This window comes from Rhinopithecus bieti, unplaced genomic scaffold (genome assembly GCF_001698545.2).
Source record: "Rhinopithecus bieti isolate Rb0 unplaced genomic scaffold, ASM169854v2 scaffold_21777, whole genome shotgun sequence".
In the NCBI taxonomy this organism is placed as follows: domain Eukaryota; kingdom Metazoa; phylum Chordata; class Mammalia; order Primates; family Cercopithecidae; genus Rhinopithecus; species Rhinopithecus bieti.
Window position 1 is genome coordinate 1200587 of NW_016810508.1, and position 72089 is coordinate 1272675.

Below are 72089 nucleotides of genomic sequence, written 5' to 3' on the forward strand. Positions count from 1 at the left end.
ATATACAAATGGCAGCTGTCTCCACATGGCCATCCCTCAGGCACCTCAAATGCAAAGTGACCCAGGGTGGAGTGCAGTGGCCCATGTAGACCTGTGCGCCTCATTCTCTTTTCAGTTGATGGTGCATCAGTGCTGAGGCAGAAACGGGAGCCATTCTGGACTTTCCCCGCTCTTTCAGATCCACAACCAATCCAGTATCAAGTCCTCCTGATTCTAGCTCCTTGATCCTTGTGGCCATCGCCTTCTCTTTGTGTCTGTTATTTCTGCTGTCGTGTGAGCCCTCGTTGCAGATCACCCTGAGAATCAAAAGAACCCCCTGCGTGATCAGTTCCCTTCCATTTATCTGCCTCAAACTCCACACAACCCAGAGAATAACTTACTAAAGTAACAATCCAACCAGGCCCTTCCTTGTTGATATTCCTTCAATGGCTTCAAATCCACGATGGCATCACTTTTTCTCCTGTGGGTAGTGGCCCATCACTGGGTTATGAAGTCAGGCTAGTCCTCTGTGACCAGAGTTTTAAAGAAAAAAATCAAGTGGGATAAATTAGGATTGAATAGGCTAAAAAACAGATCATTCTTTTACTTTTTAATTTTTTTGTAGAGTTGGGGTCTCCCAAAGTTGCCAATGCGGGTCTCCAACTCCTGGCTCCAGGTGATCGTCCCACGTCAGCCTCCCAAAGGGTTGGGATTACAGGCATGAGCCACCGTGCCCAGCCCAGATGATTCTTATAAGACGAGAGTAAGTAATGTTTGCAAAATTTTTGTTTCAGGTATGTGTGTGTTACTGGGTGGCTATGAAAAATGTATTTTCTTTTAAACTAGGAATCCTGATTTTATTTTAAAAGCTATGATGTAAACAGCTTCTCAAAATTTGCTACAGCAATACACTTAGAGACTGAGGAGGATAAATGTAATCCCCAGGGAACATGGGACATCTTGTTTATAAGTGAAAACATTTTCCTCTTTTATATTTACAGTTTACTAAAATTTTACATTTTGCTCACTAATAAACCTACATTTACCTTATTATAAACAGAATTTTAAAAATTACTTATCTTTAAATATGTTTCTTCACTCTGAGGCTTTGCAAACTCCTGCCACACCACCCGGGGTCCTCATTCCCTGGTCTCAAAGCCAGACCCAAGTGTTAATGGTCAAGCTGCTTAGCGCAGGTCACCCTGCTTTCTGGTGGCTGCCCCTGGCTACTCCACCAGGGCACTCCTTTACCTGATACTTTGGGTTCCAGAAATACTCTTTGCATCTCTTTCTATTCCTCCATGACTCTTACCTTCTTTCTTTTGTCCTTGCTGCAGCTCCTGGATGAAATGTCCAGCTTCCTTTCCTTCTCCAGGCTAACTCTTTTTCCTGTGTCAGAGCCCTGCTGAGGAGTCAGTTTCCCTCCAGGAAACCTTACAACCCTCCACACTGCTGAGGGGACCATATATTTGCACCACCCTGCCCCAAGCTTGCATAGGCAAGATGATAAGGAACACAATTATGTTTTAAAAGTTCTGGTTGCTGGTGACCTGGCCTCAGTCAGGCACAATTTTACATTTATTTCCTGGCATGCTACGGCAGCGGAATGTTATCTTGGGATATTGATTTGTGTTGTGCTTGTTGCATGTTCCATTGCCCCATTTAAGCAGGCGGCTGGCAAGACTTTGGAATCTTTACCTCGGGGATGATAACAGAAACTGCTTAAGTGGAATCTTCCTGCCTTTTGTCCAGTGACTGTGTCAATTGTCCCGAATGGGATGGAGAGGAAGGGGTGGAGCTGTGGATGGTACCTTTGTGGACAAGCAAGAAGAGAAAAGAGAGACTCCTCAAAGGGGACAAGGGTAATAAAGCTTGGTAAATCTGGGCAGGGCCCTGGGCCAGCAGAAAGACCTCAGACATGGGACAGGGAGTATTGGTGGGGCTGGACCCTTTCACAAGGTCTCCAGCCTGGCCAGAGGCTGCTGATCCCCAAGAGAGGCCAGGAGATGGCAGAGCTGCTGTCTGTGACGGGATCCTGTGGGCCGGGACATTAGGTACTGCGGCAGAAATCAGATGGATGAAGAACGCCTTCCTGATGTCCCAGCGCCGTGTACGGCTCAGCCCTGGGAGGCAGGGAACCCCAGCAGGACTGTGATAGCATTTTCTGTGTGCTGGAATTGGACTCAAACTGATTTAAAGAGAATAGAAAGGCTGGGTGCCGTGGCTCATGCCTATAATCCCAGCACTTTGGGAGGCCGAGGCGGGTGGATCACCTGAGGTCAGGGGTTTGAGAACAGCCTGACCAACATGCGAAACCCCATCGCTACTAAAAGTACAAAAATCAGCTGGGTGTGGTGTGGGGTGCCTGTAGTTCCAGCTACTCGAGAGGCTGAGGCAGGAGAATTGCTTGAACCCGGGGGTCCAGAGGTTGCAGTGAGCCGAGATCATGCCACTGCACTCCAGCCTGGGTGAAAGAGTGAAATTTTGTCTCCAGAAAAAAAAAGAAAAAGAAAAAGTGGTCCTTCTTACCCACCTAGCTTTGTGAGCTAATGTGGGCTAAGATTCACATCTGTGATATTACTGATTTTGGCTCTATATTGAATATTTTGTTGTTGTTTTTGAATGGATAGCTGACATTTATATACATTAGCACCTTATGTGCACAGACTCATTTAATTCCCGCAATTCTTACAAGGTTGGCCCTATTGTGATCTTTATTTTGCAAATGAGAGAATAATGATAGAAACAATCTGTCCTAATTTCCAGCTAATCAGTGGTGGAATCGGATTTAAACCCAGGCCAACTGGAGATGTGGAGTCCAATTCCTCCCCACTCCCTCCTCCCGCCTCCCTGTGCTGTGTTGCTGGTGGATGCTGCTGCTTTGAAGACCATGCCATGTGCTTCCATTTTCTTCATGGGGCTTAAGTCAGTAAAGGGCATCAGAGCTGATCAGCAAACATGGATTGATTCTCTGGTTGTTGACCTCATAGGAATTTACTTTCCTGTGGAAGGAGCCTAGTCCCTCCGCCCTGGATCTGCTGGACCCTGTCTGGCCAAGAGGAGAGGGTGGTTAGAGCTGAACTCTCTTCGGCGCTATGCTCCTTCTCCTGCACGCTTTCTGCTGCCCGCCCAGCCCTGGGAGGAACAGCTGGTCACCTTCAAGCTGTCTGTGTGTCCTCCTATGGTTTTGGTCTTTCAGGCTCTGTGAGGAGTGACCGGGTCCTGGAACTCAGTGTGACACACTTTAGAGTGTGACTCCCAAGAGTGGTTGTGGAACGAGCCTCAGGGGACCTGCTGATGAACAGCAAAGACGTTGAGGGCTGGCATGGTGACAGAGGGAACCCTCTAGACAAGTCCTGATTTTTGTTGGAAGACATTTAAAAGTTTCTTCCAGTGCAGAGAGACAAGGCCGCTGTGGAAGCCAAATTCCCTCTCAAACTCACAGTTTTGTTTCCAGGAGAAGAGGTCACTTTCAGCTTTTATAACTTTAATTTGAAATTAAATGTGCCATTGGGACAGAAGCACTCTGTGCTGGGCTGTCTTCACAACAAGGGTGACAGTGTGAACTCTCACGGCGCTCCAGACCAGGGCCTAGCCAGGGCGACAGAGTGGTGATTCATGCCATCTGGGGCCTGCCGTGCTGTGAACTCCAGGAGGAAGCTGCGTGACTGAGAGCTTTTGTAGCTCAGGGGCTGGAGGATGAAATCTGAACTATTTCTGTTCCCTTGTCTTGTTCTCATCTGAGCCCAGGCAATGGAAGGAGCTGAGGTCTGGGAAACAGTCGAGCAGGCCGTTTCTGGCAGGCTCATGCTAGCTTCCCACAGGACCATGGGTCTCTTTCTGCTGTCCCTGTCAGGCTGACCCCAACCCGCCCAGCATCAGGAATGTCAGACCTCCTCTCAAAATCAGAACAACTCCTCAAACATGAATAACCGCAGGCTGAATCGGCCTTTCCCGGAAGATTTGACCTTGGCAGTCTGGGGTTTTGAATTTGGTGGTTTCTGAAAAGCACACATGCAGCTGCAGAGGAGGCGGTGGGTCTATGGCAGCTCCATGCTGAGCATCCAATCCTGCTGCCTGTGTGCTGTGGCCCACTCCTGAGCCAAGAAGGAGAATTATTAATAATAGGCTGTGTCTCTCCAAGAGTTGCTGGAGAGAACTAGCCATGCACTAGTCTTTTGGCCTTTGCTTTAAGTTTCATATATGTTGAGTTGTACAAATCTACTTCCCCACCAAATGTCCTTAGAGGGTCAAAGATGGCCTTTGTTTCTTCATGATAACATTGCCTTTTTTTTTTTTTGAGACATGGTTTCGTTCTGTCACCCAGGCTGGAGTGCAGTTGTGCAATCATGGCTCACCACAGCCTCAAACCCCCAGGCTCAGGTGATCCTCCCACCTCAGCCTCCCCAGTAGCTGGGACTACAGGGGTACACCACCAAGCCCTGGGTAATTTTTAAAATTTTTATAGGGACTGGGTTTTACCATGTTTCCCAGGCTGGTCTTGAATTCCTGGGCTCTAGTGATTCCTCTGACTTGGCCTCCCAAAGTGCTGGGATTACAGGCATGAGCCACCACACCCAGCTGCTTGTTAAGCTTGAGAATAGAGTTGCTGGCCCTCCTTCTGTAAGCTCTCAGTCTATCTGCAGAGGCCAGCTTCAAGGTAACTGTTTCCGCTGCTCAGATGGCCCCAAGCAGGGGGATCCTAGGTGTGATATTGGGTATATTGGTCATCCGTCTGCCTCCCACCTGGATGGAAACAGTCTGAGATACACACTTACCTACGTCTTCTTTCCCAGCATGGGACTTGAATGCTGCTATTGGTGCACATTTCTGCAGACGTGTCTCTGGCTCTCAGGATGCAGAATGTTGGGGGGTCCAGTGTGGGGGCTGCCAAAGGGGGTGTCATGTGCTCTGTGGATTTTTGTGTGATTGTAATGGTCCCAGCTGAAGTTCTCCTGTTTGTTGCAGTAAAACCTCTCTTCAGTGTCTGTTACCTTTCTATATATTCTTGGTGAAGGAGGGAGATAGTCATAAGGGCCCTGAATGAGGTAAGAAGAGAAGATGCTGTTCTCTGCTTCCTCCCCGCCACCAACATTCCTTCTGCCCTGTTTTTTCTGGCCAGCTCTACTCTGGGCTGTCCAAGCCTGTGAACCAGCCACACCCAGGATCTGTGTTGGAGCTCAGTCCCAGGCTGTTCTGGAAGAGTCGCCCAGAGGAGCCGTGTGGTCTCCCATTCAGCAACAGAGTATGAGATGGTTTCTCTGAAGGGCAGAGGGTCTAAGCACTGCCCCCTTCCTAGCATCTAAGGCTGAAATGCTGAATGATGCAATGAGAGGATTCCAGGGGAGTAAAGGAGCTGTACATGGGCTTGATTCTTCTCTCCCCAGCTGGTGGGCACAGCACCAGAGGTGGAGCTGGAGGCCAGGCCCTCCACTGACCCGCATGTACTCCACTTTGCAGTTGTACCCTGGGACACACTTCTATCTCAAAGTGTTATGAATTCCAACCACTGGACTCTACCCTACTTCTGACATAATCTTCTTGGGTTGATAGTAGCCTCTCTCATTACTGAATACTTCTTCTTATGGGTAGCCCTGGTTAGTCATTTTCTTTTAACTTTTTGTTTAAAGAAAACCTGTAGATATGAGCTTTCTGTCAGAGATGATCTCTCCAGGCCTGAGTCTAAACCGTTGACCCTCTGTCAGAGAATGAGGGCTGACTCTTGAATTTCAGGCGCTTTGACATTTACTGAGGGAAAGAAGGAGAATGGAAGGAGTGAGCATAAAGCACTGACCTGAGTGGAATGGCGGGTCGACTTGCCAGAGCCTGGAGATGATTACACTCTGTCAGCTTTGGGACAAGCTGTCCAATTTCCCAAAAACCAATTTGACAATTGTTGAGTGACCAATTTGCTGAATTAGAAGAATTTACTAATTTACCAAATTGTGTATTTCTTTTATGCATTTCTAAAGACTTGAGCAATTGGCATGGGCTGGGTTGGCAGGGCCTGAAAGAGTTTGGAGCAATGAGTCAGAAGCAATGGTCTCTGGGAACAACCCTGTAGGTGGCGCCACTCTCCAGACTGAGAGGGGCACTGGGTGGATGGTGGAGGGTTAGGGGAGGCTTCGCTGCAGAGATCTGAGCCTTGCTGACTCTACGGTTCCTGTTTTTAAAGCAATCCTTATTTTTTATCATCTTTGTTTCTCAAAAGTCAGTCAGCTCACCACTGTGGATTCTTCCCTGACTTCCTGGCCGTACACACTTCCCATCCTCACACCGCCTGACTTGCTTGGCTCTTCTCTCTCTCCTTCTCCTCCTTCACCCTGGAGCAACACCAAAGCCCTCTCGTGTCATCCTGTGGAGCACTGGCAGAACAGCACAGCCCTCTCCTTACTATTTTGTTCTTATGACCCTCAGATCTTCAGGGACTCACTTTCTCCCACAGCACTGTAGCCAAAAGAAAGATTTCTTTCCTAAGAGAGATTATGGTATTAGCTCTTCAAATACCATTAAATTTTTATTTTCTACACATAAACACATTCTTATGGTTTTGGAAAATGTATAAAACCAAAATTTTTGCAAACTCACTGTGATAGCCTTCATATATTAGACATTCAATCAATATTTTAGTGATTAACAAATCGGTGGTTTTTATAATGAGCCTCACCCTGTTATAACCAAATACTTGTGTCAGAGAAACTAGCTTGCTTTTATATCAAGATCATGGCCCTGGATTTTGATAATGCCACAGAAATATTGTCAAGCGTTGTTCAGTCGGCTCTGCTCTTTCCAAGTTGAGGTGAGCTAAGGGAGCCAACCAAAGGAAGGGTTGGTTTCCTGCTCCTTTTTTCTCCTCCCCTTAACTCTTTGCTTAAAAAACTCTCTGAGGCCATAAACTACTAGGACACAACTGCCTATTAATTAACCATTTATAACTAAGTTTCTGTTTATTTTTTGGACCAATAATTAATTTGATAGGGTTATAGGAAATCCTATGCTCCTGTAACTGAGAAGATACTGTCTAAACGTGGATCCAGATTGAGGAGGTCCTTTGGGGTCTGTTGCTTCTATCACTGACCCGACCCACATGGAGTCTCAAATTCAGACCTCTCAGAAAAAGGAAGAAAGGCTTCATCCACAGTGGGGATTAAAAACAAAACCCAGAAACATCTATTCATGGTCTTGGAATTGAACCTTAAGGCAAAGCCGGATCTCAGGTAAGATTGATAGATGGTGAACTTGTAGCCCACACCCCATTCCTGTTGATATGTTCCACCTCTTTCTATTGCTGGGGTGTGATTACTTCAAAGCCAGGAAGAGCTGCAATCTAATTTTAGAGGAATGCCCTTCTTGTACACATTGGTGAGTATATATCTTAATATATGATGTATTTATCTATATAATTTTAGTAGTTGTATAAGAAAAATTGGGATAGGTAAACAAAAGAGAGCAGCTGAAAAGTCTACCTATAAAGGCTTCAGGTTAACATAGTCAGTTATATTGCCTCTACCACAAATCTGTGGGGATGACTTTTATTTGTTGGGAAGGGTTGTCTTTGAATTTCCTGTTAAGTTTGGCATTTTAAATCTTTTTTTTTTTTTTTTTTTGACTCTTCTCCTGTGAAATATATATCTTGGAAACTTGGCTGTTTCTGTTTCCTGAGCTTCACAGTGAACCACAAAACCAGCAGTAACTGTAATCCACCTCTTAAAATGTAATCCCTTGGGACAGTTCTTCTCAATGGCAGAAAAAGAAACACTGTCCTGGCAGAGTAAGGGTGAAGATAAGGAGAGCGATGACCTATTCCTGTGCTTATCTGGGAGCACGTGTAGGTATGAGTAACAAGATCAAGAGATGCCAAGGGTGAAGGGAGATGTAGGAGCCCATGGATTGCGTGAGGGAAATATGGATCCTGTGAAGGACAAGCTGTTTTCTTTGTGTGGATGACCCAGATAAAGCAATGAAAATGGATAATAAGGACACTAAGGACAAGAGCCTTCCAAGGCATTAAGGCAAATGAGATTGTAGCATGGATACAGAAGAGAAAGGAGAGAGAGACAAAGTAGATGGAAAAGTAAATGACTCAAACCTTCCATTACTGAAAGTTCCAAATATTTCTTTAATGACTATCACCACATTGTAGGCCTTCATTTTTCACTGGTCAGCATTCCCTCGTCTTCTTTCTGTTCATAACAAAAGTGAGTTCCTCTTCTGACCACTAGAGGTCTCTAGAGAATCACGGATCAACGTTTGAAGCCTGATACCCTCTTGCTATCAACCACTCTAGGAGGTGGAAATGTTTATTTTTCCAACATGAATAGTCACCTAGTCACAAGAGATCCAAGGCCTGAGACTTAAATTTCTAAAAATTAAAAAATGTATATAGCTGCCTACTCAACTTCAAGCTACCTACTCAACTTCAAGCTGGCACTGACCATCATCCCTCAAATATGTCCCTTGCTATTTTGATGGTAGAAATTCTGCTATTACACAGAATAACAGCACTGCTTCTACTAAAAAGGCAAATGCTTTGGAAGCCTAATTTATACAATCATAATGAGTTATTTATACCATAGTATGAGTGACTCCGTTGGGCCTCTGCCATTGTGATTACAAAGGATGACAGATCAGGGTTGCTGGGGAGACAAGGAGGGCAATGAAAGAGGAGGTGAAGACAAATTTCATCTACTTCACACCATTGCAGCGGTCTGACCCCAGGTCCTCTTCCAACTTCCTCCCTCAGTAAGTGCTGCGGGTGTGTAACCCAACTCTGGGGTCAAGTGAACAAACTGCCCTCAGCTTCCTTAAGTCTTCCTGTTCAAGACAATGACTTCCAGACTTTCCTGGGACACTGACATTATCACCTCTGGAGTCCTTGATGTGACTCTCTTCCTGGTCACATGAACTGTAGCTATTTTGGGCGTGTCCAACATGTTTGACAGTGCCGGTGATGACAAGTGTACATTTCAACATTCCATTATTTAGAACACGCATGTAATTATTTGTAATGAATCACTGATGACATCTGGAGAACAATGAAGTCCTCTTTTAATGTTTGGACGGTTAGCTATGGGAAAGGTTTACTTTGATGGTCTTTCATTTTTATCTCAAGAATTTTGAATATTATTTCCTGTTGCATTCTGGTGTACATTAAGTTTTCCTACATTTATCCGTCCATCAAACATTTACTGAGAGTCTATTAATTTCCTCTTATACTGAAGGCTCTGTGAATATGAAGATGAATAGGAAGAATAGGGCAGGGTTCTCAAGAAGTTCATCAGTTGATAGGAGGGCAAGATATGTTGAGGCAGTTACGAAGTGCATGATAAATAGAGAAGTAAAAAGTGCATTGGGACTAGGAAAAAAATTTAAAAAAACTTCTAGAAAAATAAAGTTCATTTTCTCAGCTTGTTTGAAAGCCATCATCTGTTGTTGTTACTGTTTTTTTAATCAGGGAACAGTAGTCTGATAATTCACCTTGATGCCTTTGGTACATTTTTCAATTGCTTTTAGCTCTTTTAAAAGGTGCTTGCCACAGGGTGGAAGGGTAGAGTGTATGGAAGGCAATGTGGCCAGAGCCTACTGGTGTAACCCATTCCACAGGAGTGACCTCTCATCTGTTCAGAGGAAGACCAGCGGCCAGTAGGGTTGCCCGTGTTTTCACAGTGGATATCTTGGAGCTCCTGAGGTTGGTACTGCTGGAACACAGAATATTCCCTACTGAAGAGAATGTTATAAAGTGCCTATGTTCTTTACTTCTGCAATTTTCAAGGATTGTGCCCATCTCTCAGTAACCTAGCCTTCTTTTGAAGACTTGCTTACAAGACAGAAAATTAGGTGAGTGGCTGAGATTTAGAAGTGCGTATCTACCAAGGGGGAGAGAATAAACTGTCTTTTGAGCAGAGAGGTAGGGCAAAAGCTTACCACCTTCCTGGGTCCAGTATTCTTGGGAGACCATCTCTTCTGCTGAGGATGGCGTCCTGCAATGTGCTATGGGGTTTATTTCTGACTCAAAATAGTATTTGTATTCAGTTCTCTCAGTGGAGAGAGTGGGGAGAGCAAATTTCATTTCTTCGTTGTGCAAAAGGACACATGTATTTATAGTGAACAACTCCATTTGGCTTTTTACTTTTAGGTGGACATAGACTTCAGTTGATGCCAGATCCTCCTTTTTCCTTGGAGAATCATGTTTGTACTTTCTTAAATTACATGTATCTATCATTCTGCATTTTCTTTACTCTGATGCTCTTTTTGGAAACTTTTTTTTCAAACCTAGAAACCACAAAGTGAAACAACAGGGAACATGTTCTTACAACTGGGGAGTCAACATGACAAACATGTTTGGATGTCTGTTACATAGCTTGCTGTAGATCCAACTATTAAATAACTGAATATGGCCAGGCATGGTGGCTCACGCCTGTAATCCCAGCACTTTGGGAGGCTGAGCCAGGCAGATCATGAGGTCAGGAGATCGAGACCCTCCTGGACAACATGGTGAAACCCTGTCTCTACTAAAAATACAAAAATTAGCTGGGCATGGTGGTGGATGCTGTAATCCCAGCTACTTGAGAGGCTGAGGCAGGAGAATCTCTTGAGCCAGGGAGTTGGAGGTTGCAGTGAGCTGAGATTGTGCCACTGCACTCCAGCCTGGTGACAGAGCAAGACTCTGTCTCAAAAAAAAACAAAACAAAACAAAACAAAACATATATGAAGACTATAAGTAGGAAACTTACCCACCAAGAATTAAAAAAGAATTAAAAGGCTTTCTGAATCTAAGCTCTAACTTATTTTCAAAGCACTAATGTTGGTCAGTTGATATTTGTCACATGCAAGATGTGTTAGGCATTGTGAGATCAGATTATGGAGAATGTGGGAACCTGAGACTGACAATTGCCAGGTAAGCGTCTTCATGTTCCCTGAACAGAGGAAGGGATGTTGAGGTTGTCATGACATCACTCACAGAAGGCTCTTGCATCACTCTCCTCATCTCCCTTTCATTACTAGTAAGAATTAGAATCCCAGAGGCCTTTGGTTTGCTTTTCTGCTTCTATGCTTCAGGAGACCTGGTACCATGTAGTTATTAAATGAATGCCCATAAGGCCCAAAGCCTGGAATTATATTTATATCCTGTTGACATATATTTACATAGGTTGCTATCATTATCTGTTTTTGATCACCCTAAAGGGGCTTTGGAAATACAAGTATTATACATCATCATCTTTGAAGAACAATATCTTTCTTTCATGTCTTTGAATTTGGAGGTCTTAGAACCAACTTAGAACCCATAGGCGAAAATTACAAAACCTAGGTGTGGGGTTGGGGGGAAGCTGGAGAACAGAACAATGCCATTGACAACTTGATATTCCAAGAGCAGAGAAAGCTATTTCAGGATAGTTTTCTCATTTTGGACACCAAATGCCTGTCCAAATTCTGGAAAATGTAGCTTAGGGGTTGTATGAGTCCTGGGCAGCTCTTGATCTGAAGTTCCTCATCCTGGCCTTTGATCTCCCCCTCCTCTACTGTAGCCAGGATGGAGGGTAATGGAGTTGAGTTCAGATCAGCATTTGAAGTAATGCTGTCCTCACACTGTCCTCTGCTCAAGTTTACTCAGGTTCATTACAGGGGTGGGGTTAGAGGGCCATTTGTCTTGGGCCTCAGATTGAAGAAGGGGCCTCAAAGCTGAACTTTTAAATCTTTCTCCAAAAGATGGTGTGCATATGGTTATTAAAATTATTATTGGGACAAAAACACTTATTTGCTAAATGTAAATGTATGAAAATACCGTAATTTTGTAGCAGTATTTTAGCACATTTAAAAAATATATTAGAAGTGTCCAATTGTGGAATTGACTCAAGATGTCTCTCAGCTTCTGAGAAGCTCAGAATTTACCACCAAACAGCAGCCAGAGTGTGTGGTCCCTTGGGCTTTTGTCCCATGCTAAATGACCCAGCTGATAGAGCCTAAGAACAGATTAGATTCACCACAGTTCCTGATCTTTGAGTATGTGCTTCAAAGTGGGGTTTTTAACATCAGTTTTTAAACTTTGCTCTGCATGCTTGTTGGACACTGACATTTTTTGACTTATAAGAACTAATATTTTACCCATTGAAAAAGTACCCTGACTGGGCGACATTTCTAACTATTTAAATTGGGAGAAAAAGGCTGAAATGGCCAGAGTTCATGGAGAAAAAAGTGAAATAGGGTCTGCCAATATCTGTTAGTACTCCATAGGAACAAAGCAGTGGAAATGAAACTCAGCATTTGGGCTGTGCGTGTGTGCGTGTGTGTGTGCATGTGTGTGTGTGTGTGTGTGTGTCTTTGTGCAGTTGGCAGATCAACCCTAAACAGGCCTCGTGTGGCTGAGGCTTATGCATACACAAATCCAGGTGGTGGCCTCCAATTGCAAAAAAATTCTTTGTTTTGCCTTTCTCTGGGCAGAAAGTACTGCCAATAATATCTGAGTAATATCTGGGGCTCATTTCCATTTGGATGTGGAGACTTAGGTCTCTAAAACTTTCCAAAAAAAATGTCCGACTGGGCCAGTAGGGAAAGCCATGACGCAATCTTAGTGGACTCATTTATTCTTTGATTGCCATTTCCTGTAGATATCCGTGTTTATACATTACGAGGCATGATGTGCTTCATCTTATTATGGACTATTATTTTAATTTTTCCAATGATAAAATAGTGCCTTTTTTGTAGAAAATTTGGAGAACTGTATCCTATACAGAAGCTTAAAGGAAGCATGTATAATCTCAGCAACCAGTGTTATCTCATGCTGACTTAATTCTAAAAGGAATTTTAGTAATTTTTGTTACTTCTTTGTTAATTCTATGCAGATCATTCCATTGAAAATAATAATGACAGAAACATCAGAGTTTTAGGTTTGATTATCAAAACCTGTTTACTGTGACCCTAAAATACAACAGGGACCTGTGGGGATGCATCTGAATTCCAAAGGTCATGTGGATACATCCTCAAATCTTTTGTTTCTGTTTTAAAATGACAGTGATGGTAAATATTTATTGTTGACTGTGGATCATTGCCCTACATTTTTTATGTGAATCAACTGTTTTAATAATTACAAGAACCTTAAAGGAAAGTGCCATTGGTAGTAGAGTCCCATTTTACAGATGGAAAAATTGAGATGAAAGAGATTAAGTAACTTGGCCAAGGTTACAGGCTACTATGCAGTAGAGGTGAGTCAGCCCGTCTTCCAGAAACCCTGAGCATCTTCCCTTCTAAACTTGGAAGTGTTTAGTTTCTTCAACTAAGGGCATAACCAGGTCAGTCAGGATGTATTTGAGCACACGAAAGGGCAGCAAAACACATCTCTTTACTTTGATTCCTATAGAAACATGTCCCCTGTGTTAAGTGGTGACAAGCCGTGTGGGGGTTTTGCTCAGGCGACAGGCTGGAAATGCATGTGTGGCAGGCGGGCTTGTGAGATCACATCCGAAGCTGGCTGGATTCAGTTCAGTCCTTTGGAGTGTTGATTCAGATGAGGGGGAGAAGAGGCGAACCCCTCTTCTTTGGCTTAGAAGATTACGGATCTGTAACTTCAAAAGCTGTTTGCAATTTTATATTCGCGTCTCGCTGCCAAGGTGCTTGTCTTATCTGCACTCTGTTGGCTGGGGCCGTTGTGAGTAAGCTGGGCGGTTTCCTCCTGCATTTGGAAGGAAGTTGCAGGGGCAAGAAGGGGGGTGGGTGGTGGAGAGGTGAGTGTGGCTGAGAGGATGACACCAGCGGAAACAAGGGAAATAGGCTGGGAGGAGGGCCAGATGCGCAGGGTGTGTGAGAGTGAGCTCAGGGAGAGGAGAGGAAAGGCCCTTTCCTAGTCTGTGCTGATCTGGGAGGACGCATCATCTAAACCGGAAGAGCACATAACGGAGAGTCAGACAGACCTGCTTGGGGTTCTTGCTCGCTGGTTTTAAGGCTTTGTGACCTTGGTCAATTTACTAAACCTCTCTGGCCCACCTTCCTCTTCTGTACTGTTTACTGTATGGTCTGTTTTTTGCTAAGCTCAGGTGGTGATGTTGCTCTCAATACTCCATGCCCAGCTTGTTACAGAAGGAAGAATGCTGGTCTAGGAACAGGAGATCTGGGTGGATTTTCTGTCCTTATTCTTCATCAGCTCTCTGACCCTGGGCAAAACTAAGAACTTCTGTGACCTCCAGTTTCTCAATCTGTAAAATGGGTATAATAATACATACCCTTTTAACTTCACAAGGTTTCTGGGAGGCTCAAAGAAGATCAGGTGTTTGAAAAGATTTTGTGAACCTAAAAGGATTATACGATGAGCTGTTCTTGATGCTGGGTGAAAGGTGCAACTGAACACACAATACTGGTGGGCTGCTGGGTTCTCACTCAGGGATGGCAGAAAGGTTTCAGTTTGTGAGCCAGCTCTCATTGACTAGGAGTGGCTGCCTGCACCTCCATCTGGAGAAGAATCTTGAGCTTTGGCTGGGTTCTGTGGGAAAGAGTGCTGGTGTTGATTATTAATGTCTGTCATGGACAAAGGGGTCGAAGAAGTGGTTCTTGGATTGTGCATTTGCTCTTTGTGCTCCAGCCTAGTGATTTCTAAATTCAGTTGCTCATTTAGATTCTCCTGGTAAAAATGCCCCATCAGGCAGATTTCCCATTTCATAGGCCTGGATGAGACCTAGGGTAAAGGCAAGGAATCTTCGTTTTTTAAAGAAAGCTTTCCTTGCTGGTTATTTTGATAGTTGTGCAGGTGTGGAGAGGTGGGGCAGGCATCGAGTCACATGGGAGCTCTGGATGAGTCGCATGGAGCTCTGAGCATTGGAAGAATGGAGCACAGAAGAGTTAAGCAACTTTTCTAGACATGGTCATAAGTTTAAAAAATGTGGATCAGGCCTGTGGTTTCTAGTAGGTTGCCTAACTCTTTCTTCATTAAACAAATGGGTTGTATTGTCTGTTCTGATGATTCTCCCACTGGCTGCAGGCCTGATAGTTTTTCCTTGTGGTTCAGACAGCTGCTCCAAAAGGGTCAGATGCTGAGATCCATTGTCCACCCTGGCTCCTGCTCTGAATCGACATCAGTTTGCAACTAGTAGTTTCATAAATCAAGAAAAAGAAGAAAGGTAAATTAATGACTGTGTTAACTAGAGGGGCTCTGAAAATTCTGCTTTACATCTACTTATTTTGAATTTCGCTTTTATTATAATGAACTTTGAATTCCGCTTTTATTATAATGAACTTGCAAACACAGCATTGTAAAAGTATATGCACCTCCCAAAGATGCTGGGAAGCAGTTGATATTTCATCATTTAAGGTTGTGCCTGCAAGTAGCAGAGGTGCAGGAGGAGACAAATAAAAGGGATGCCTGCATCCTATTTCCATGAATTTCTGTCCTCTGAGCTGAAAGACAATTGACAAATTGGCTAATAAGACCTTGAAGAAAGAAGATACTTTAACCTTTAATTGAAAAATCCCCATTCCTTCTCATTCAAGAAGCAAAAGAAGAAACTATCATGATGGACACTCTGGTGCTAGCATCAGTCATTTTGATCACAAGACGTGGACCAGCCCACCTTGGAGCTCACCGTGGTGGTGGCCTGGTCCTCACGCAAGTTGTAATGGAGCTCTTGGAAATGGCTGTAGACTTTGCTGAGCAGGAGCAACTATGTCTCTGGTTCTTAAGGATTAAAAAGGTAAGGTTGCAGTTCTGGATGCTGGCATTACTTCAGGGCGACACACACACACACACACACACACACACACTCAGTACTGTAAGTCATCCTTTCTCTCGTATGGGGAGATGTGTACTTTTTTTTTTTTTTTTCTTCTTCTTGAGATGAAGCCAGACTGAAGAAGAAAGAACAGAAAAAATCACAGGCCCACAGCTTACGTGTCATTCATACAGGCAGGACTCAGGGCCTCGGCTTCTGCCAAAAGAAAAAGACAGTCTGCACACGATTTCTTGATAATACATAACGATTTCTACAGCAGCAAATGCTTTTAACTCTGCCCCATCTCTGCTCCATGAGCCTTGAAGGCATTGGAGTTTGAGACCGGTGAGTCAGACCTTTATCTGCCTGTACTTTCTGATAACTCATGTAAGAATGAAAACACACACATACACACACACAAACACAAAAAGACAAACACCAAACACCAAAGCATTCTGATATGAAACTCTGGTGCCCATTTCTCTGAGGCAGTACATCATTTTAAAGCTTTTAATTTCTAGAGTAAGGAGTACATTAGTTGTGCCAGATGAATATTCAAATTCCAGATACTCCAGGATTTATGCTGATTCTAACTTTGAGGGTTACACTTTTGAGTTTAATTTTGTCTTGTTTTAAGCATGGGAGTGAGGGGAAATACAGGAGTGCACAAGTAGGCAAAAGGGCAGGCATGATTGATGGCCATAGAAAGTCCTGACAAATTTGTAGTCAATATTGTTTGTCTAGAGAGGCTTGTGTGACAAAAGAAGTGTCAGCAGCCACTGAAGTCTCATTCTTCAGGACCCGGCCTCCGAGTTAGAATAGGGGGCTTGAGTGAAATACCTGTCATGCTTAATTGGAAAAATCACTCCAGATGAGTGAGAGAGGCTGACAGTTATGCATTACGGAGAGAATTTAGTGTGTCTTACAAGGTTGATACAGGCACCAAAAGTGACTGACTTTAGCTTTTCCCTATTAGGAAGGCCACTGGAAGGATAAAACCCAAGAAAAGAAGCTACTTCTTGCTTCAGATTCACAAGTGCTTGTAAAAGACTTCCACCTTCATTACTTTCATTGTCACTCTGGTCTTAACCTCAATTCTTTTTTTTTCTTAGGTTTTCATTCTGTCCTTGCTTTCTTAAATACCAGGGACAATTTCACTGGGCATACAGTGGAGGAAGGGAAACGGTAGACTGTTACTCATTCTCTCTCTGTCTCGCTCTCTATCCCTTTCTTTTTCTCTCTCTCTGTCTCTCTCTCTCTCTCTCTCTCTCTGAGTGTGAATGTTTGCCTGTCTTTGTGGAATTGGTCATGAACATTTCCAGCCATTGCTTCCAGTGCACAAAGGCTAAACTCACTTTATCATTTGGTAATTTGTTTATCTGTCAGCATCTCTTACCCTGAAATGATGAGGCTTTGAGAGAGCTGTGGTTTCTCATCCAGGTGAGGTCTGAGAGCCTATGGTTCTATAAGGGCTAGAGAGTTTGAGAGGGGAGATGGATAACTCGTTCTCTGAGTCCCGGGAGCCTGCTGTTTCAGGGCTAGCACCACCAACATTTAGACCCGTGGGTGCAATTTGGTCATGGGTCTCTTGAGTTTAATTTTCATCTTCCTGTTGTGTGTCTCAGCATTTTTCTCTGTAATTGCATAGATTTTTGAGAGGCTGAGGACAGCTGCTTTGGCTTGAAGCTTCTGAGCCTGTTTGGCCTCCAAGACTTCAGCCACCAATTTGTTATACAGCAATGCTTCCTTTGTGTTGTCCCTTGGTGATGTGTTGGGGTTGGTGGCATTTATGAAAAGGATGTGGCCTTCAAGGCTGCGTAATTCCAAACTTGCATAATTCAGGCCATATCCTGAATTCAGTCTTACAGTTCATTTGGCCTACTAGCCTTAAAGTTCTTTGATCCTCAGAAAGAATTTAAATTTGAGGCACTTATATTACTTCACATTTTGAGTGTGAAGAGACTATATGAATTTTTCATATTACACTATTTCGAAATTGTGTAAAATATGGCCACATTAGAATGTTCTATTGGGGTTTGTGACTGTTAACTCTCACAATTCTTAAAAGTATAATGTAATTCATAGAGTGAAGTATTCTAAATCCTACGCGTAGAAATGTGAGTCTAAATCTTTTGTAAATGAATGGGTAAGCTAACAAGACTTGGAAAGTATTTTGAGGTAAATGTTAGGGCTATTATTAATATCTGTATATGGTGCAGCCTGAAATGCCTCAGTAACAAATTCACTTAATTGAATTCAATAAAGATTTATTTAGTACCTACGAAGGGCCAGCCCAGCAGAATAGTAGACATTGGAGCTACCACAAGGATCAGGAATTGAAGTCAGTGAATTGAACTCGAGGACCCAAGAATGGTAAACTCAAGCCAGCCATGTGTGACCTTTGACATTGCAGAATGTATTTATCTTATTCTCTTACCTTTTAAACTTATTCTTTCATGAAGAAACATATAACACTGCCAATTGGAGTGAGGAGAAAAGTAAAAGTATTTAAGACATTTTTTGAGAATGTCCAACGGCAGAATGGAAAGTCTCTATGAATTTTTTTGTTCAAGTTTTAAGCATAACACTTTTAATTTTCGCTATTGAGGCTCCATACCACTTCCTAGCTGTGTGTCTTCGAGCAAGTCATTTAACCTGATTGTGCCTTCATCTTCCCTTCTGTTAAAAATGAAGAAAATAAAGGTGACTGTCATTAAGGGTTGTTTCAGGGATTGAGTTCACATTTGTTAAACTCTCAGAATATCCTGACATATTCTAAATAAATGGTACACTACTTTCAATAAATAATATCTTTAAAAAATGTCCTCATCTGTTTTTTTATTTTTTATTTTTTTGGTTTTAGTATGTATGGTATGCTTACGCAATGGGATATTTGTCTGTAATATCGAAGTCTTTCAATAGCAGCTCAATTTTCATTGTCTGGAATGGCAGACATTCTGGTCCTTGTCCAGAAAGTTTTAGAAGGTGGAATTTAATGTATTCTGAATACAGAACTCAATCCAGATATCAAATTGCCTTGGTGGGATTTACTTCTCTGGTTAAAGTATGATGCAGGTAAAGTTCCAATCCTGATTAATGCAGTTGTGGTCAAAGTTTAATTATATTTTGGAAATATAGTATTTAAGTGGCATCTATCACTTAAATACTATGATAAATGCTGAGCCCTATGGTGGTATTGATGGACCTGAAAATATGTTTTTTCAAGTGCTTTCACAAGTGAAAAAATGTAGCTAAAATGTTATTTCTCTATTCTATTTAAAATTAGGTTTCTTGGAAGAACGTTCATTTTCTGAAATAAACATCCCGTTGAGCCTGGTGGTATGTATAAATATGGATTCACTAAATGTGGGTTTGCTTAAAAACAAGATATACCCAATGAACTTTGCTTCCTTTTTTGATAGAGTGGGGAGACTGGTGGGGAGGGGAAATTCCACAGACAAATGTGTCTGGATTTCAGGAAGACGTTTGATAGAGCCTCTTATGACGTCCTTGTGGGAAATATGAAGGTATACAAGCAGGGTGATAGTGAAGCTAGGAGGCTTTGTGGCCAGTTGAACAGGGATATGTGAAGGGTACTGAATTCCAGTGGGTGCCACTTGGGAGGGAGGCTTCAGGGCTGTCTGTGGACCTCACCTTTTTGGCCATCTTGACCTGAGGTTTGGATGATCTCAATAGTGCGGAAAAATTAAGAACTCAGAACGAATAAGAATGTGAAGTTTAAATTAAATAAATCCTTCATTTTAGTTCAGAACTTTAGTGTGCATTTGTGCTGGGGGAAGATCTTACTCTCTGTGGGAGAAAGGCGAGGGTTTTTTGGTGGCTGTGGTCACCACGCGAATGACCAATGTGATACAACTGCTGTAAGAATTAAAGATGCCTTTTAATTCGAAATGATTTCGGTAATAAGGAGGCAGTAGTCCCACTCTGCCCTGCTATAGTCAGACTACATTTAGGGTGTTGTTCACTGCTAGCTATCGCATTTCGATTTTGTGGGGAGAGCTGCTACACAGCTGGAGTGAACCTGGGTAGTGAAAGGCCTGGAAAGCGACTTAATCAAGGAACAGTTGGAGGACCTGGGGACATTTTAGTTAGAGAAGAGCAAGCTGGGAAAGTGGACTAGTGACCTGATATCTGGTTTCAAATATTTAAAGGAAGGTCAAGTAGAACAGGGAGCAAACTGCTGCATCATCCGGTACCAAATATTGGGTAACAGGAGTGATTTAAGCAATGAGAGCTGTTAGATAATAGAATGATTTGCTCGTTGTTGGATGAATTTAAGGAGAGGGAACAGGAAGGCTGTTTAGGAAAGTTGTGGATGCCATATATCCGGAGGGCTGAAAGCATGGGCTTGGGAGCCGAGCAGATTGATGCTTGAGCGCTGGCCTTTCTAGTGGCTGAGTGACCTTGGGCAATGCATTTAATATCTCCATGATTCAGGTTTCTCATCTATACAATGCAGAAAACAATAGCACCTTTCTCCTGAGGTGGTTGTGAGGCTTTAAATGAAATAATTCATGTGAAATGCTTCTATTACCTGGCATTGAGTTAATAGTCAATAAATGACAGGTATTGCTATGACCAGTCCTGATGTGAGGGAGGGCTAAAATAGACACTTTCCTTCCCAAATCTTATATTTCATATTTCTGATCAATGTAAGGATTAAAAGGGACAAACGTATCTAGGTTATAGCCCTAGAAAGCCTTTAATTGCTTTTTTCCCCTTTGTTCTACTCAGTGCTCCTTTCAACTTCTTGAGGGGTACATCTTGGGGAAGAAGTGTCAATCTTCTTTTTCTCAAATACATGTAATTAAAACTAAAGTGGCAGTGTACTTGAGAAGGTGCACTCCATTCTGAGGACCCAGGGAGTGTGCTTTTGCTCATGTTCTTGAGAAATGGTAATCATGTTATGCAGAAAACCAGAAAAGGATATGCCTAAATTAAAATTGTGTCAGAGATTTTTATGCCTACCAATTTGTTATTGTTTCTATGCCTTGTGTTAATATGAGTTGAATAAGTATTTAAATAATTGTGCAATTAAAAAGAATTATATTCATTATTAGAGGAAAAAAGGCAAATGCAACAGAGGAGGCGTAACCACACAGTATGTTTTTATCCAACTTCCTGGTCGAATCCTGCCACAGTTTGCTGACAGTACACCCACGCCACATTTTTTGAGAGAAAAAACCATTTCCAGGAGCCTAGCTTTTCTTCATCCTTTCCCACAGCCACCTCCTGCCTCTAAAGTGCTTGAAGACACAGTAGGAAGGCACCAGGGGGCATTCTCAGACCATCTATTGTCAAGGAAATACAGCTGGGAAGTACAAAACAATTCTCCACTTTGGCCAGTTTTGGATGAAGTGGTGGTTTCTAACACACACTCAGAAACACTTGGAGTCTGAAAAGCTGCCATGCTAAATAAACTGCCATTCAACCTTGGGGTATCAGCAGCGACATTTGACTGAGTGACCCCAGTTCACAGGACAATCAAGGTTGTCCTCAGAAGCTGGGCAGGCAACATGGGCAAGCAGAGAAACCTGCCTGAAAATCCAGAGATGTGGGGATCTTGGTTCTAGCATTAACTGCTTTTGTGACCTTCAGCAAATTACTTTGTGCTTCAGATCTTTGTTTTCTCATCTGTTAAAAGGAAGATACGAAAGAATACATGAAGATCATTTTGAAGTCTAACTCTTGGTGGTGGAATTCCTTTCTTTTTTTGCTCTCCCCTTCCTTCCTGATGAAACTAAAGGAGAAACTGGGATATAGTAATACTGTGTTTGGAGTAGGTCTGCTCTGACCTTCCAGTGCTGAAGAGACAGTCTCTAAGGACTGGCAATGCATGCTGCTCATTGTGAGTTGAAAGCTGAGCAGCCAGGCTTTGAGTGGCTTTCAAGTTTATTCAGGCTTTTCTGACTTGGGCATGTTTACCTTCATAGTTGGAACAGCCATGGGATGTATACAGTCTAGCATCTTGGAACATGGACTCTACACAAGAATTCTGGAGAAAAAAATATGACATTTTTAGTGTTAAACAGAGATATTATGGAACATAGGTTAAAATTTTGCATGCATTTTTACTGTGAAAAAAGACTTTAAAATGTAGGGTCTGTAGTTGGATGCTTTGAGTTGTACTCTCGTATCTCCTAAGATTAGAATTATCTCTTTGTATTATTTGGAGTGTATTGGAGGGAAGTTTTAGGAAAGCTTGCCCCTTGGGGTACGTTTTGAATGTTTCTCAGGCTGGGTTCCCTTGAAGCAGTGCCTGAGGCAAGCATTCAGCTGCATGCAATTCCCTAAGGGCATGGCGTATTCTTTAGGGGGAAAAAACCTGCTAATAAGTGAGAGAAGCAGGAGAGGAAAGGGGAAAGAGCTGTACAATGATGTCCTCTTAAGGAATGTGATCTGATTCATTGTGTGCGTGTGGGTGGGTTCTGATGAATAATTCATACACAGAATTGACCCACCTCGAGGCACGGGGGCTGGAATTTTGTACACCCATATCAGTTGGTCGTCATTTACAGATATCCATGGGCGAAGCCTGAAAGGCGACAGTCTTCAGTCAGGAGGCAATTCCCCAGAGAAAGGAACAGTTATAAGCTGTATGTAGCCATGGTGTGCTGGAGTCAGCTCAACCACAGCTCACAAGCGCTGACTGCACAGCACTTCCCAAATGCCCGTTCTGAGACTTCACCCTGACAGCTTGCAGTCGGCCATGATGGAAGCATTACGTCATGAAAATCAACAAAAGCTACAAATCCCAGGCCTTACACTCCTGCAGGCAGCCAGATGTTAAACGTTTATCAGCACGGCCCTGGCCAACCTTCTCTGCAGTGAGAGGCTAGTGTCCTAGCTGGTGAAGGGAATCGGAGGAGGGCACCAACAGCATCTACTACATTGGAGGTACAAAGGATTTGCCCACAAATGATCTTCCCAACTAATTTGTAAGTTGGCAAAGCCATTCCTTTAGGGGTTGCCTTTCCTAGCCAGAAGAGGAGATGTATACACTATTGAGAATCATAGAACCAAGAATCCACCACACTCCAGTCTAAACAACTGATTATGTTTTGTAAGTGCAAGAGAAGAGCAGAGAGGAGGTGAGGAAAGAGTACGTCATCTGAATTACCTGCAGTAAGGGGCAAGAAAGGGCTCTGTTATATTGCCTAGGGACAGAATTTAAAATAGCTATGATGCTATAGTATTTTTTTGAAGATTTTTTTTCAGAATTTATTATTTAAAACACTGCACTTGACTGAGATGATTGATAGACTTTTTATTGTAAAATATTTATTAAGGAAAATTTCAAATATACATAAAAGTATATCTACAGCTAATGAAGAGTGTAATAAACCTTCACATACTCATCCCTCAGATTCAAAAATTATTAACTTATAGCCAATCTTGTTTCATTTATGCCTCTACTCACTTCCTTGTGGGAGCATGGGAAGTTTTGGAGACTTAGTTAATTGAATAAAAGTTGATTGTGGCTAGAAAAAAGCCAGAGGCTGGGTGTGGTAGCTTACGCCTGTAATCCCTGGACTTTGGGAGGCCAAGGCAGACAGATCGCTTGAGCCCAGGAGTTTGAGACCAGCCTGGGCAACATGGTGAAACCCTGTCTTTACTAAAAATGCAAAAATTGGCCGCACACGTTGGCTCACACCTGTAATCCCAGCACTTTGGGAGGCCAAGGCGGGTGGATCATGAGGTCAGAAGTTCAAGACCAGCCTGGCCAATATGGTGAAACTCTGTCTCTACTAAAAACACAAAAATTAGCTTGGTGTGGTGGCACGTATATGTAGTCCCAGCTGCTCAGGAAGCTGAGGCAGGAGAATTGCTTGAACCCGAGAGGTGGAGGTTGCAGTGAGCTGAGATCATGCCACTGAACTCCAGCCTGGGCGACAGAGTGAGACTCCGTCTCAAAAAACCAAACCAAACCAAACGAAAACCAAAACCAAACAAACAAATAAAAATGCAAAAATTAGCTGGGTGTGGTGGCGTGTGCCTGTAGTCCTAGCTACTTGGGAGGCAGAGGTAGGATGAACACACTTGAGCTTGAGAGGTCGATGCTGCAGTGAGCCATGACTGTGCCACTGCCCTCCTGCCTGGGTGGATAGAGCCAAGGTGCTTTCTCTCTCTCTCCACACACACACCAACAAAAAAAAAAAAAGACCGGGAGCCGGTGGCTCCAAGGGCTGTAATCCGCGGCAACTTTGGGAGGCCGAGACCGGGCGGATCACCGAGGTGCAGGAGATCGAGGACCATCCTGGCTAACACAGTGAAACCCGTCTCTACTAAAAAAAATACAAAAAACTAGCCGGCCGAAGGTGGCGGGGCTGCGATGTATCCCCAGGCCCCCCCTTAACCTTTTTTTGGGGAGGCTGAGTCAGGAAGAATGGCGTAAACCCGGGAGGCGGAGCATTTTTTTTTGGGCTGGGCAGTGAGCTGAGTCGCCGCCACTGCACTTCCAGCCCGGGCAATAGAGGAGACTCCCGTCTCAAAAAAAAAAAAAAAAAAGAAAAAAGAAAAGAAAAGAAAAGAAAAGAAAAAGGCAGATCTGGGGAATTTACCAAGGACTATGGGAAATGATTTGGCAGATGGAAGACACAGCAGCTAATGGACCACTTTCCTTAACCTATTAGGATTTACTAGGAATCATTAGAAGACACATGAAATGCATTACATGAGACCCGTATTCTGATTAACCTCACAATTTTTATCTCCAGCTCTTCCTAAAATGAAGAACCAGTGATGAAAAGAAGAGTTACAAAGTTCCTATAAAAGGAACTCAATACTTCTTCACTCTCTGAATACTTCTTTTTCCCCTGGGCTTTCTCTTTCTCTTTAGGTAGACAAGAGAAAAGTGTCAAGACAATTTCTGAGTACAAATTCTAAATGATATTCCATCCTAAAGCAAGGCATGTTGCCACCATAACAAGATAAGGATCTTAATTCTTATTTGATGGGCAAAGAAATGTTATTAGAAAACAGAAGCAAGCTTGGACGTTCTTGTGATAGGTTTACTGGACTTACAGTGATGGATTATGGCCTATATACAATATTCACTTTTTTTTTTCTCTTTCCTTTCACAGTCTTTGTTGATTTGAGATAGGAGATGGCTTCTGACATTTTTCTAAGAAAACGGGTTCCCTTCTCTGCTTTCTGACCATTCTACTTTCCCTCTTACTGGTTGCAGTTCCAAAGATAACACACATGTGAGTGCTTGACAATCTGGAGTTGAAAGAAGTTGTTATGGGCCTCAGGAAGACGATGTTTGAAAAATTAATTAATTTGTATGAATTAATAAACTAGGGAAAGTTTGGTTCAGTCGTAATATATTTATCACTAGAACCTTCTACCAAGGATAGTTGGAAGTAGACAAATGACTTGAAAAATTAGACCACTGGGAGCTTCAGAAAGCCAGTGCTGAGGGAAGAGTAGATACAACAGCAGAGAAACAGCTCTGTCTAGATTATTGTCTAGCTAGTTTCTTTCTTTCTTTTTTTTTTTTTTTTTTTTTTTTTTTTTAGACAGAGTCTCACTCTGTCACCAGGCTGGAGTGCAGTGGCACAATCTCAGCTCACTGCAACCTCCACCTCCCAGGTTCAAGCGATTCTCCTGCCTCAGCCTCCTGAGTAGCTGGGACTATAGGCGCGTGCCACCAAGCCCAGCTAATTTTTTTGAATTTTTAGTAGAGACGGGGTTTCGCCATGCTGACCAGGATGGTCTCAGTCTCTTGACCTCATGATCTGCCTGCCTCGGCCTCCCAAAGTGCTGAGATTACAGGCGTGAGCCTCCGCATCCAGCCTTGTCTAGCTAGTTTCTAATAAAGTGGCTGAAGCTACTTTATTGGAACTGCCCAAGAAAGAGCCTTGTCCTTTGTTCATGTGGGGAACCTCAGAAAGAAGCTCCCGAAGCTATAGACAAGTGCATGAGCTGTTTATTGACAGAGGGTTTTCACTTGCCAGTTGCATGGAAGAGGTTGTTGACAGGTTGTGGATAGAAGGCAGAAAATAAAAGAAAGCATTCTTTCCTAAGGGATGGTTATGAGTGAAGATTGGAAAAGGCTGTGCAAGCATCGATTTCTACAACTCATCTCTTCTAGCTAGTAAATCTTGAAGATGAATTTAAGTTTAAAACTGACCATAAGCTGGCTGAATTTCTGTTGAGGTTTTTCCACAGTTATTGGGAATCAGACTTAATTCTTTCAGTGGATTTCTTGGCCTCTTTATTGGAACCCACTTTTCATTGTTTTTTTTTTTCACTGAAATGTCATGATGTGAAAGTAAAAGCAATTTGCAATCAAGGTACATGAATATTTCTGACCTCTTATAAAACAAAAAATAGAGTAGTATTGAACATGTGCATGTATGTGTGTATATTAGCAGAAGCTGAATTTTATTTTTTAAAATAGACTTTTTTTAAAAGACTTTTTTAGAGCAGTTTTTGGTTCATAGCAAACTTGAGAGATATCCTATATATCCCTGCCCCACACATGCATAGCTTCTGACATTATTAACATCCCCCATCAGTGTGGTACATTTCTTATAACTGATGAACCTACATTGATACACCATAACCACCCGAAGTCCATGTTTAGACTAAGGTTCACTTTGGGTGTTGTACAGTCTGAGTTTTGACAACTGTACAATGATATGTATGTGTAGTATCATATGGAATAGTTTCAGGATTTCATTTAAAAATACCTTAATTCTTATATAACTTTTATTCTCTCAGGCTGCCCCTAACTTGTCCCCAGACCAAGCATGGTAAGTGCATGTTACAACATGCATGTAAGTTCATGTTATAAAAAGTGCAATTAGATCATGAACTTTTGTAAGAGAATATACTTGGTGAAATCGAGGGGAAAGAATTTTTAAATGCAAAGTTGTTATCCAAAGCAACAAAAACCACTGGCAGAATGAAAATGTTAGTGTTCACTTAGTCCAAGTGGAGGGCTCCTTAAATTCAGGATCATTGTTGGGCATTGATTCTGAGTAGAAGCCAACAGACAATGGGTCTTCACTCTTTTATAAGAACCTCCTTTGAGCTCCTTCGGTACTTCTGTGACCCAAGTTCTTTCAAAAGGAGAAAACATAATCACCTGGGAATAAGTGCCTATCAACCTGATTCATATTAGCTTGTCTTTCAGGTAGAACAAGCACCAGTATCTTTACTTTTCCCCAGTGGCATAATAAATGGGATAATCTCAGGTAGCCTCCGTGACCAAATTCTAAATCTTCTTTGACAGTAGATATGTGGCAATGACTTTAATCACCCTAAAATATTAACTGTGCAATGAGTTTATGATCTAAAGGCTGAGTGAAAGGAACCCAGATTTCTAATTATGCACCTAATTTGTTTCAACAGGGATAAAGGGGAAATAGAGGATTAAGATTAAATGAAAGATAGAAAAATGTAGATTAGGGAAGTGTTGGAGTATTAATTTCAAAAAGCATATGGTTAAACACATGTGAAGTGCTACTGAACGTATATATCAGTTCTTTTGTCCATTGACAAGTGTATCAGTGGGATCCCCACATGGCACAGGGCAGCACGTGAAGGAAGAGCCTTGGCTCTGAGGATCACAGAACCAGGCGGAAGCACACCTGGAACTAGAGCAGATGCATCCAGTGCCTACCCCATGAGGTTGCTGAGAGGACTAAAGGAGACAATATTGTGTGAAAAAAGTACTTTGTGAGCTACAAAGCTCTAGCTACATACTAATTGTTATTTTAATATAAGAATTGGTACTTATTCCTAAAGATCTTGTGATAAGACTCACATGAATGAAGCAAACTACATATAATTAAATTTTAAAATTTTAAATTGAATTATATAGATGGATGATTTCTTTCTTTCTTTCTTTCTTTTTTTGAGACGGAGTCTTGCTCTGTCACCCAGGCTGGAGTGCAGTGGGGTGAACTCAGCTCACTGCAAGATCTGCCTCCCGGGTTCACGCCATTCTCCTGCCTCAGCCTCCCAAGTAGCTGGGACTACAGGTGCCCGCCACTGCACCCAGCTAATTTTTTGTATTTTTAGTAGAGACGGGGTTTCACGGTGTTAGCTAGGATGGTCTCCGTCTCCTGACCTCATGATCCACCTGCCTTGGCCTCCCAGAGTGCTGGGATTAAGGCGTGAGCCACCGTGTCCGGCCTAGATGGACGATTTCTACAGGAGATTAGGGAGGAGAAAAATCCAGGTAAGCTGGAGTGCTTTGCAAATGCTCAATGGAAGAGAAGAGATTTGAGCTTGTCTTTGAAATGTGAATGGAATAAACCAGGAGAATAAACCAGTGGGGTAAAGTGTTTCAGGCAGGGAGAACTTTAAGACAATGTAGGTAGAAATGGAGAAGGTGTGTTTTGGGACCTGTGAAGAAACAGTATTCATCCATTCATTCATTCATTCATTCATTCATTCATCCAACAATCCTTTATAGGCGCCAACTCAGCGTCAAGTGCTGGAGACACAAAGGCAAAAAACCAAGGTCTCTGCCCTCAGGGAGCTCAAGTCTGGTGCACACATGTTGAAAGTGCTGAACAGGACAGCTCGGGTGGGTGCAGATCTTCAGGAAAGCTATTCAGTGAGGACAAGTGGACTTGTACTGTGTGATTATGGTTAAGGAACGTGAGAGGAAACTTGTAAACCCTGAAAAAACACCAAAGTGAAAATTAAGATTTAATTTTTACACTGTTATTAACATAAAATTAGGCACATTCATATTGTAATAAGTTTATTTGAACAGATAGCAATTCATGAATTGGGTAGCACCAGACTGTAAGCAGTTCAGGGTTCCCCTGAAGGTGTGAAAAGATAAACTTTTATAATGTGTTTTTGAAAACAAAACAAATAAAAGATGTCATTGGTTAAAGTGGAAAGTCCCTAGCTAGAGGTGAGTTGGCGGTTTCTGATTAGTTAAGCCTAAGTTTTGTTTTACTGTTTGCAGTGAGTTAGGTTTCTGTTTGCTTATATAACCCAAGGTGCTGGAGCCATCTCAGCCTAATGGCTTCCCAATTAATTGTTTTAACATAGTCCAGCTCCTGACTATCAGTGGGCCCTTGGATTTGTTGCCTAACTTTTCCCATTGTTGGTTTCTTTAAATGAGGGAGTCAGGGTAGATGGTATGGATAGTCTGTGTCTTTCCTTGGTGTATTGCTAATGTGAGGATTTGGGGTGCCCAGTATCAAGGGAAAAGGGGAAGGGTAAAGAATTAAGAGTATAAAGAAAGAAGTGCAGAGAATTGAGAAAAGCTTAGAAAACAGAAGAATGAGGAGAGCAAGGATCAGTGGGTAAAACCACAAAAGATGATTCCAAAAAGAATAGGGAACACACTCAAATTAGACGACAAAGACGGGGGAGAAAGTGGGTCCCGTCAATAGTGGGTGGCAGCTGCCATGGAACGGAGGCTTGAATGCCTCTCTTCTACTTGATAACTGAATGATGTCGGGCAACTCACAGCCTCACCTGGTTGGTGTAAAGGTTTCCGAAGATAATACACCAAGAAGCACCTGGCACGTACTAGGACTCAGCAAATACTCAAATACATTTCACCTAGGAAGATGTGATATATTTTAACTGTAAATACAAATAATTAATGAGGGTAAAACTAATTAGTGTATGAGTTTAATATAAGGGACTGTAAATAAAGCAGAGCAAACGGAAGACTGGGTGGGGTAATGGTGTGTGCTAAAAGGCCAATGTTTCAAGATACTAAGGGTTATTTATTGTTTTTCTTCATTCTCCAAGGCAGTGATATTTACTGATGAGGTAAAGCTAATAAACATCTATTTGATTTTCCTGCCAGTAGCACCCTGACATTGCCCACCTGCTGTTTCCCCCTCTGAGGTCACTTAATTAAGGAGTATTTTTTATGTGACACCTCATTAGGTTCTCCAGGATGCCATGTGTGGGAAGCCATTCTGCAAGAGCCCTCATATACCCTGCACGTGCTAGGGCTGCCTGGAAGAAACACTCCTAACCCAACAAGACCCTGCATTTAGCAGCCCTTTGAAGGCGAGGTCTGTGTGGCCACAGGCCTGGCTCTTGGTCCAAATAGCAGCTGCCGTGGTTGTCCTTTGGGTTGAGACATGACAGTCATGAAGAGGTGTGGGTTTGAGGGATAGCAGATCATAAAGCACTGTAGCCACAGAAATGGTTTGGTAATTTATGTCTGTGTGACTGAGCCAAGGGGCTGACAAAGGAAGAGATATTCTATTCTAGCATTTTATATAAGACGGAACTAAAGATCTATAGATGCTACAACTTGTGGGCTGTGAAAAGCAGGGCTTTTTTTTTTTTTTTAATTTGAATTTTAATTGGATTGTTTTAGCTGAAACTGGAAGTCAGGAATTGAATCAATGTCTCCAAACCTAGTTTAAGTAATACAAGAACCTATTCAACCTGGCTGTGTCTGGAAGGCTTGGACTTGAATTTTTTATTTTATTAACAACTTTATTCTCTGCTATTTGCCAAGCTTTAGTTCAGGCATTTTGCTGAGTTGAGAACTATGGAAATTTGTTGTAATTGGAGGGGAAAGAATCACATGTGGTTTCTTCCAATCCTTTTTCCAATTCTTTTTTTTTTTTTTGTTCCGAATTCCATGGGAAAATTACTCAGAACGGTTATTTTCTCCTTTAATGATGCAACAATGCTTGGTTTAATTTGCCTGTTTTTATTTTCTAGCTGCATTATAATTACATTTTCCCACATGACTTATTTTTTTCTTCCAAATTAGTAGATATAAAATTCTGATGGTTATTTAGGGAGCTAATCTTCAGAGATTCTCTCCTTGGGCTATCCTTTGTGTGGGAATAGATGATGCTGGACAGTCAGGCCCCTGCCTGCCTGCTTAGTGGCAATCCATCACCCCAGGCCTTTTAATTAGCAGTTGCAGGTGAATCACTAATTGGACCCATATTTGCATACATAAGCCAGAGATTTGCAGGTTTACAGTTATAAATCTTAGTCATGCAGGCAGGGCAGAAATGTTAGCATTCATTCCTCATCCCTTATAATTGCCTCATCAGCTCTTTACAATGGATTTTCCTATCTTGGTATTTGTAAGTTGGTGAAAAATGACTTGCTTTATTAATTTGTTAGAAAAAAAGAGGTGTTTTCTGAAGAAGAAAGGAGTAAGAAAAAACAAAGAAAAAGCATTTAAACAGGGCTCCTTTAGGCAGCAGCTGGGAGACATGGTGCTTGAAAAATAACAGCTGGTTTAATTTTTTTATTGCTTTGAGATTTGTGTGTGTGTGTGTGTGTGATGTTAGCATGGTGAGCAGTAGCAAAGAGAAGGCTCTTAAGGAGTTTATACTTTTCTGAGACAGTGCAGGCTTCCTTACCTTGAGCCTACATTGACTCTGACCTTCAGGAGCCTGAGGAAAATCCAGGCTTAATGTTGGATTTAATCAAAGCGTCAGTCTATTTTCAGAACTCATCTTAATGGAGTGGTCCTGGCACATGATCAGAGATGATGCTGTGGGCCTTCAGGTGGCTACTTTGCTGAGCAAGGTTTATGATCCTCAATCTGTCTAGAGGCAGGGAAGCTCCCAGCTTCTGGTAGTTTCTAAGAACATCCCAACTGGTCATTCAGTTAAGGACATTTTAACCATAAATACTTTTTGCCAAGGAACTGCATATGTCAAGGGCTAGACTTCTCATGATACAAAACCTACATTAATACCAAGTCCTCAGTCTGCCACACAGCAGGATGGAAGTGCAAAGGCGACTGGTATGACGAATGTATTGGCTTAATTAAAGAGAAGGCTCTAAGTTATGTATTTAGTTTCATACAAGAGAGAATATCACTATTATTTTTACGGCCATGATCATGGGCCACAGGGTTCTTGGATCAATCCAGGGTGGAGAACTATCAAGTAGGTATGGGCAGTCATTACAGGCCTGTCTGGCTTAAGTTCCCCCCAGGATACTTTCTTATACCAGGCCCCAAAAGCCCACTCTTCCTTGCACGTAAGTCAGCTAAAGTGGCTTATATTTTTATTTGAGATGATTATAGTCCTCCAATTGGACCTTGGGTGACACTGCCTCTGCTTCTCTCCTTGCTGACTTCAGGGCTTACTAATGGCTGCACTGATTTTATTTCTCAGTCTTAGAGACTGCCTCCTTTGATATGGCATGATGTCACTTTTCCCATCATTATGTAGGTAATTACGTTTTCCTTCTCCCAGTCAAGTTGATTTTGCACTGCATATTCCAATTTATCTCTCCTCTCCCTTCCTAAAGAAGTGGAGTTCTTGCTTGCTGGTGATGGAGACAGGGGAAGCAGAGGGAAAGGAGAAAATTTGCATTGTGTATCAGCTTTTGTTGTGATATACTGTGTAACAAACACCACCAGATCTCAGCATCTTACACAGCCAGACATTCATTTTTCATTCATAGGTTTGTGGTCAGCTTTGGTGACTTCATTTCAGGCTTTGGGTCAAGTTCATGTCTGTTCTATGTGTCTACTTGGAACTTTTTCTTCTTATGGCAGAGAGCAGATAGAAGTGTGCACAGGAGACCAAGTCAAACTATACAAGCACATTTAACGTGTCTGCTTGGTTGTGGGATACATTACATCTGTTCTCATTGTTCTGGTCAAAGTAAGTCACATGATCAAGGCCAATATTAATGGGATAGGGAAGTATATTCTTCCCACAGAGGAATGGTCAGAAAGGAGTGAGTGTATCAATAATACAACCTACTCTTTATGGCTGTGTTTCAATAGAGAGTTTTGAAAAATTTAGCAATTATCAGTCTCTGGGAGTAGTTCTGGGCCCTAAAGAATTGGGAAAGAGAAAAAATAAGATTTGTAATTTGTTGTTGTTATTATAAATGGGGTCATATTAGCTCGTTTTCATGCTGCTGATAAAGACATACCTGAGACTGGGCAATTTACAAAAAGAAAGAGGTTTATTGAACTTACTGTTCCATGTGGCTAGGGAGACCTCACAATCATTGTGGAAGGTGAAAGGCACGTCTCACATGGTGGCAGACAAGAAAAGAGAGTTTGTGCAGGGAAATTCCCCTTTCTAAAACCATTAGATCTTGTGAGACTTATTTGTTACCATGAGAACAGCACAGGAAAGACCTGCCCTCATGATTCAATTACCTCCCACTGGGTCCCTCCCATAACACATGGGAATTCAAGATGAGATTCGGCTGGGGTCACAGCCAAACCATATCATTCCACTCCTGGCACCTCCCAAATCTGGTGTTCTCACATTTCAAAACCCAATCATGCCTTCCCAACAGTCCCCCAAAGTCTTAACTCATCTCAGCATTAACTCAGAAGTTCACAGTCTGAAGTCTCATCTGAGACAAGGCAAGTCCCTTCCACCTATAAGCCAGTAAAATCAAAATCAAGTTAGTTTCTTCTGAGATACAATGGAGGTACAGGCATTGGGTAAATACAGCTGTTCCAAATGGGAGAAATTGGCCAAAACAAAGGGGCTAGAGGCCCCATGCAAGTCTGAAATCTAGAAGGGCAAAATGATCTCCTTTGACTCCAGGTCTCACATCCAGGTCACACTGATGCAAAAGGTGGGTTCTCATGGTGTTGGACAGCTCTGCCTGTGCCTTTGTAAGGTACAGCCTCCCTCCTGACCGCTTTCATGGGCTGGTGTTGAGTGTCTGCGGCTTTCCCAGGCACACGGTGTAAGCTGTTGGTGGATCTACCATTCTGGGGTCTGGAGGATGGTGGCCCTCTTCTCACAGCTCCACTAGGCAGTGCTTTAGTGGGGAATCAGTGTGTGGGCTCCAACCCCACATTTCCCTTCCACACTGCCCTAGCAGAGGTTCTCCATGAAGGCCCTGCCCCTGCAGCAAACTTCTGCCTGAGCATCCAGGCATTTCCATACATCTTCTGAAATCTAGGTGGAGGTTCTCAAACCCCAGTTCTCGACTTCTGCACACTGGCAGGCTCAACACCACATGGAAACTGCCAAGGNAAATGGGAGAAATTGGCCAAAACAAAGGGGCTAGAGGCCCCATGCAAGTCTGAAATCTAGAAGGGCAAAATGATCTCCTTTGACTCCAGGTCTCACATCCAGGTCACACTGATGCAAAAGGTGGGTTCTCATGGTGTTGGACAGCTCTGCCTGTGCCTTTGTAAGGTACAGCCTCCCTCCTGACCGCTTTCATGGGCTGGTGTTGAGTGTCTGCGGCTTTCCCAGGCACACGGTGTAAGCTGTTGGTGGATCTACCATTCTGGGGTCTGGAGGATGGTGGCCCTCTTCTCACAGCTCCACTAGGCAGTGCTTTAGTGGGGAATCAGTGTGTGGGCTCCAACCCCACATTTCCCTTCCACACTGCCCTAGCAGAGGTTCTCCATGAAGGCCCTGCCCCTGCAGCAAACTTCTGCCTGAGCATCCAGGCATTTCCATACATCTTCTGAAATCTAGGTGGAGGTTCTCAAACCCCAGTTCTCGACTTCTGCACACTGGCAGGCTCAACACCACATGGAAACTGCCAAGGCTTGAGGCTGGCACCCTCTGAAGCCATGGCCCAAGCGCTACATTGGCCACTTTCAGCCATGCCTGGAGTGGCTGGGACACAGGGCACAAAGTCCCTAGGCTGCACACAGCATAGGGACCCTGGGCCCAGCTCACGAAATCACTTTTTCCTCGTAGGCCTCCAGGCCTGTGATAGGAGAGGCTGACATGAAGACCTCTGACATGACTTGGAGACGTTTTCCCCATTTTCTTGGGGATTAACATTTGGCTTCTCGTTACTTATGCAAATTTCTGTAGCTGGCTTGAATTTATCCTCAGAAAATGGGATTTTCTTTTCTATTGCATTGTCAGGCTGCAAATTTTCCAAGCTTTTATGCTCTACTTCCCTTATAAAACTGAATGCCTCTAACATACTCAAGTCACCTCTTGAATGCTTTGATGCTTAGAAATTTCTTCTGCCAGATACCCTAAATCATCTCTCTCAAGTTCAAACTTCCACAGATTTCTAGGACAGGGGCAAAATGCTGCCAGTCTCTTTGTTAAAACATAACAAGAGTCACCTTTGCTCCAGTTCCTAACAATTTCCTCATGTCTGTCTGAGACCACCTCAGCCTGGATTTCATTGTCCATATCATTATCAGCATTTTGGTCAAAGCCATTCAACAAGTCTCTAAGGAGTTCCAAACTTTCCCACATTTTCCTGTCTTCTCCTGAGCCCTCCAAACTGTTGTAACTGCTACCTGCTACCCAGTTCCAAAATTGCTTCCACATTTTTGGGTATCTTTTTAGCAGTGCCCCACTCTACTGGTACCAATTTACTTTATTAGTCTGTTTTCATGCTGCTGATAAAGACATACCTGAGTCTGGGTAATTTACAAAAAGATAGAGGTTTATTGGACTTACAGTTTCACATGGCTGGGAAGACTTCACAATCATGGTGGAAGGTGAAAGGCATGTCTCACGTGGCGGCAGACAAAAAAGGAGAGTTTTTGCAGGGAAATTCCCCTTTTCAAAACTACCAAATCTTGTGAGACTTATTCACTATCATGAGAACAGCACAGGAAAGACCTGCCCCCGTGATTAAATTACCTCCCACTAGGTCCCTCCCATCACACAGGAATTCAGGATAAGATTTGGATGGGGACCCAGCCAAACCATATCAGGGGTCTTTCAGAAATGCAAGTAAATTATCTGAGTGACTTTTAAAGTTATTTTTGGTTTCTGGACTTTCTTTTCCTGAATGTAATATTACTCTAAAATTGGACTACATAGATCCCTTGGCTTTTACTGGTTATACGCATACTGATTAAAATTTGGTGCCAGACCTCTGAAGAGTTTGAAGTAAATTATTACTGCTACTCATTTGTTTGCAAATATTCTCACTCATCTGGTAAGTCTAGGTTGTTTGCTATCATGCCTATTTACTCCTTGGAGAAGGGTGTGTGATCTTTATTGGCATATCAGTTTGGATGTCCCTATGGAGTTCTGCACAGCAGACCATTGGCAAGATTCTGGTTTATCATAAGCTTTATTTATCACACAAGAAATGCACAACTCTATGGACATATTGGATATATGTGCTATCCAAGGTTCTTTTAAATCAATGCTATTTGACAGTTTTTCCCAAAAATGATTAACCAACTTGAATCAAGAATTCCCCAATTATATTTAATTTCAAATATTCAAATATCAAAATATTACCTTTCTGTATATTTTTCAATTTGAAATTACCTTGTATTGAAGAAGAACTGGTTAACACTGCCTACAAATGAATTTCTGCTACACTAAGTGTGAATAACAGCTGACTCTGAATTGGGCTAATTGTGAACTAATTCAAATTGCTATTTCACTGTGGGGGGTTGAGGGCAGGTGAAACTTGTCTTTTCCTCCTCAGCAAATTCTTTTTATAAGAACAGTGATACTTTGGACATGATGTTTATTTCCCATGAAGAACCCACATTACTTGATAAGTAGATTTGTTTTTTCCATCAAATAGTCTATGTTTCAAATTAAAACAGCTTCTTTATTCTTTTGTAGTTATTTAGTAAAATGATGAAGTGTAAATAAATTTTCGTGAGTCAGTTAGATCTAATAGTCAAAATAGTAGGTTTTGGACTCATAAAAACCTGGGTTCCTTCCCAAATCTACTCCTTTGATATGACATTCTTGGTGAATTTACTTATGTCTCTGTGCTCAGTTTCTTCCTCTGCAAAATGTGGTTAATAATAGTAACTAATGCTAGGTGTGGTGGCTTACACCTGTAATCCCAGCTTTTTGGGTGGCCTAGGCAGGAGGATCGCTTTAGCCCAGGAGTTAAAGACCAGCTGGGCAACCTAGTGAGACCTCATCTCTACAAAAATTTTAAAAAACTTAGCTGGGCATGGCAGTGTGTGCCTGTAGTCCTAGCTGCTCCAGAGGCTGAGGAGTGGGTATTGTTCGAGCCCAGGAGTTCAAGGCTATAGTGAGCTATGATTGCACCCCTGCACTTTCACCTGGGCCACAGAGTGAGATTAAAAAAAAAAAAAATTAACTATCCAGCAAGGTTTGTTGTGTGGACTAAGTGAAGTTATTGCAAATTACTTAGCATAATGTTTTGCTCATAGTAAATAATAAATATTAGCTATTAATATTATTTGTAACAGTGTTATTAGTGTAATGGATAATGAATGGATATGTGAACCTTAGAGACAAACACGTAAATCATTTAAGGTAAAACTGGCCTGGGGTTTCAAATATTCCTTTTCTTTGTAAGAAAAGAAGAATTTTTTTGAAAATCAACACTGAAAAATGCCAATTGTAATTCATTAACTGACCATTCTATGTCAAATAATTTTTTTGATAGTACAAAATTTTAACTTTTTTCTTTTTTAATCTTTGCTGAAGTTATCTGGAAACTCTATCTGGGACTTTTGAAGATATGGGAATTGCAAAAACTCTTTGTGCTTATTCATGTCTTATCTATTTACTTTTATTCTGCACTCATCCCTATCATTGAAATCAGTGGTTCTCAGCCCTGAAAGTGCTTTATTTTAATGTTTTTATTTTATTGTAAATTGATAATTTATAATTGAATATGGATGTACTGTAGAATCACCTGAGAAGCTTTTGAAAATTCTGATGCCTGAGCCCCATTTCTGAATATTCTCATTTATTTGATTTTATGTTGTTGAGAATCTCTGGACTAGATCTCATTTTTGGAATCTCTCAACCACTTCCTTCTCTCTTCTCTTCACTATATGATCAAAGTATCGCCTTCTCTGCAAAGCCATCCTTTTCAGCTAGGAGGACCAAGGTTACATTGCAATTCCAACTCCCAAATCTCAGTGGATATAAAGGAACAAATAGCAATGCATGTCCATCCCACAGGATTGGAGGGGTTCTACTCCCTGACACCTTCACTCCATATGTCACTGTCACATTTGCTTAAGGTATTTGGGTCAGAATTGGCCACCTGGCCACACCTAACTTCAAGGAGAGCGAATATGCCAGTGTCTCATGTTCCCAGAAGGACAAACCAAAACGTCTGTGAGCTCCCACGTTTAATGACACCATGTCACACTTTGCTTCCCTCTTCTGAATTCCTGCTGCACTCATCTATACCGTATCAAGATCAGTCACTTCATTGTATGCCATTTTGAATTTTAGATCTATTTTGAATTTTCCAAGGACAAGACCTTGGAAATCATGTGGTCTAACTTCCTAGCTGACTTTGGTCCTTAAAATGAAGAAGGATCCCAATTTGTTTATTTTTAAACAAAATCATTAAAACAACAAATGTTGTCAACTCATTTTATTTTTTTTCTCAGTGAAAGAAAAACAAACTCATAGTTGGAATGGAGAGCTACTGGGAGGAAATGCATTTCTGCATCTAGCTGCTTCAGAGTGCATTCCTTATTTAGATGGGGACTCATGTGTCATAGCACATTTCTGAAATGGTTACTAGTTTCTATTTGGTCTTGTGCCTACTTGTACTTTAGTGACATTAATGGCTACAAAGGAAGTAAGACTTTTGGAGAAAATGATATTCTAGTCATTCCAAAGTTTTATTGAATACATTTTTTTTTTTTTTTTTTTTTTTTGCCATGAAATGGCCTTAGGAGATCTGCTGGCTGATAAACCAGACTTGATAATCACATCATGTGTATGGCAGAAATTATGCTTATTCCCCAGCGAAATAAGATTTCTCAGGTCTCGGTGGAGGCAGATGAATTTATCATTCTGAAACAGCAGGGTGGGTCATAGCCTGGGTGGCAAGCTTTGTAAATATTAATGGAGATTCCAAATTCCACTGTGTCTGCAGTAATTTAGAAGCAGTGTTAGCAGCGGAGGGTCAAGGGCGAAAAAATGACAACAAAAAAATTATGTGGGTGGGATTTGGATCTCTTTACTGTAAGAAAAATTCTTCTTTTTTGGAAAATTCTTTTTGTCTCTTCAGTGTCTGTGGCCATCTGAGAATGTCTACATGATGCCAGACCATACTTTACTCTGAAAATCCACCAATAAGGTTATTTGACCTCTTTCTCTCTAATTTCACAGTGTCAGTCTTTGAGCTGAATAATTTCAAACAGATTTGACTCCCAAGAGACCTTTTTCTTTGTAGAGCAAACCATGAAGAAACACTTGAATAGTGGGTGAAATGACGAATACTCTAAACCTCACAAACTATTAGGAATCAATTTCCCAAACATCATACCTAATTATTCTCCCTCCCCCATTTCAATTCAGGAATCTCAAGGTTAAGGAAAAGCAGCTGAAAAAACAGTATTCTTGGTTGGGTTCGTGTAATGCCCATTTTTCGTTTTTTATAACTGTAGGATAGAAAGGAGAGAAACTTCTAAAATCTGCCCCTTTAATTGCCAAAAAAGAACACTCAGAGAAAGAAAAGTTTGTGCTATTATGCAGAGATCATAGTGTTGGTGGGAATCATAGAAACTCCTCTTGTTTAGTGGTTCTCAAAATGTGGTCCTCAAGGGGATACCCGGGGTTTTCTGAGTTGGGAGGGACGGAAGAAGGAAGGGCAGGTGATTCAGCTAATTTGGTGGCCCCATGGCCAGGAGGGAGAAGTGGATTCCACAGAGGCTTCAGTAGAAGGCAGAGAACTTGCAGGTGATGCGAAGATGTGTTTGTGAATAATCACACCGGGTATGTCAGTGCTGTCCTAGTATTTGTGCATGTGGAGGTGCAGAAGCAGCAGATGATGGTGAATGGAGGGCACTTGGAATCAGAAGGCAGGAATAGGTAGTTTCAATGCTCAGTGGGGTGGGTCATCTTTGGACCATTTCAACAGATCCAAGATGTGTAGAACAAATAGTTTAAGAATTATGCATCAGTCTAGGCCTTGTTCTGCATGTAAAGTTATTCAAGACAGTCATCTGAGATAACTTGAAGACCAAGAATAGGTTCCACATCCACACTTTGTAGCAAGTTTAATGGTTGAGCCCCTTTAGAGTCAAAATTCGTATATAATATGTCATATCTATCATGTAATTCCTGTTGAAGTCTAAGACTCCATTTCTTTTGTTAGGTACATTGAAGATGAAGAACAACTGATGTCAAGACACGTTTTGGTTGTAAGGGATAGAAGTCCAACTCCAACGAGCTTGCCAGGGATGGAACCTGCTGGCAAACATAACCAAACTGTGGGAAGGGCAGGGTATGGTTAGCCTCAGGTTTCTGGAAGCAGAGTATACAGTGCTGTGCCGTCCCTCTTCTCTCTGCTTCTTTCTGCGTATTGGCCCTATCCTCTCAGTGAGGCCCATGCGCGGCAAACAGCAGCCACAGGAAGCTCCAGTGTCAGTGCCTCCCACCGCTTTCCAGAGAAGCAGCAGCCTCTTCGTTAGCTCCGTATCAAAGACATCGACGGGCAGGACTTTGTGTGACCCAGTTTGGGTCACATGTCTTTATTTGGGAGGAAATGGATACAATGACGGCAGCCCTCATGGAACCTCATGTGTAGAAGGCCAGATTTCCTCTCTCCAAAAGTGAAATGTCACTGTCCATTCAACTGATGAAAATCTTCCTTTTCAACAGGAAAACTACCATGATGTTATCTGTTGGGTTTCAGTTTCTTACAGCAGTCATCTTAAGAATTAAACTGGTATGGATAATCTGATTATGAACTCCTTGAGGGCAGGGACCATATTATGTAATACTTCTGTGTTCTCTGCTTTTCTTAGCAGAATTTTGAAAATGTGCCAAGTGTTGACGTAGTTTGATCACTTGTGAGAATGGAGGAGGAACCCATAATGTTAATAATTAATGATGGTTGTTGGAGTTACTTACCCAAAACCTTATGAACTTAGCCTTCCCTAGCAGATTTAGTTTCATAATTTGTTTGGTATAAGCAAACTCTAAAAAGGGATTGGGGAAAGTTATGAGTTGAGTAGTTGGGGAAAAGGTAGTTTGCAGTTTTATTTACATCTTAGAGCTTGACATTTTTTGTTTGCCTTGGAGGGGGTGCTTTTAAACATTCCTCTTTTGAAAACAATAAAATCTTAGATTTTGGATAACAGGTATTTCTGCACTATATACCTCACTTAAGATTTTCCAGGTAACATTTAAAAGTGCCTTTTATAGTTTTTCATACCATATTGTAGGGAAGGCCGTGGTCATTTTTAAAACTTAACTATGCTCAATACCTCCTCACCACTATAAAGTAAGGTCGAATGTTGGTTAAAGCAAAGCTGTCTGGAATCACCCTGTCAAAAGTACTGATTTATAATCTTGCTACTCACATTTCTTACTGTGGTGCCCTCCCTCTTGTTGGCTCCTACATCTTTGAAGTACAGGGGGAATGAACTAATATGGTAGCTCCAATATGCAACTAATCCTGCCAATGATGTCTCCCCTGGAAGTGTTTGAGAGAATAATTTCTTTTCCCAGTATGGATTTATGTAAACATTTCTTCCATTCACGAGTAGCACATTAATGCCTAATTCTGGAAAAAATACAAAGAAAAAACCTTTTCTGCCTGTCTAGACAGAGTCTTGTTAGTGTATGTCTGATCATATGGGTACTCATGCCGGTAATATTAATTGGTGGGAAATGAGCCAAGAAAAGACAACCCTATCTACCAATTAAATTTACTGAGCTTACAGGGTGGTTTATAAAGTCAACATGCTGGGCAAGGCTTACATCTGACCAGGGAAATTGTTGTTTTCTGATCCCCAGTTGGCCGTCAGCCACCTCAAACACGAGACAGATGTTGGCTTTACTAGGGTCAGGGTTATCACAGGGTGGGATGAATAGTCTTTGGCTCTGGGGTTTGCTACTTTTCCTTTGCTGATGAATAAGAGCAAATAAAATTATTTCTGAATGCCTTGGGGTGGGGTGGGGTTCGTTTTCTAAAGCTGGATAGGGCCACCGCCTACCGACATCCCAGGGACAACTTCCCGTGTCTCAGACGTTCTTAGTTCAGTTTGTTTGATCTGAGGTCGACTGATTCCGTTATCTCAAAGGGCAAGGGTTAATGCCTTCTCATAAAGATAACAATGATAAACACAAACAAGGTATTCACTTTGATATATTGGTTTCTTATCCAGGGATCAAGGCAAAAATGTGGGAGAACTGAAAACACAGAGTTTGAAGTAGCATCAAAGTAATTTGCCGGGTTTTGAAGTAGGAAGTTTTTTATTAATATGTCTTATTCCAGTGGAATTGAGGTATGTAGTAGCGTGAACTAAATGAAGGCTATGAAATTGGGAGGTGTATTTTGTGTTCGCTGTGTCAAGTGTGTGTGGACTGCACATGTGATTCCTATCCACTTGTGCTCGTCCTTGGGACTGGTTTAGTTTCCATTAGGTGCTAAGTCAGCTTCCCCAGGATGAGAGCCATACCCGAGAGAACCCTGTCTGTGGGAAGGTAGTTCTTGCAGGTGTGGGGGGGCAGCAGGAGGGATCCCGAATGCTAGGACTTCGGGGTCCTTGTTAGGGACTGTCAAGAAATGTCATCTGACACTGGGCAGTGTGGGGAGAAGCAGGAGGCTGTGAATTAGTAAAACTTTGGATGCACTTCTGGGAGAGGAAAATATACATGCACCCTTTCACAAGGCTGAAAATACATAGCTACATCGGTATAATTTATTCTGGGAATTGCCTATTAAATTGTATTCCAGACACCAGGTTATATTTGGTGGTCTACTAGAAAATAGTATACTGCTTATCTATTTAAGGCTAAAAATCTCCCAGATTGCCTTTTAAGCCTACAATTGCCTATGAAAATAAACAGATATCTCCCTCCTTGCTTGAACTGCCTTTCTCATCTGCTCATTCTGGAATGTTCTTATAAAAGTTATCTGCCTCTCTGACCACATTAATACTTCAGATTCTTTCCTTGGTCAGTGGCGGCCCCTCTTGTCACCTCATCCACTTTGTGCTCCGGACTTTGCCTCACTTTGGCTTCATTTGGGGATTCTGGGGCCAGGACTCATTGCCCGCTCTGCCAGCCCTCTGCTGGCACCCTGAGTATGTGGTCACTCCCTGGGCCAGGCCTCCTTTTCCCTGAAATCTCTCCTTGGTCTCCCTGGAGACATCCTTGATGTCCCTGTTGTCTGTCACGCTGTGCACCGATTCCCTTCTTTTGGGTGCCCCCTTTGCTCCCACACACCCTGTGCTCAATAAATTGAGGGCTCCCAACCCCTGACCTTTTCCAGCTGGAGCCTTTCCACCTGGCCTGCGCTGTCTAATTGTGCTTGTGTGCCCACCAGGCACTCTCTTATTATCTCCTCCATTTATCGGGCATGATGTTTTGGGATCATTTTTGCCTGCTTTTTTTTTTTTTCTTCTTCTCAGCCTACCTGAATATGACTTCAGCATTGCCACTGATGAAATGCAGCGTGCGCTGGATGTGAGAATCCAACACAACGCAGGGCCATTCCTTCTTTGTGGACAAGCCCATGTTTTTGCAGTGGAGGGACTGAGGCAGAGAAAGGCTTGAGGACGCGGGTTATGCTCTGGTGAAGCTATTGGGGAAGTCATCAATTCAGGCCAAGCTCCGCCCTCCATGTGCTCCTTCATGAAGTGATTAAAACATTAGATCTGACAGTAAAATGAGTCATTAGGTTCACAGAAATGTTAGGCAGCAGAGATGTAGTTACGAAACTGCAGGTCATAGCTTTTTCTCATTTTTCTTTTATTTTGTGGCATCGTTGCTGTTTTGTGGAAAATTTTCTTTCTCAAAGTTGTCTAGCTGTGAGTCAGTTTCTTTGCCTGAGAACATTGTCTGGGGCAGCAGCAGAGCTATATTTTTCCTTCAGCCTCTATCACTTTTTTTTATCCCCCCAAAGGAAAAAGTTAGCTACATTATCTGACTTGTGGATTCGATTCTGGGTCTGTAATTGGCTGATGGAAGCTCTCCTGATTGGGAGTGCGAGGGAAAACAGGAGAGGAGAAGAGGATTTCCACTGGGAAGCAGTGGTCCCTACTGCCCAGAGGGGCCATAGGTAGTGGATGTCCTCGGTTTTGCTGGGGCAGTAGTTGAGTTGAACATGCACGGTCCCTGGGTTTTCTACCCCTGGACTGCCCTATCCTTTAAGAAGTGATGGACTGAGTAGTGACAGTATTGACTCTGTGCTGGATACTATGCTATGTATTCTTTCTGTCCTTCCAACAACGCTGTGAGGTAAGAATGAGTGCCCCTATTTGAAAGCTTTCTTTCAGAAAACTAAAGTTTAGAGAGGTGAAGTGGTTTGCTTAACATCACACAGCAAATTAGCAGAAGACCTGTGTGACATACTCTAATTGTGTCCATCATCAAAGTCATAGTGCTCCCCTATTTATGCTACCTCTTTACCTTACTAACCTATACATAACTGAAGGTATATATGCACAGCATATATATATATAACATAAGCATGATGACATATAATTTAACCTATTTAAAAGATTTATTTTAAAATCCTTTAAAAATTATTAGCATATATATTCATGTATTATTATTCATTAATATAGTTCATGTTAATTATAGTTGAAAATACTAAAGCGTATTTTAAAATTATGTAATTAATATTGTTGAATACATTGGAATGATATTACTGCTAATTTGAATGAATGATAAAATCATCAAATCGCCTGTAATCCCAGCACTTTGGGAGGCCGAGACGGGCGGATCACGAGGTCAGGAGATCGAGACCATCCTGGCTAACACGGTGACACCCCGTCTCTACTAAAATACAAAACTAGCCGGGCGAGGTGGCGGGCGCCTGTAGTCCCAGCTACTCGGGAGGCTGAAGCAGGAGAATGGCGTAAACCCAGGAGGCGGAGCTTGCAGTGAGCTGACATCCGGCCACTGCACTCCAGTCCGGGCGACAGAGCGAGACTCCGCCTCAAAAAAAAAAAAAAAAAAAAAATCATCAAATCGAAAATTTTCTGAGTCCTGCTATGAACGAACTACTGTGGCAAATAAAAAGAAACATGATTTAGCTAGGGAAGGTATTTAATAGTAATTACGTTTAAGTAATAAGAAAAATTGCAAAAAAATTGCAGTTGATATGAACATTACCAATGTGATCAGAAGATGGAAAGAGCATTGCAGGTTGAATGGCTACAATTCATTCAGGGGCTTTATGGAGAAGCACTTTGAATTGATTCATGAAAATCATAAATGTGGGTCAGGTAGAGGTGATGGATACAGTATGGGGACCACTTTGGCAGTCTGTCAGTAGAATGTTTTAGCATGAATTAAGATTTCTGTAGGAGGGAGTGAGAAAGTAAATTGGGCCTATAATATGGAGAAGTTTAAAAGTTAGGGTAATACATTTAAACAATGAAGAGTTATTGAATGTTGCAATGGTCATTCCTTACCAGACGGTTTATCTACCTCCATTCAAAGTACATCTGTTGAGCATCAGCTACTTGTAAGGCACTGTACTCAGTGTTATAAGAAAATAAAATTAACAATCACAACTTCTGCCCTCAAGTCGTTTGCAGTCTACATTAGATACATATAGTTTATATTGGAGAAAATATGTGTACATGAATGACTATTACATAAATCAGAATATAGTAGAATTATAAGAGATGTAAGTGTAAACCAAATATTAAGACACAACAGGAGAAAAAGAATTAATTCCAGCTGGGAGGATCAGCAATGAGCAGGCATTTAAGTTGGTCCTTGAAAGATGGGGGCAACTTTGACAACAGCTTCTCTCTATGAGGGGAACATGCTTTTTAAATAGGAAAACCAAGGACATAGGGGTAGGAAATTGCAGAACAAATTAAAGGCCTAGAAAGTAGTTTAACTTGGCTAGAACCCAAAGTATTTAAGGAGGACAAGTGGGAGGTATGGCCAGAAATGGAGAATGAGGCCTGGACTTGAAGGGGCTTTAAAGCCAAGCTAAGAAGCTTGAATCTTAAAAAAAGAACCTTCCCTGGCATTCTCATAAGCACCTCCAGGGATTCATATTCTGGTAATTGATACACATATGGTGAATGATAAGAACTGTACTTTTGGGAACTAATAGGAAAGGACTGTGAGTGGGATGAATTGGGGAGATTACAGGCAGGAAGAACTTTGGGAGCCATCATAATAGTGCAGGTGGGTCTATGAGGATTAGGACTAGTAAGTTCTTAGTTAACCTCTCATCAGTCTGCACCTTCCACGTGGGCAATGAGAATATTAAATGGGAAACAGATTTCAAAAAGCTTTGCAGGTTATAAGAGGGTTCAAAGACCGAGTAGATGTAGGGATCAAGGTTAAGGAGAAATTAAAGATAATTTCATGATTTAAATCTTTAAAGGGTAATGTCTTTCTTAAAATTAAATAAAACATGAAGAAAGCAGAATAGAAGAGTTATTCTGGTTGCCTGGAAAACAGTGCATTTGGGTCCAAGATTTCAAAATGGCAGGTCAAGCATGTTTATTTACTCATCCTCCATCTCTAATCCCGTTGAAGTCACAGTAAAGTAGTTAGGCTAGAAATTCATAACAACCAGGAGAAAGGGAGGCAGAGGTAATCAGCAGAAGAGTGTTTTAACGCATTTCTGGACGACAGAACACAGAGAAATGGAAGAGAGAATGGAGGAGACAGGACTCATGGACATGTGGAAAATGGAATGGAAGATCATCCAGAACCAAGTAGGCAGATGTGGAGTGCAGGACATGGAAGCCATGGATGAAGGCTGGTCTATGCAGTGCAAGGGGTATGTCCTCTGTGTATGGAGCTGCCAGGAGGCCTGGAGTTGCCAGAGCTGCTGGGAGCAGTCTCTGGCTGGCAGCAAAATGCCCCTGTGAAAAATCACTTTTTCGAGACCATCCTGGCTAACATGGTGAAACCCCATCCCCGCTTCTACTAAAAATACAAAAAATTAGCCAGGCATGGTGGGGGGCGCCTGCAGTCCCAGCTACTTGGTAGGCTGAGGCAGGAGAATGGCGTGATCCCGGGAGGCAGAGCTTGCAGTGAGCCAAGATTTCGCCACTGCACTCCAGCCTGGGTGACAGAGCAAGACTCCGTCTCAAAAAAAAAAAGAAAAAAAAGAAAAAAAAGAAAAAAGAAAAAATTTGAAATATTTAATGGTACGAAAGAGGTTGGCAAGCAGTGCTCTGAAGAAAACCTGGAGAAAACTGAGATTTCTAGTGAACTACTGTTCTCATTCTGGCAGTGCGAATGCCCACTCAACATTTAAAATCCTCCCAGCCTCTTGCTGATTACCACAGAATTTATGGCCATTCTTCCCACTCAGGGAAGGGGCATATCTGAAACTAGTGTAGAGGAAACTCCTACAAAATATCTAGAATAATATACCCATCCTTTCATTCTTAAATATGAGTGGATATTCAAGATACCAAACACTAAAGAAAAAGCAGTAGTAAGAAAAAAAATGGTATCAAAGTTAGCAAAGAAAGAAAAAAAAAACAAGACAAATATATGTTTTATATACATAAATATAAATATATATGAAATATATAAAGATATATATTGACCCGAGAGGAAATAGAGGTAAGTTAGGAAACAGAAGAAAACTTCAAAAAATTCTATTTTATTAGTATTGGTATTCATAGTTGAGAAAGTGTTACATCCATAAAACAAAAGCAGGATTTCATGAAAAAAGAAATAAGCAAAATGAGAAATTACTTTTATAAATTATAAGTGATTGTTGAAAATAAAACTCCAAAACATCAAATAAAACAAAGTCAGCAAAATATGAGATAAGATATTATAAATCTGAAAAGCCCCAAATAGATTAATAGGAATTCCAGAAATGGAAGGCATAGAAAAAAAGAGGGAAAGATATTAACAAAATATTGGCAGAAAATTTCTCAGAGCTTAATTTGAGATTGGGAGAACTTACTGAGTAATGTAAAGGACAGTCAGAAGTACCCTCACAGGGATATGTTCTTAAAGAAATTGCAGAACACTCAGGATGCAGATATGATCCCAGGGAAGTGTTTAAAAAGAAAAGTTTCTCTATAAAGGAAGGAGAATCAGACTGGTATTAGGCAGGCACACTGGGTATTAGAATATAACAGAGTAATGCCTTCAAAGTTCTGAGGAAAAGTTATTTTGATACAAAAGTTCCATACCCAATCTATGAAACAAGTATTCGAGTAGAATCAAGACATTTTCAGACATGCAAGGGCTCAGAAAATTTACCTCCCAGCTGCACATTTTAAAGAAGACATTTCTCAATGATGGCCAGATGAGGGAGAGACCCAAGGAAGAAGTCACAGGTCTAAGCCAGGTGTGAACATAGGAAAGCCAGGCTGAGCGCTGTGCGGAGTCCCCACAAGCCATTGGTCCATGTGTGAGGAAGAGGGCCTGGGACTGTAGGAGACATGTCCCTGGGAAAAAGTAGATTTTGTCATATGGTTGACAGTACATTTCAGGATATGGAAGCAGTATATGTTTCTTCAATTTACAAGGGAAAAACAAGATAATTAAACACCTCCTCCCCTCTGTCCTCCAAACTGAACCAAATATAAAAAGCATAAGAAAGCCATAGTTCAAATAGGAAGCAAACAAAAATGTGATGTGATATAGAACAATTGAGGCCACATGATAAAAGAGAATCCTTTTGTCTGGAATGACAGGAATGCTTCCTTGTGCTGCCCAGTGTGGTGACGTGACACTACTGAGAAGGAGAGTTAAACCAGTATGTTTCTTGGCTTTGCAGTAAATAACATTTAAATAGTCATAAAGGCATGAATGGTGTTTATTGGTTTTTAAACTTTTAGAAGTGATTTATGCACCAAACATTAAAGATAATTTATGGTTATAGCACAGAAGATAAATTATAAAATTAGAGGTTTAGATAATGGAATTTAGAAGAGAACAGGGGACAGGAAAAGTGGAGGAAAGGGCAGGTGTGCTAATATCTTCATCACCGAACACACTGAGAAGTAACTAGATCATGTCAAAAGTTGACAGAATAAGACATAGAGGTTTTTAAAATATTTAAATTTCATATGTGACAAGGAAATTAATAATAACTATAACATGTAAGTAAGGAGGATGGGGGGAGTGATGGATTGAGTGAGCTAAATGTTTATCTTTTATAAGCTTGTCTTTGATAGTTAAAGAGGTAAACAACAGCAAAAGTAAAATCAGAACTGTTAGAAGTGCTTACCTCTAGGGATCAGGTGGTGTTGGCCATTTATTTTATTTAATAGTGTAGTTTAGTAAAATTGAACAATTAAAAACCGAAAGAAACACAATACCAGGTTGATGCAACGGTAGATAGGTCTGAAAAGTTTCTTATAAGAAAAGTAGATGGTTTTATAAGACTGAAATCTGCCTGTTTACTAGGCCAGGACTGATGATATAGACAGCAGGCAAAAAGCTCCCATAGGTAAATTCCAGTGGTAAAGTTTGAGGATCAGAAAACTGAGTTAGAGTACCGATAAAAGCTAAACTTCAAGGGAAAGCCATTTTGGGGTAGTTGCTTTAGGAAGTGCTGCATTCTATGGTAATTTCTAAGGATGTGGTGGCTCCCAGTTCAGACTTTGAAAAAATTTTCTTTTTCTGATTATAAAAGTAATAGATGTTCCTGTAGAAAATTGGAGAATTACAGAAAGTATAAAGAGGATTCAGCCTAACGAGTGTGTGGCACCCTACCACCCCCAGCCATTTGTTTTTTCTTTCTCGAAGCACCAAATGAAATAAACTCCCACCTCCATTATCACCACCAGGTAAAAATTACCCCGGCAATAGGGCAAAAATCAGTAGTTAGTACAGGTGAAGTAGCTTAGCCGACTCATGGTATTCCCGAGCCACCATCCAAAATTTCTAGACGTGGACCACACCTCCTCCTACCACTCTGTTGCTACTTCAGCTGTCACCAGAGAAATTCACTAACATAGACTCAGGTGTTACTACCTCGCAGAGGTGATGCAGCGAATTAAACACTTCTCAAAATTTAGTGTGTATAAGAATCATCTGTGGAGCTGCTCCAATACTGCTGATTTCTATAGCGTCTGTTGGCCACAGGTGGGACCGATAAATCTGAATTGCTAAGCACTTGCTACTCAAGTGTGGTCCATGGATCAGCAACGTTGGCATCACCTGGGAGCTTGTTGGAACTACAGCACCTTGGGCTCACCCCAGAACTACGGAATCAAAGTATGTATTTTGACAAGATCTCCAGGTGATTTGAAAAGCACTGGGGTAGGGGATCTTATCATTGTTGTGGTCAAACACTGTCTAGCTGATCTTAATTAAAGCACTCCACTCAGAGTCAGTAGCAGTGGTTTCTCACCACCATCTCTTCTCCCTTCTTCTTTTCCGCTTTGGGGTGCTTTAGTCTTTTCACTGACATCCAGGAAGACGGTAACCATAACATTTTCAGGTTTAACTTAAGTCAGACTCAAAGGAAGGAGGCCCTGAAGACACCTGCGGACTTTGAAGGATGGTGAGTCAGCTGGAATGAGGGAGGGGGCACATTCAACCAGGAGCAGCTAACAGAGACCCAAGGGTCCCTTTTCAGCTGGGTCCTCCCTAGATCACTACTAGGGAATATATTAGATATCGGTGAAAGGCAGTTATGTGAATGTTTAGCAAGATCTGTGGCATTTTGTGGTGTTTTTGTGCATACAGTGAGTTAGTTGATGAGGTAAATTAGCACTTGTTCTTAGATCCCAGCCCCAAGAGAAAGGAATCTATGAGGAGAAACAATTCAAGTTCATAGCTGAGGGGATTTTGGTAGCTGATGCACACTTGAACATCCGCGGTATGACTTCTAGGACACTGATTATTATGGGAAAGATTCATGCAGGCCAGAAAATGTTTAAGTGGGACTAACATTTTTGAAACTATAAAATAGAACCCTTTCAAACCCTTTGATCTAGTTTGTTTTTTAAAGCGAAAATTTGGATTTATGTTTTCTTTACATATTTTGCTTCCTTTGAAATTTGATTGAAAACAGTCTGGGTATGTGTATGTCAAAGTTGTATTTTATTCATTGTTGGTTTGTCTCTTGCCCCTGGGCAGAAGTATGTGGGATTCATCCTGCCCAGCAATAGGAGATGCATTTTCTACTCAAAGCATTCTTCCTAGGAATGGACTGTAGACGTTATTGTAGCATGTGATGATTCAGTTACTTAGGACACAGTTCATTCCCTGGCTGCTCTGGAGATGGGGACGGCGTGCTTGTATTGGATTTGAGCCAAGTCTGAGCCACGTCCGTCTGCTCGGGGCTGGCCGGCTGTGCTGTGACTCTGGTCAGCACTGGTTGTTACTCTCCTAGTCATCTTTTTATCTTCCTGGGTAATCTCGGGCTTAATTTGGTTCCTGCCTTTAATACTCCCATCTGGCTTCTTTCTTTCTTTCTTTCTTTTTTTTTTTTAAACATCTGTCTGAAGCTTATATAGTCATCCTCATGACCACTTGGTTATTTAGAGTAATAATTCTCTTCTGTGTGAACCTGGGATCCATGTTAACTCCTTATATAGAACACAGAAGAAGTTAGCTGCAAGTTTCATGTAACTCTTTAGATGCCTTGAGAACATTCAGGTCATTTTCTTCTTTGGTCTCTCTGGTTGGTTGGTACCCGTTCAATAAGCTACTTTGGGGACCAGTTTGTGTCCCTCCTGGAAACATTCACCATCTCTGAAGATGATATAGTCCTTGGAAGATGATATAGTTGTGTAGGCACGCTAATCAAACTCATACAGATAAAAGTAAGATGTACATAAGTTCAATGTTAGATTACTTCTCTGGAGGCATTTGTCTTTTTAGTTTATGCCTTTGTTATTAAGTATCATCTCTTGGTTTTTCATAATTTGTCTTGATGCTTTTATTGAGGGTTAATTTAAGTGATCATTATTGCAGGTAACAGAGTTTGTCTTTCATTTACTTGGTGTTAACATCGGTGGCTACATTGATCAACCTCAGAGCTTGCTTTAAAGCAGAATGATAAGTAAAAGAGGCACTTATGGAACTTTCTGAAGTGGAGAATGTGCCCGATATGTTGATTGCATTGGTGGCTACAGGATAACTATATACATGTGTCAAAACCCATCAAATTTTACACTTAAAATTGGTGAACTTTGATGTACATAAATAATATCTCAATAAAGCTGATTAAAAAGAAACATAATGCTAAGTAAAAATTACCCAAATCTGAGATTTTCCTACAACATTTTAGTTTGTTATCCTCCATACCACCCAAAGTTATATTCTTCTCTTTGCTCCTTAGATATTACAGTCATGATATCATCACCCACTAATGGTCACAGGTGAGAGGGTTTCAGGGGCTGGACAGATTCACTGGATTTGTGCTTATTTGTCTTGAAGAAATTAAACTAGCATGAGGTGGATCCTTGTAAACTATTACTCTTACTAGCTAATAGGAATGGCCAGAGGAGCAAACCATTCGTTGATGATTACATATTTGCATGTGTTAATACAATTCTCAAGTGCCTACTGTGTGCCAGGCTAAACACCAGTAAGTGTGCCTAATTTGGATTTCTCTGGCCCTACTTCATTAATCTGTGGCCTAGGCTTGTTATTTGCATTGTGTTATTTGTATGACTTTGCATCAAATTTTATCTCCCAAATGAGATGGTAAGGTCTCTCAGGGCAGATGCCAGGTATCCCCCATACACAGAAAACAATGCCTTACGTAAAGTAGGTTTTTAATTCATGTTTTACTGTAGCACTTGCGTGCCTCTATTATTGCATTTCCCACACTTTACTAAACCTATCTTTGTGTTTGTGACCTTGTGAAATTATACATTCCTAAGTGGCTTGACTGACTGCGTGTTTTTATTCATTACATTCTCAGCATACAGTACTGCACTTTGTAAGACATTTAAAAACCTTACGGACAAAGCAGGTTTATTAATGTAAGGGATGCTGAAAGACCTAACTAACCAAAACATTTACCCTTTTGTTCTGTAAATGTACTTGAAATCTCAGACTTTTTACTTTTGTTTTGTTACTGTACTGCGGCCCATTTGGGACCATATGTTATCTGAGTGGAATGATACATTAGCAAGCTAACACAGCCAGATTTAGTTTTTGGTTCAGTGTTTTTCAAATTTTTTGGATGGTAATCCATTTTAAGAAAATCATTTAACATGGAACCAGGAATATAAAGATATATTACATATATGCAGATATATGTATACGCAGAAAACATACTTACCCCCTTAGCCTTACTTATTGTGGTGATACACTGTGATATATTCTTCTCTATTCTGTTTTATTCAATTTCTATTTTCAAAAATACAGGTTGTCAAAACTCACCTCATTGATTTCATGACTTACTAATGCAGTTTGAAAAACACTGGCTTGGTTTATTGTTTAATCCATTATGATGATCATATATTTATCTATGCTAGGTATGGAGAAGAAGAAAACATAATTCTGAAATGTAGTTCTGGATGTTGAGTGTTGCTGGAGGAGTAATGGTTACTAGAGGAAAGACCCGTGGGCCGCTGGATGAGATGAAAGAGGGACATTCAAAGACAAAGGGATGTGAGAAGAGGGGGCAGCAAAGACAATTTCTCTTATTTCTCATTGGGCTGCTAGTCCGATGTACAACTATCTTTCCGAATGGACTGTGAACATTTCTAGGGCACTAGCTATACATTATTCATATCTTCATTGACAAACAAGGGTCCTGGGCTTAATAAATGTTTGCTAAGTTAAGGATAAAATAAAGAGTTCATAATGATCAAGCACCTACGATGTGCCACACAGGTATGTGTGGTAGATGCTGTTGGTTTTCTGCTGTGCTCCCATTTCCTGCTTTAAAGATTGATTGTTAATACAGCTACCCTTTTCTCTATAAAATTACCATCTGGCTCCTCTAGTCTCTTTCTTCCTATAAATCTCTAACCAGTGACCAATGTCCAACTGACTACAGAATACAAAAGTCCAGGCCCCTGGCTTAAGATGGGACCAACCTGCAATATAATCTGTGTTCCAGAACTCCCCATGGGATCAGGCTGAAGCTAGTCTCCAGCTGAGACCACATCTCGCTCAGTTTTTTTCCCTTGCCCATTTTACTTCTCTTAGCCTGCTTTCTTAGATTACATCATTCTTGCAGTTCAAATGATGTTCTGATTCTTTTATAGGAGGTGGAACTTTATTATCTAGAGCGTCTTTTGAGGATGGAGTTCGATAGTTCTTTAAATGTATTGCTTCACTAATCCTCATATGATTCCAAGAGATAGGTGTTTTAAATTTCCATTTTAGATTAGTTAACTCATGCTCAGAAAATTTAAGAAAATCGCTTACGGCCACACACTTAGTAAGAGGCACAGCCAGGGTTTGAACACTGCTGTGCCCAATATCCAGACTTTATGTGGTTTTCAGTACCTCAGAATTATCCTCTTTATTTCATACCCTTTTGCTTCCTATTCTTTTGTTTCACAAACTTATCTGGCATCCTATTTTTGTGCATCTTTGGGATAAGTACAAAGAATGGTGTTATGACTATCAAGTATACAACCGACATCTAAACAAGTATCTTAAAGCCTGTACAGCTAAATGAGTATTGTCCCTCTGGAACCGGTCATCTTGGGAAATTGTGCTCTGTAATGCTTGATATATTGTTTACAGGCCTGCCTCCCATTCTCTCCAATGCTCTTAATGTGGCAACTCATTGTTCTTCGGGATGGGATTTGATCTTGAAAACAGCCAAAGTCATCTGGAGGGCAATCTAGTGAAGTCATGCTGGAAAAGACCATTTTAAACGAAAAACGAGGTATGAGCATAAGTGTTGAGACTGGTCTGGTCTGGGCTTTTGAATCGTTTTGAAGGCTGTTCTCCACTGGGGATCCCTGAAGTCTTTCCTGTCATCTAACAAATGTGATACTCTGTGCTAAGCCCTGAATATACAGAGACGAGCAAGACAGGTATGAGCTTGGTCCTCCTGGGTATCCCAGTGTAGCAGTGAACACAGATATAACAACACATGATAGGTTTTCATTACATTTGTGACACATGCACTAAAGAAAAGCCCAGGCTGTGATGAGGACCCATCCCAGAGGGAGTCACGGAAAGCTTCCGAGTAATTGCCATTTAAGCCAAGGAGGGCAGGGCAGCGTTTCTCAACCTCCACAAGACTGACTTTTGAACCAGATAATTCTTTGTTGTGCAGGAATTCTCCTGGGCATTATGTGATATTTAGCAGCATCCTTGGTCTCTGCTAACTAGATGGCAGTCAGTAGCAACCCCCTCCAGCTGTGACAACCTTTACAAATCTCTAGACATCATTAAATGTCCCCCAGGGGACAAAATCACTCAGAAAAAGAACCACTGGTGGAGGTGAGAAAAGAGCGAGAATATTCCATGCAGAGTGAATAGCACGTGCAAGGCCTCAAGATGGGAAGGAAGAAGACAGACATTCTGCTGCAACTGAAGGAATGCTGGTGAATTACTGGTGAGACAGCTGTGATGATGGGATGGTTTGTAGCATCCTTGTAATGAAGACAGTTGTCCCTGTCCTATTTTAAAAATAGTTCAATCTCCTACTCTTATGCTGTATACTTAGTCTCTGCCCTTATCTTCCTGTTCCTTTTCTTTTCTTCCTTACTCCTGTATTCTTTCTTCCTTCGGGTTTTGTAGAGTGTACTTGACAACTTAGGTGACAAGAAGTATACCGGGTCATGCGGAATCTGTTCATTGAGTATTCAGGCAAATATTTCAGTAGCAGCCTTTTCCTCAATTGGTTTGTGATCTTATAATAAACTGAGCCTGTTTTGAGTTAATTAAAATGAAAATAAAAGCATAGTGATAAGCTGGGAAAAAATCCCTGTAGGAAGAGGGAGGCATCTAAACCAGAGGTTATAACAAAAAAGCAGGGGGCTGCCCTGTGCATGTCAGGATGTTTGGCATCACTGGCATCTACCTGCTAGATGCCAGTGGAACTAGGTTATTTACACATTTTAACACAATGAAACAACTTGTTGATGTTGTTGAATGAAGAAAGCAGCTATTTCCCCATAACTTCCTGGCTGTAGTAAAGGAGACAGGCAGCACAGGCCCTGTGGGAAGCATGTAAATTACGTGTGGGAGTTGATACTAATCCCTAAGCCCTAGGAGGGACGAGGGTGGCCAGAGCTGTCAGGTAGTTGCCTTTGTTTGCAGCCTTGTTAGCTTATCCCAGGGTGCAGTATAAATATGATCATTATCTCTATTGTCCATACTGTAAACACATTAGAAAGCAATGCTAGGTAAGCAAACTTGCTGGAATATTATATAAAATAGTATATATTGGTCTTAAATGAATAGTCTTGGTCTCTTTCACTTCTAAAAGGTTTTGTGTTACAAGGCCACAATTTAGCAGCTCTTCTCAGATACAGTTATTCATATTTTCAGTATTTTACTCTAATATCATTCACATGGATGACAGTTTAGTTGTGTGCTGTTGTTGCCAGAGCACTGCTTTTGGCATACTGCCTTTGATGTGACCCATTGCTATTTGTTTATTGGAAACCACTTTGATACTCAGATGAATGGGATACTTCCTTTCATTGGAAAAATAATCAACTTTAACTTGCTTTTTCTTAAAGGGATGGGTTTTGAGCCTCTGCCAGTTATTTTGGTTGCTGTAATAAAACTCAAAGACCATGAACCTCTCTGTTTAAAAATTGTTTAAAGTCTTCACCAAGACTCTAAAGCTTCAAGAGGTAGCAGCCACTTTTCTTTTGTTCATGTAGCACCTCCATCCTCCAACAGACATACAATAGGCTCCCTGTAAAAAATGGGTTGAATCATAATGGTGTCTTAGTCTGTTTGTGTTGCTATAAAAAAATACCTGAGGCTGGTCAATTTATAAGGAAAGGAGGTTTATTTTACTCATGGTTCTGCAGGCTGTACAGGAAGCATGGCACTAACATCTGTGTCTAATGAGGGCCTCAGGAAGCTTCCATGCATGGTGGAAGGCAAAGGGGAACCAACATGTGCAGAGGTCACATGATGAGGGTGGAGGCAAGAGACAGAGAAGGTGCTAGACTCGTTATAACAACCAGTCCTTGAGGAAACTCTTGTGAATACTAAGAGTGAGAACTCACTTGGTGCCTCCAGCCCCAGGGAGGGCATTAATCTCTTCCTGAGGAATCCATCCTCAAGATCCAAACACCTCTCATTAGGCCCCGCCTCCAACACTGGGGATCAGCATCCAAACCATAGCAAATAGTCATTAATTTAGGAAAGTGGAAGAACCTAAGTAAAGAGGACTCTAAAAAGGATAAACAGGGAGGTGAGAGGAATTCGATTCTTTTACTGGACATAGGATGTGGTCTTGGGCAATTTTTACTACCCCTTAAAAGTTTGGCTGACTTCAGCTCATGTTTGGCTGACTCCAGCTTAGATGTGATAAGAATTTAGTTATAGTTTATGAAGACTAAATATACATTTGCTATTTTTAAATTGCTTATTTGTACTGAATAAGTGCCCTACCGCATTGTGTGAATATGAAGTTCACAGGCTGGTGTTCCATATCAGTCTGTTCATACTTGGTTGGCTTTGCATGTAAAACTGTTAAGGAGGGGTGGGTCACCTCAGAGTAAAAGAAGAAAACCTTCTTTACTGCTGTCAGCCCGAACTGTTAAGAATGATCTTCTAAAGGTGGAAATTGCACTCTGTGGTATCAGGCAGGGTTGACGGTGGGGACTGGCAGCCCCCTCCTCTTTTGCTGAACTTGAGTTTAATTAATTTCTTAACCAGTTTGCTTCTCTTCATGTTTCACTGCTTTCCCACCCTCCATCTCAAAACATGTCCGAGACAACAGATAATTTGGGAGTGGCTTTTATATTTAAGGGCAGGCCAATACTAAGAACATATTAATTTAAACAGTAGAAAATTAGCATTTTGCGGACATAAAAGGATTGCTTAGGAAGTTCTGGCCATGCAGTCCAAAGCTTTCCCACAGGAAGGAATGTATGTTGCATTGAGGAGAATGTTTCTCTGAAATACATAAGCACAAGTCACTGGTGGTTAGTGAATCACTCCCAGTCAGATTCATGAACAAACCCCTCTAGGTTGGGCAAAATTGGGCAGGATTTCAATTTAATTCCACAAACACTTGTTGAGCAAGACCTGGGTTTCTGTTTGCTCTGCCCTATACATATGAATTGTTCTCCATTCTGTGTTGAGGTAATGCGAGGAGTAGAGAAATTGCTTTAGACAAACATTACTGTTTGGAATACTTGACCTAAGTGGATTCAGTTACTTTCTGAGAGTTCAACGAGGTTGGAATGAAGATTGTAATTTGAGTTGTGTATAAAACAGAGAAAGAAAAACATTTTGCCAACTCTCGCATTCATATATATTTTCCATCCCTGACATGATTATGTTTTTATATTTCCCCAATTAGATTTTAAACCATTTGTAGGGAGGAAACTGGGTTTCTTTTAACAAGGGCTCCCAGGCACGTACTGCAGGGTTAAGTACCTTACAGTCTCTCAGTAAACACTGACTGCCTGAGGGGAAGTGAGTATTCCCAAGGGTGTTTCCTCAGTGCTTGGTATTTTCCGTGAGAAGCAGACTTCGTGTGGAAGCCTCATTCCTTTAGGTTGGGATGGTTTCCTGAAAGGTTTCAGCACAATGACACTGATTAGCTGCCAGACTAATTGCTCACCACCACCAACCTTGTTTCATAGGCAAACTGGGCCCGAGGGTAAAATAACATGCACACTGAGCCAAACTTTCCAACACGTGCTCCTAACCCTTCCCCCTTGAATTCAGAAAGTGACGTTTTGGTGAACAAATGTTCTTTCACCTTCACTGTTTAAAAGTTGTTAACACCGGGGCCAGCGACATGATTGATGCACGTGCTTTCCCCTCCTCTGGAGTAGGTTCCACTGTTTCGCCCTCAGAGCTGTGAGCTTTTATATTGTTTTCCTTTGATAAGGTGGCTGGGTTGCCCATAAATTTGAATGTATGTTTTAATGACCTGGTGGTTGCTGAAAGAGTGTTATTCTGCTTTGTAGGCTTCTGGCTTTTCTTCTTCAAGGCACACTTCTGGCTAAATGTTTTCCGAACATGGCCTTCTCTTAGTAATCTGTTTGAAAAGTCTGTGATTTCCCGCCCTCTCCCGCACCTCCACAAGCCCACCTGGGTCTCTTGTTTGCGGTTTAATTAGTTTAATTCTCAGGCAAATGAGAAATCTTTTTGGAGTCTAAGGATGCCAGATCTTTAAAGTTAGTTCTTCCAGCAAGCTTCAGTTTTCCAAGTAGAAGAAACATCAGAAAGGATGGAAAGATCAGTGCTGATAATTCTTAGTTATTTTTAATTTTGGGAGGTGGGGGAGAGTGTGGAGAGTAAGAGTATATCCTTCCTCAAAGCCCAACATCGCAGATACCAACAAAAGGGGAGATGGAGGCAGTAGAGAAGAGTGATTAGAGATATCAACTAGGAGGTTAAGTGTGTGACTTTGGGCAAATTACTTATCCTGTCTGTGTCTCAATTCCCTTTCCTGTAAAGTGGAAACTATACTAATAGTACCTACCTCATAGGGTTGTTATGAAGAGTAAATGAGTTAATATATATAAAGTGCTTAGGCCAGAGTGCCCGGTGCATTGAAGGTGCTACGGGAATGTTAGCTAGTATAGATTCTCCAACAATTCTGGAATCCCAACAGCTTTGACACCAAACAGTGGTTATTTTTCAATTTTTTAAAGTAATTTATTTGATGGCAGAACTAACTTGAACTGTTGAGAATATTTTTGTCTTTATTCCATTTAATGTGAAAATTTATAAGTTTTGCTATGGAAATATTAATGTGTTTGATGTGGGGGCTACCCCAGTCTACTAGGTGGGTTATAGATACATGGTATATGCACTATATTCCATTTACAACATCAGAAACATGCTGATTTCTGAAACATATCTGACAGCATAGGTTCAGATAAAACACTGGATATATGCTGAGATAGAAAAATATATTGGCAAAAATACTTCCTACTTATTACCTATCCTGCTGCTTCTTGGTTATACCCCTTGGTGTTTTTCTCATAGGATTGAAAAAAACATAGAAATTTCACAGACTGTTCTTTTATTTGAACCCATGCCATGTGCTAAGCAGTCAAAGTCCTCTGCTGTTAGGGAACTCATTGGCCGATGTTAGCTATATATTATTGAGGGTCTATAATGTGCAAGGCCTTAATCTAGGTGCATTATTCACATAATCTCTAGTCCTCACAATAATCAGTTCCACAAATAAAGGAAAAATTACTCTGAGACACTAAATAACCTGCTCAAAGCTAGTCATCCATTCAAAGCTGGTAAATGACTGAGCTGGGACTTATATTCCAGTCTGGGTGTCTCCATGGCCTGTGCTCTTTCCACTTTACCACATTTCCGCTTGCTAAGAGCACTCAGACCTAATGGCTCTTAAAGAGAGTCTTGTAGACTTTAATCTCTTTCTGACATGCCACGTTATGTGAGACCTGACACACAAGAAAAGTTCCCTGGTGCACTTGACCTCCCTGGAAAGGTTGTGTCACCATGTGCAGGAGCCACATCAGCAGTCAGTGGACAAGTCAGGCAAATCACAAATGAACATTATGGAATGGGGTGTACATGAAATACTGGAAACTAGTTTGTGTAACAACCATTTGTAACTCTTATGGAAGTAAAATTTATATACCATTGAAATCACAGATCTTAACTGTCCAGTTCAATGAATTTTGGTAAGAATTCTATACCTGCCTATCCACCACCCCAGAAAGTTTCCTTGACTTCTTCCAGTCAAACCTTACCCATTAGGAAGCACTGTTCAGATTTCTTCTCTGCATACTTCAGCTTTGGCAGTTCTTGAGCTCCGTATAAATGGAATCAAACAGAATGCACTGTTCTGTAAATGGCTTCTTTTGAACTGCGCACTATTTTTAAGACACATCAAATTGTTTATGCATCAGTAGTTCATTCTTTAATATTCTGTGTAGTATTGCACTGTCAGAATAGACCACAGTTTCCATTTTCCTGTTGCTGGATGTTTGAGCTGCTTCCAGTTTGGAGCTATTTAATGAAACTGCTAGAAACATTATTGCACAAGTCTTTTATGGATGAAAATTTCAGTCTCTCCCGGGTACATACCTAGGATTGTAATTGATGTATATGAATTGATGTATTGAATGTATAATATATAATTTTCATAAGGCAGATGTATATTTAGTTTAACAAGAAACTGCCAAACAGTTTGTTTTTTTTTTTAAAGAACTTTTTCACATTTTATACCATCAATATCTGAGAGTACTAGTTGCTCCACATCCTTGGCAATTAGGTGTCATCAGTCTTTTAAATTGTAGCTATTCTGGTGGGTGTGAAATGATAAATTGCTGTAGTTTTTGTTTGTATTTACCTGATAATTAATGATGTTAATTAACTATATTTTTATGTGCCTATTGGCCATTTGTATATTTTCTTTTGGGAAATGATTCCTCAAGACATTAGTTCACTTTTTGCTGGGTTGCCTTTTCATTGATTTCAGGAGTTCTTCAGATATTGAGATAATGGTCTTTCTCAGATATATCCTTGTATAGCAAATATTTTTTCCCCGTTGTGTAGAAAACTTCCAAGTTGGATCTTTAAATCTCTAATTTCCCAGGTGAGATGACCTTGGGTTTTGGTTCCTGTCTCATGCTGATTGTATTATTTGTTAGGATGGCTTCCTCTTTCTAACAAGTTTATTTGCAATTTACAAGAGGAGGAACATTTGCAAAAGAAGCCCATGTTGCTTGTGGCCCCCAAATTATTCCCTTTCTAGACACTCCTCTGAAGTTATAATGAAAATATGTGATTCCCTCTTCAAAACTGCTTTGTATCCTGTTTAGGATCATACTTATTTAATTATATACAGTAAAATTAGTGGACAAATTAAAACACAATAGCTAAAACTTTTCTTTTCCAAAAAAGAGACTTTTAGAAGTATGTGGTAATTGTTTAGAAGTTTTCCTAATTATAAAAGTAAAACACATTTCATGTAATGTAAGTTGGCAATTTTTTTTAGAAAAGGAAAACTGAGCACTGAAAGCTAAAATTAAAGTTAAAAGTTATTAAAAGCAAATAAACCACTCATAGATTTCTGATTTCAGGATTAATCTTTACTGCACTTCTGTTCGACAAAGCATGCTGTATTTTTTTCTGAAGGTAAATGTATTAACAATTCAGGAGATATCACTGGAATTGGCTCCTGCTCACATAATTAAGCCAGATCCTTCAAAAGGCTGAGAGGCAGAATTGGGCTCATTAATTTCCAATATCAAATCTACTTCATATATGTTCCTGTTCGAACTCTCACCTAATTTAAGAGGATCAAATAACAATCTAAGGTCACAATTAGGGGAAGGAAGCATGAGTTTCAGCCAAATTTTATCTTCTTGGGTTCATACTAACTGCAGCGATGAAGCATTTTTCCCATTTGGAGAGTGGCGAAGTTGCTCTACTATTCAAGAAATTCTCTCCTATCCTCTGGGCCCAATTCCTTCAGAAAGAGGTCACATCTCCAACCCAGGTTCCCAGCTCCTTTGGCACATTCCTGTTCATCTTAGTGACTTTTTCTTAATTCACAGGCCATTGCTTCTGTTATGGGGTGAACTGTGTCCCCTCAAAATGTATATGCTGAATGTGACTTTGTTTGGAGATAGAGTCTAAGGGGCTATTAATGTTAAAATGGGGTTATTAGGATGAGCCCTAATCCAGAGTGACTGATGTCCTTATAAGAAGAGAATATCTGGACACAGGTAGATGAACAGAGGGAAGACCGTGTGAAGACAGAGAACGAAGATGGCCACTTGCAAGCCAAGGAGAGAGGCCTCAGACGCAACCAATCCTGCCATCCTTGACCTTAGATTTCTAGCCTCCAGGTCTGTGAGAAAAATGCAATTCTGTTGTTTAAGCCATCAGTCTGTGGTACTTGACTGTGGCAGCCCTACAGCAAACTCACATAGCCTCTAATGGACCATCACTCCCACGCTGTGAATATTAAGTTCTACTAGGTTCAGGCAGACCCTGAGCTAAATGGCAGCCTATGTATTACTCAAAACCTTGGAACATTTACACCAGTCGCTTCTTTTTAAAAAAATTCTAGTCTATATTTAAAAAAATGCTTATTTGATGGTTTCAAAATATTACATAAGTTTGGCCGGGCGTGGTGGCCCACACCTGTAATCCCACCACTTTAGGAGGCCAAGGTGGGCAGATCACTTGAGGTAAGGAGCTCGAGACCAGCCTGGCCAACATGGTGAACATCCATCTCTACTAAAAATACAAAAATTAACCGGACATGATGGCTGGCAACTGTAATCCCAGCTACTAGGGAGGCTGAGGCAGGAGAATCATTTGAGCCAGAGAGGCAGAGGTTGCAGTGAGCCGAGACTGTGCCACTGCACTCCAGCCTGGGCAACAGAGTGAGACTCAATCTCAAAACCAAAACCAAAACCAAAGCCAAAATATTATAGAAGTTTGGATTAATATATATCTCCTGAATTCTATCTGACTTTGTATAAAATAGGCAGTCATGTAAAATACCACATATATTTTAGAACTTAAAAAAAATCTCTTTTTGAGACAGGGTCTTGCTGTGTCACCCAGGCTGGAGTGCAGTGGTGCAATCACGGCTCACTATAGCCTTGCCCTCCCGGGCTCATGTGATCCTCCTACCTTAGTCTGCTGAGTAGCTGGGACTACAGGTGTGCCACTACACCTGGATAATTTTTGTATTTTTTGTAGACATGGGGTTTCGTCATGTTACCCAGGCTGGTCTCAAACTCCTGGGCTCAAGCAATTGCCTGCTTTGGACTCCCAGAGTGCTGGGATCACAGGCATGGATCACCACATCTGGCCTATTTTTGAACTTTTAGAATGACAAACAAAAATCTTTCTTTAGATGTTTAGCTGTAAAAGTATTTTATTCCTGGGAGAAGTTACTGAACATTTCTGTGCCTCAATTTGGGAAGCAGTAACAGTGCCTAACCTAGCTCATGAAATTTTTGGAGGATCAAATAAGATTTTTACTCAGAATAGTATTGGTACATGATATTTATTAGATAAAATACTTTGGAATCATACTGATTTTCTAAAGACTTAACAGCTCAGGAATACATCTGTATATATACACACCATTTATTTTTTCTTAATATACTCATTGTGTTGAGTTAAAACCAGGACAGAGGGAAAAGTTTTCATGGTGTGAGAACCCAGTCTGAGAAGCGGTGGTGTTTCCTGTTTGTTTTCAGCAGTTCTGAGTGGCTGGCTTCCGGAGAGAGCTTCGGACCCATTCATTACGGGCCACAGGGGTCTTTCTGCTGCTCTCCATCTGCACTCCATCACTGGAGGAGGCACCAGGGGACCATTCCTGGGGAATGACTTTTGGTCCCCCTTTCTCCCCCTCCTGCCCTTTGCTTCCTGAAGCCTCTAGTTTATTAATATGAAATTGAGGGAGGCCATCTTCCCCAAAGTCAGTACAAATTGGCTGGTCCCAGTTCTTCAAATGCGTGGAAGACTCCTCTGCTCAGAAATGTAGCCCTCCTTCAGGGAATTCGTTGGAGTTGGTAGCTCTTTAAGGAGTACACAGTTTCTGGGAAGTATGCCTATTAGCCATTCACCCTCTCAGAGTTTGTTACTGAAATCAGACAATGGCATTTTCCCCTCTGATACCTCACTGCAGGAACTGGAGGGTGCAAGCAGGCAGCGAGGCCGGAGAAGCAGGGCCTGAGCAGCAGAGGAGGCCGAATGGGCAACAGGCTGTGGGGAAGAAGAAACACAGCCCTGGGAACTTGGAAGGGAGAGCTTAAAGGGGCAGCAGGATGAACATGCTCTTGCAATAATACTGTTTAAGGCTCTGTGGAACTTTGTTGTTGCCTAACAGGGACCGAGTATACCAGTCCCCCTCCCCATTATTTATTTATGGGAGCATCTCTGGCCTTGAGGCCCGGCACTGCTGAAAGTGGAAGATATCCTCCTCAACCTCATACTGTGTTTACCTGCCCTCCCCGTTTCTCCAGCAGCCCCCACCCTGCTGTGCCCGCCTCATCTCCTTAGTTCAGGGCTTACTGTTTGTCCTACTTAGCCAGTATCAGGGTTCCCTCTGGGATCCCACATTCAGACTTATGTTCCCTCCTTAAAAGTGCTGAGCTGTCCTCATCTCTTTGCCTGTTTATCCTCCAGAATCTACACCTACGCCTCTTTAGGGAGGCGACATAAGTTTGGCCGGGCGTGGTGGCCCACACCTGTAATCCCACCAGGCGTAGATTCTGTAATCTATGCCTCCTTAGGGAGGCGACATCTGAGTCTGAGTCCCCTGAATGAGGCCAGGCTCCTTTCTCTCATGGCTCCCAGCAACACAATCCCATCCTTCCCAGTGCTTACCTCGGTTGGCAATGACACATTTATTTGTGCGATTGGTGATTAATATCTACTTCTTATGCTAGACTGTAAACCCCGTGAGGGAAGACACATCTGTGTTTTCCAACATTGTGTCCCCAGGTCAAGTATAATGTCTGACAGGAAGTGAACTCTCCGTAAATGTTTGTTCTAAAGACTAAATGAGGGCCCCTTGGGGCACGCTTGTTCTTCCTCTACCTGACATCTAAACAGTGAAGCTATCTTCACCTTATAAGGAGGCTGGTATGCACACATGAACTAGAGCAATTCAGAGGAGCAGACCAGGTGTTTCCAAGGCCTCCTGAAGCTCTGGCCCAGGTGACTCCTGTGCCCATGAATCTTGGGAATATGCACTAGGCATGGAGGTATCACAGGCGGCAGGGAGCAGAGGAACTGGTTCTCCATGGGGCTCCTGGCTGGTGGCTGATGGAGAGCACAATCATAGTTTATGTGTTTATAAGACCAGTTCAGCGGAGCAGAAATTCATTAGATGCAACTTTGGTCATTTCCCCTGTAATTTCAACTGTGACTTTCTCCCATTAGGAAAAACTATAATAACCTAAAACCTTATTTGAGCTGATTGTACAATTGTTGACAAATGATGCAAACTTGCATTTTCTCTGAATTTTGCACATTTCTAGTGTATTCATGACTTTATATGGATGTAGCTCTAAGGCTTTAATAGATGTCTTATTTCTCATTCCTGTGGTTAGTAGAAACAGAAAAGCAAAGTCTCACTTACTTTTGTACTCTATTGCGAAATTTTGATGATTTATTTTAAATGAGGCTGATTTTTTTTTCACGACCACAAAACAACTGCCAAACCTCATTTCAGTGTATCAGATGCATGAATTATAATGATGAGAACTGCCTGCGTGTCTGTTACCGACAAAACTTGTGTTTTATAAGCATTAAAAAGTACCAGTGAGAAACTGGAGTTTTAGACACTTGCAGCTATTTGGCATGTTCTTTTCATTTTCTGAAATTGGAAGTCTGACTGTTGAGTGCTGAGCATGAGTTTAGAGTGCTCTGTGCTCCAGAGTGAGGGCATGGGCAATGGAGACTGGTCTAAACGAAATGATTCGTGGTCTACAGATTTAATATTTAGGGAGTAAAATATAATTATATCAATGAAAACCAGAGACCTGATCTCCTGGTTAAAATGAATTTCATTCTATTGAGGATCTGAGGTTCATAGTCTGTCCTAACATTTTGTATTTGGAAGAGGCTCTCTAGGTCAATGAGAGTCTGTCAGAAAGATACTAGATCAGTTCCAACTCTGCCATTCCCTAATTATGTGACATTGGCCAAAACACATTTAACTTCTTACTTTCATTTGGAAAATGTAAGTTGTAAAATCTATCCTAACTGACCTCACAGGATTTGTGGTGATGGCTAAATAAAACAGTGTTGGTGAATTTCAAATGTGTGCAAAGGTAAGAAATTGTTTCCTTATATCTTGTAGTTTTCTTTTTCTTTTTTGACACGTAGAGTCCTATTTCCTCAACCAAGTTATAAGCATTCTAAGACTTAAAAATTGGCCATAATTATTAACTGGGGTTCAGTTACAGAGGCAGAACAACTACAAAGGTGTAATATGTGAGGTTTGTTGTCACAGGCATTTAACTTTACACAATTGCAGCAGCTGGTTAGGGAGAAGTCTTTGTGTCTGTTGCTGGAGCTTTAAGTCCAGAAAATAGGCCACCTGGAAGAGAAGATGGGCATAAAATGGAGGTGAGCAAGAACAATTGGAAGCTACAGCACATATTGGAACTCAAGTCCACCTTGCTGTCTCCCACCATGATGTGTGTGTCACATGGTAAAAGTGGGTGCCCCTCATCATGGAGCTAAAGACATAGCTGGCCCAGAAATTGGAGAAGTTGATGGAGGATCCAGGTGAGGCATCTGTAGGTCCAGTCTCTTCCCTCTGCCTGTGTGTTAAGCCAGCAGATACATGATAATGTACCTGTGCTGCAAAAGCATCTTCCTTTACCCTTTGAAGGTCAAAAGCAATATAACTGCTTTACTTTCTTGCTGTAAATCTCGTGCAAATATATCTCATGGCACATCCTGACACATGAAACACAAATGAGGCAGCTACATGCTACATCATTTGTGGGACCAGTGTAAAATGAAAATGGGGGGGCCCTTTTATGAAAAAAAGAAAAAAAACTGCCTTTTTTTTTTTTTTTTTTTTTTGCATTCTCTCTCTGGACCTGTCATGGTGTTTATTATTTACGATTTAATGTCACACTCCCTAACACATGGAATACTTGGGCAGGTGAATACAAACCTCACAGGCACCTTGGGTCCTGACCCTGAGTACATGCCTGTCTCCACTCTGTCTTGCTCTGTGCCCAGGACCCCACTGAGGTGGAGGGAAGTAACAGTCAATATAGGTGGAAGGAGAGTGGGCGACTGAGAACCAATCAGGGAGGTGGGGAGGAAGTAAGAGGCAGGACCATGCATAAGCCAATTCTTCAAGCCTCCGCAACATGCTTCAGTATCTCACTGGACTGCACTGATAGAACGTGAATTCAAAGACAATAAATATTCCCACACTGAATATTAAACCCCAAGCACAAGGCCCTCCTTCTGAGGATAGGTCACTGGGCAATTGCACTGTTTGCATGTCCATCAAGCCAGCCCTGCCTGCAGGAAGGGCATTCTTGAAAAAGCAGTTGAGCCTAGCCAAGCTGACATATTACAAGTTCATGACACCCTGCTCACTGCCTACCTCCTGCATTTTTCTCAAAGGGCTATCATTATGTGTTATAGCAAATATAACAGAGGACTATGAACACAGCCTTGTTATTTTTCTGGGGTAGTCTCTCAGACACGGACACACACCACATTGTGGCATTGCTACTAGTGTTTCCCAGCCACTGTTTCCCTGAGGACCAAGATTTTCTTTTTTTTGAGACAGAGTCACTCTGTTGCCCAGACTGGAGTGTAGTGGCATAATCTTGGCTCACCGTAGCCTCTGCCTCCTGCATTCAAGCGATTCTCATGCCCCAGCCTCCTGAATAGCTGGGACTACAGGCATGTGCTATCACTCCTGGCTAATTTTTTTTTTTTTTGGTAGAGATGGGGTTTTGCTATGTCGGCCAGGCTGGTCTCGAACTCTTGACCTCAAGTGATCCACCCGCCTTGGCCTCCCAAAGTGCTGAGATTACAGACATGAGACATTGTGCCTGACCGAATCAAGACTTACCATGTGACATTGTTAATGGTATGCTATTACTCACCTGTGTCAATCATTTATAATTGAGAGAGATTTAGTTTTACAATTGGATTCCACAGGCTGATGGGGATATTTGCATGATTGAATTAACAATGCAGTCTTTAAGATTTCTCCGATAGGATGTTGCAAGATGCATGCTGAGCATCTTGTTGAAGGAGACAGTCCCCTGTGGAGCCCTACACCTCTACCTGTCTTACGGGATATGCCAAAATGCAAGGCCCTGGTTGCTGTCTACCTGGGCCATTTCTCAAGGTTGTGTTTGCAGCCAGCATCCTTAAGAGATGAGGTAGTGTCTCCCTCTGTGACAAAGAGCAGGCTGCTACAAAAGCAGCGGATTCCCCACGTTTAGCATTTGTATTCATTTGCTAGGGCTGCTACAACAGCGTATCAGAGACTGGGTGATTTCAACAATAGAAATTTGTTTTCTCACAGTCCTGGAGGCTAGAAGTCCAAGATCAAGGTATCAGCAGGGCTGGCTTCTTTTGGGGCTTGCAGATGGCTCTCTTCTCCAAGTCTTCACATGGTCTTCCCTCTGTACCTGTTTGTGTCCAGATTTCCTCTTCTTAGAAAGACACCAGACACACTGGATTGGGGCCAGTCTGATTTAACTAATTAACTAATGTCTGATTTAACTCAGTTACCTCCCTAAAAACCCAATTTCCAAATGCAGCCACATTCTGAGGTACTTAGGGGTTAAGACTGGAACATATAAATTTTGGGGTCACAATTCAGTCCATACCAGTGTTCCTTCCCGTAACTCAACTTACTGCCCCCCATATCACCACTGTAGGACTTGAGGATAAGAAGAACTAACACCATCATACTGTTTGCTGTGCTGTGAGTAACAAGACCTATTGTTTTGAACCTAGGTGTTTGGTGTCTTCTAGCATCAAGGAAACAGTAACATGCTAATAATCAGATTATAGATATGGCAAAATAAAATCTCAGACCTGATGTACCTTGTATTTGGCATCAAAAACATTTCCAGCAGTATCTCATGACAGATCCAAATGTAACAGTCGGAGTGACTTTAATAGTAGCCTGCCTGTTTTTTTTTCCTTCTTTTTGGAGTGAAATTTGTCTCTCAATCCTCCATCCCAACACAAGGTATTTAAGCCTTTCACTTTCTCGTCCTAGGGTGTCCATGTATCTAGGACCCCTGAAGAGTGGCCTGTCTGTAGCAGGACAAGCCTCCGACAAAACCTGTTAGACACCAGGTTAAAGAAGGAAGGGCTTTATTTGGTTGGGAGCGTCGGCAAGACTCACATCTCCAAAAACCTAGCTCCCCGGCTGAGCAATTCCTCTCCCTTTTAAGGGCTCACAACTCTAAGGGCGTCCACATGAGAAGGTTGTGATCTATTGAGCAAGGAGAGGTATGTGACTGGGGGCTGCATGCACCAGTAATTAGAACGGAACAGAACAGGACAGGGATTTTCACAGTGCTTTTCTATATAATACCTGTAATCTACAGATAACAGAACTGATTAGGTCAGGGGTCGATCTTTAACTACCAGGGCCAGGGTGTGGCGCCAGGCTGTCTGCTTGTGGATTTCATTTCTGCCTTTTAGTTTCTACTTCTTCTTTCTCTGGAGGGAGAAATTGGGCATAAGACAATATAGGGGGTGGTCTCCTCCCTTATGTCCACAGATGGTGAGCTGCTGCTGGGCTTTACTGGAGAACAGCTTCTACTGCATTTCATTCCCTCCTTCTTATAGCAGAAGAGTTTGTTCCCTCACCCCTGACCTTCAGGAGCCCTCTTCCCTCCTGTATGCTTGTCTGTCTTTTGGGTCATAACTCGGTCTCACCTCCACCCTTCCTTAGCTTTGTCTAGTCTCTGGGACAGGGAAACTGGCTTTGTAAGCGGGAGTAAAAGACTCTTCACCTTGCACTTGGGGCAGAATTTTCTTTGGATATTTGTTTTGGCTTTTGTGGAGGAGGAATGCTCTCTTAGGAATTCTCTCTTCTGGTGCCCATGAACGAAAAGAGGAGGAGGGATGTGCAAAAGGATGGCCAGATGAATATCTCAAGCTATGATCTGCTTTGCAACTTTGACATTTCCATGTCTTGCAGAAATGAAAACAATAGTTGCTAAAATAAATGCTATTCCTAGCACGCAGGCAGAGTGCTCAAGACAAGGTCAGTTGCTTCAGAAATAGAAGCCTCAGCTCAGATTCAAAGATACTGAGATCAGATTCTGGACCACTTTGAGAATGCATTATTAAAAAAGGATCAGATTAAAACTCAGAAGTTCTGATAGGAGGCCTTGTTACGTGGGATTGTAGTAGCAACAATCTCAAACGACTAACAAGTGCAGAATTTATAACCCAGTCTAGGTGTGGTGCTTTGTTCTGAGTGTTGGAGGAGCACAGCATTGGTAGCCATCTCAGCCCATGCTCTATGGCCCCCCACATTGGAGGTAATTAGACTTCGGTTACGATGGAACCTGAACAGGCAGAAAGACTGTTGGCAAGATTTTCTCACAAAGCCCTATGCCAGCATCACTGGAGTCACTGCATCTCCAAGGACATGTGTGCCACTGCGGGAGAATGCCTGAGCTGTGTGTAGAGGCAAGCTACTTCACTAAAAGGCCTCTACCCTTCAGAGTTAGAGGATGGTGTGAAACCTCCTGCCAGAAAGGCTGGTAGAGAAGGCCTTCTAAGTTCAGAATTTAATCCTTCCTTCTGTCTCCTGTTATGCTCTGAATTGTGACCCCAAAATTCATATGCTGAAATCCTAGTTCCTAATGCATGAAAATATGATTCTATTTGAAGAGAGGGTCTTTAAGGAAGTAATTAAATGAAAATGAAGTCATTGGGGTGGGCCCTAATTCAGTGTTACTGGCATCCTTAGAAGAAGAGAAAATCTGGACACAGATAGGTACAGTGGGGAAAGCCATGGGAACAAGATGGCCATCTGCAAGCCCAGGAGAGATGCTGCAGTAGAAACCAACCCTGACAACCTTGATCTTAGGCTTGTAGACTCCAGGACTGTGAGAAAATAAATTTCTGTTGTTTAAGCCACCTGGCCTGTGGTATGTTGTTGTGGCAGTACCAGCATATTAAAGACCATCCCCACCGCCGTCCCCATTTATTCTCCAAACACATAAAATGATAGACAAAGGATAAACTAGAAATATCTAGCCGTGTTTTAAAATAAGGTAAATATCTCAATGGATGAGATTTGCAAAATAGTCTGAGGGACTAAAACTGTGTGTCTACTGGATGTCAAGTCAGGTAGCAGGCCATGAATCTGACATGCGAAAGAGGAGGAATAAACAACACCCTTTCCAACTCACTCAGGTGGGGACCAGAGCCAAGCTCACTGCTTGAAGCCAGGGCCTAATGTGATTCATCCACCTGTGAGTGGGGGCTGCTAACAGAAGCTGTTACCAGCAACTACCTTATGCTAATTAGTACATGCCTAGTGAGTGGGAGATGGAAGGACACATATAAGGCAAATGTACATTGCCTTGAGTTTAGCATTTGAGACAAAATGCTCCAGTTAGATCTGTGATATCTCCAATGTCATTGAGAGACAAGAGCTTCAAAGCCTCATTTCCAAGTCTCTTAGTTCTAGACTAGGAAGTCAAGGTCACTGCAAAACTGCTCTACAGGAGGAAGGGAGGGAGGCAGAGAGACAAAGAGAACTTCTCACTCAGGAGAATCCGCAAACTAAAATCCCAAGCATGTAAAGAAAATTAACACCTGAACTAACAGCTTATACATTTGAGAGTTGAAAGGAGGACCCTGTTAGGTCTTTTGCTGCCTTGTAGTGGGGTTTTTGCATGATAGTCTCTTCCATTCACTATTTCAACCTTGTAGTCTGGTGGCAAGATGAAAACTGAGGGGGATTGCTTAAAGACTCTCCATAAGCTGTCAGCTGCTTACTGTTCTTGCAGATAAAAGCATCTTGCAACAAAAGATCTTATTTAAAGTGTACCAG

General features: G+C 41.7%; 1 long non-coding RNA gene across 2 annotated transcripts; it reads left to right on the forward strand.

Moving 5' to 3' along the window:
• The first annotated feature begins 7626 nt into the window (after positions 1–7626).
• On the forward strand, positions 7627–40647 carry LOC108542271 (uncharacterized). Of its 2 annotated transcripts, XR_001889210.1 has the most exons (5): positions 7627–8721; positions 14972–15083; positions 15454–15653; positions 18958–19010; positions 39660–40647. It is a non-coding gene; the product is annotated as an uncharacterized LOC108542271 (long non-coding RNA). The 2 variants fall into 2 exon arrangements; XR_001889211.1 differs by lacking the exons at positions 14972–15083; positions 15454–15653.
• The last annotated feature ends 31442 nt before the right edge of the window (positions 40648–72089 follow it).